We start from the raw sequence: 72,089 nt of genomic DNA, 5'->3' as shown, positions 1-72,089 counted from the left end.
ATTCAACAGCAGGACTTGGAGGTCAGAGGTTCTGAGTAGAGTAAAATAGTGAGTCTAAATCCACTATAATCCAGTTTTTCCCTAGCACCTGTGGGCCCTATGAAGGAAGAGGCTAGGCTAAGGAACACATAAAATCTAGACAAAATGTTTTAGATCCCCAATCTCTTAAACAGCAAACATCCCCACAATCTGAACTAGGAAAGCATTTTTCCAAGTTGAAGACAAACTCATTTGGTAGGAAAACCTATTTTAAACTAAGGGGAAGCTTTTCATGAGTTTCTATTTATCCTGCTAAGTAAGAATATTCAACATTTTGCTGCAGAAATAGTGTTTGAGTTGAGTGCCTCTCCAAACACCCAAACTAGAGATATTATTTTATACATAGCATATTCTCCATGTTACCTTCTTCCTATGTGAAAATTTCTGAATCTGAAACACATCTAACCAAGGGCTTTTGATAAGAGGTTGATAATCTGTTTTTCAGAACCATCCTTGCCACCCGTGCAATGCATGATTTTAACCAGGCAAAACTCTCTTTGCAATCCTGGCTTTAGATTTCCTCTAATATTTTCAGGGTACTTGTGTTAGTCAACTTTCCATCAGTGTTACAAAATACCTCAGATATTCAGCTTAAAAGGAGAAAAATGTAATTTTGAATCATGGTTTCAGAGGTTTCAATCTATGACTTGGCCTTGTTGTTTTGGGCCTGTGGTGGCGCAGTACAGTACATCATGACAGGAGCACATGAAGCAGGCTGTTCACCTCATAGTTGCTAGAAAAGAGAAAAAAGAGGAAGGGGCTGGAGTCTCAATATCCTCTTCAATGTCTTGGTCCCATTAATCTAACTTCTTCCAATTAGGCCCCACCATGGTCTGACAGCCAAGAGTTTAATACATTTTAGAACATTTCAGAGCTAAAAACAGTAGTACTTACAAAGTTTCATCTTCTGTGGATGCAACAATTGACATTTATTTTCTTTATCAGGTTTTTAATACTGATTTTATGGGTAAATAAAAATCTATTTTCCATTTATAAGGAAGTAGGAAATGCCATTAATTCTTCCCCTGTATTTATTTACGTGCCTTTGTATGCTTTACTCAGATTGTATGAAGAGGAGATGGAATCATTTAGTGGATCAACGGCTAGTTACTTTCCATGCTGGAAGTTTTGGGAGTACATGCGGGAATGATGTACAGAATAGGGACTACAAAGGAGAGAGAGAAAGGAGGTTATGACTGAGTGCCATTAGCCATACTTTCTCCTAAACCAGTCAATGTAATCCTCATCACATTTGCTACTTAATCCATTTATTATCATTCCCATGAAATAGTAAAATCATGATTCTACTACTCCATTTTAGTTTAATTCTCATAAAAATTTGTGGAATATTCCTGTTCATATAGTGGAGCAAACTGAAGCTCAGGACAGTCATGGATTCCTTGATGTCCTGCTATTCAAAATGTTTACTTTTCATGGTCATTTTGACTTTTGGGAAGAACCAGCAGTCACATAGTGTCAAATTCAGAGAATAAAGGTGGATAAGGAGACAGTGTAATGTTTTTAAGATAAATTGTCATAAATGTTTCAAATTGATTCAGGATATTGAAGTACCCATGAAAAGACACTCGTGAAAGAGGACTTTCAGAACTAGTTCAGAAAGTGGCAAGAATGATAAGTGCTTTTGAAGAGAAATGGAGTATTTTGAGAAGGATTAATGTCAATGTCTGTTACTGTAATAAGTTTTTTTATTTAAACATTCACTGTATATTTTGGTTGCATCTTGTAAACCAGATCTTTTTTGTCACTCTTTTGCTCTCAGTGGTCTACCCTCACCATGACTTTGGCAAGGCCTGGCTTGACCCATCCCAGCTCACCTTTTACTCTTTCTTTCAAGTGCCAGTGCTCTCCACACACTGGCCTCCTTCCTGTCTCTTGTTGCCTGTGACCTCAGGGTACTTGCTGTTTCCTTGGCTTGGAATGCTCCTTCTTTGCAGGCTGGGTCCTTTCCAACCTTCAGGTGTCAGAGAGCCCTCCATAGCCCTGGATTCGGGTGTGCTGTCCCCTAGCTGCCACTGCTGTTACTCTCCATATTATCCTTCACTGTACTTTGCGCAACTGTCATCATTTAACATAGTTGTTTATGGCTTTACATATTTATCGTGTTTCTTTCCCATGGGACTCAAATCCATGAGGTCAAGAGCCACATCTATTTTATTCATCATTTGTCCTCATCATCCAGAACAATGGCTGGCCCAAAATAGATCTTCATTTATATTGGATAGATGAATGAATGAATGAGTGAGTGAGTGATTGAATGAGTCCAATTCAGCCCAGCACCAGTATCACTTCATCACAGAAGCTTTCTCCCACCCCTGCCACCAAAATTGGATGCCCTATTGTGTGCTTGGTTCATTGTGAGTGTTGATTTTCCTGTATCTATCCCTGGGCCCAAGGTTAGGTAATCTCAAGAGGAAGAATTATATCCTTTGTGGTGACCACAATGCCTGGTCTATTCTGCAAGTGTTCAGTAAACACCAATAAAGTGGTCAGTAAAACTGGGTTAATGAAGACTAAATACATAAACATATTACCACAACAGCTCAAGACTTCAGCCACAATTACCTCCATGATGATGAGGTCTTGTCAGCCTCCTCCATTCTAGTAACACTGCTCCAGTACAATGCCAGGCACAGAAAGGATATTCAGGGACTATATGTTGAATGGATGAATAACTACAGAGAAAAATGATATCGTCCATGACCTTTATCTTTGTATTAACAACTACTCTTTCATAAAGCTTTGTTTTGGCTTACTAAGTGGTACTTTTGCCATTTATCAAGAACACAATTTTCTTCAATCTAAAAATATTTTAAAGTACAATTTTCTCCTCTTAGCATGACTGCTCTTAACATCCTTTGAATAACTCTGTCTGAATTTGTTCATTCACTCACAGGTCTATCCAACACATCTGTCATCCCCAAAGTTCCCAGGCTCCTGGGTTAAAATACACAGTATATTCGTGGTTACTTCTCAGGTTGCTTTTCTCAGCACTTTTTACTGAAAGATCCCAAAGCATTTTGTAGAGGGCAACTGGTTTATGGGTGAGAGAGGCTATAAGCCCCTGATTACAGATGAGGACACTGAAGCCCAAGAGATGGGTGAAGAAGTGAACTACAGAACTCGGAGTGAGAGAAGTACTAAGTATTTCAAGTTCCCTCTTCCAGCTTAGTTTTGAGGAAGTCTTCCATCCTGGCTCTCAGGACAACACAGCACCATCTTGTTCTGCTCTGTCCTCCTCCTGACCCCCAACACTCCAACCCCCAGGTCCATGTGCAACTAACTCTACAGAGTTCCTTGAAAATGAGAAAGTACGGAGCAATACTAACGAGCCAAAAAAAGGTCATGACCCAGATCTGCCACTGAACCAAGGGAGTTTAGGAAGTAATGAGATTCTGTGGTTTGTTTGTTTGTTTGTTTGTTTGGGGAGGTGGTGGTGCTGGGGATCAACTCCAGGGCATCACATATACTAAGCATGTACTCTGTCACTGAGCTACATCCCCAGAATCCCAGAATCCATCCTAGGATTCTATTAACAACTCTTACTTTCCGTATAAATCAGTACTTTTCTTAGGTATTGAATTCTTGAAAGTGAAATATAAAGCAACATAGAACTCTTTTCAGTTTGTTTTTTGATTTGAAAACAGTACATGTTCATTGTTGAAAAAATTGAAACCTATAAAATGTAAAGAAAATTAATGATGGCAGCAGTATGGCACAGAAGTAACTATTAACATTTTAATATTCCTTTCCAATATGACAGTCACATGACAAGTATGCTAGACTTTCATGTCTATCTTGTTCAATTCCTTATTCTCCCTTCTTAGGACCTCATGAACTATTTTCCTCAAAAGTGAGTTCATACTGTATATACTGTTTATAATCTACTTTTAAAAAATCTGATACTATCTTAAGCATTTTGTTTCATCTGATAATATCACTTTCTATAAGAATTATAAATGGCTGCCATAGAACCACTCCCAGTGCAGAATACGAGGCTTCCCGGCTGCCGTGGCACTGCTCCCAGCACAGAGGAGGTGACGGTCACCAGCACACACCCCCTCCCCCATAGAAATGAGAAGACACATAAACAGGTGTCAAAACCAGACTTCCAGATCACCTACAGCAACCAAAAAGGTAAACAAGATGCCACACTCTGATACTCAACGACCTGGACTCCCTGAACTGGCAATAAAAGAGGATCTGGAAAAAGTGAAATCAGAAATAATTTCTCAGATAACAGCAGAGATTGTGCTCATAGCACCAGACATGATTAATAAATCTAGAGAGGAGCTGAGGAACATGATGGAATCCCAACACAGGAAATGGCAAAAAACTTCCCAAGCAGGGGGAAAGAACTTGACATTCAGATAAGTGAGGCATATAGGACTCCAGTTAGCCTTAATCAAAAAAAATCTACACATAGGCATATAATTGTTAAGATTCCAGAAACTTAACAGAAGAACAAAATTCCACAAGGAGTTAGAGAAAAGAAACAAATCACATACAAAAGAAAGCCCATCAGAATCACAGCAGACTTCTCAACTCAAACCCTCAAGGAAAGAAGAGCTTGGAGTGATATATTCCAAGCCCTAAAGGAAAACAGCCTCCAACCCAGATTGATGTACCCTTCAAAGCTATCTTTCAAAATTGATGGAGAAATAAGATACTTTCATAATAAAGAACAACTTAGGAACCTCACAAATACCAAACCAGCACTCCAAAAAATTTTAGACAAGATCCTAGGAAAAGACAGTGAGGATCACAACCCCAGGAAGCAAAGCAGAATGAATACATCAGGTGGGACAAGAAATTAAATGAAAAGGGAGAGAATCCAATAAAAAGAAAAAGTCATGACAATGATAAGTCAATACATATCAGTTATAAGCATCAATGTTAATGGTCTCATTTCACCAATCAAAAGAAATAGATTGGCAGAATGGGTCAAGAAGCAAGATCCAACAATATGCTGCATACCAGAAACACACTTAATTCAAAGAGAAACTCATAGACTGAAAATTAAAGAATGTGAAACAATACTCCACATGAAAAGAACCCCCCAAAAAGCAGGAGTGGCTATCCTCTTTGCAGATCAAGTGGATTTCAAACCAACACTGATTAAGAGAGAGAAAGAAGGACACTACATCCTTTTAAAGGGAACAGTCCAACAGGAAGAGATGACAATCATAAATATCTAGGCACCAAACACTAGTGTGCCCAAGTATATAAAACAAATACTAACAGACATAAAAAATCATATAAGCATTAATACAATAGTAGTGGGGGACCTCAATACCCCACTGTCACAAATAGATAGATCAACTAGACAAAAAACAAGCAATGAAATATTTGAACTCAATCAAACTCTTGAAGAAATGAACTTAACAGATGTTTATAGAGTGTTCCACCCCACAAAATCAGAAAACACGTTCTTTTCAGCTGCACATGGGTTGTTCTCCAAAATAGACCACATACTTGCTCACAGAACATGTTTAAGTGCAAAGGAATTGAAATTATCCCCTGTATATTATCAGACCATAGTTCAAGAAATTGGAGATCAATAGCAAAAGAAACCACAAGAATTTCGTAAACACATGGAAATTGAACAGCACACTTCTGAATAACCAATGGTCACAAAGGAAATTAAAGAAGAAATCAGTTACTGGGGCCAGGGATTTAGCTCTGTTGTTCCACCACCTGCCTATCAAATGCAAGGTCCGGAATTCGATCCCAGGAATACAAAAAAAAAGAGAAGAAATCAGACCATTCCTTCAATTAAATGACAGTACAACATATCAGAATCTATGGGACACAATGAAAGCAGTATTACAAGGGAAATTCATAGCAGTGAATATTCATATTAGGAAAACAGAGTGAGCCCAATTAAGCAATCTGATGCTGAACCTCAATCTTCTAGAAAAAGAAGAGCAGGAGAAACCCAAAGGTCATACAAGGGAGGAAATTATAAAGATCAGAGGAGAAATAAATGCAATGAAGACTAAGAGAATGATACAAAAAATCAATGAGGCCAAGAGTTGGTTCTTTGAAAGAATAAACAAAATTGACAAACTCTTAGCCAATCTTATCAGGGAAAGGAAAGAAAAGGCCCAAATCCATGCAATTAGGAATGAAAAGGATGAAATTACAATGGACTCAGTAGAAATCCAGAGGATCATCAATACCTACTTCGAGAACCTATACACCAATAAGAGGGAAAACAGAAGAAATGGACAGATTCCTAGATATGTATGTATTACCCAAGTCAAATGTAGAAGACCTAAAAACCCTAAACAACCCAGTATCAATCAGTGAAATTGACAGCATAATTAAAAACTTACCACCTAAGAAAAGCCTGGGCCCTGGTGGCTTCACTGCTGCATTCTACAAGGCATTCAGTCAGGAACTACTGCCACTACTGTTTAAACTCTTCAATGAAATTGAAAGGGAAGCAATAATCCTGAATTCATTCCTGGAAGCAAACACCACCTTGATCTCCAAAGCAGAGAAAGACCCAACCAAAAAAGAGAAATATACACCAATCTCACTAACGAACATAGATGCAAAAATCCTTAATAAGATACTGGTAAATATAATGCAGAAGATCATCAAGAAGATCATACACCATGACCAAGTGAGATTCATCCCAGGAATGCAGGGATGGTTCAACATACACAAATCAATCAATGTAATACACTATATCAATAGAGCCAATGACAAAAACCATATGATTATCTCTATAGATGCAGAAAAAGCATTTGACAAAATCCAACAGGCATTTATGATAAAAACCCTACAAAAAAATTGGAATAGAGGGTCTCTACCTCAATCTGACAAAAACCATCTATGAAAAACCAACAATCAATATCATATATTGGGGGGAAATGCTCCTAAATGCATACCCTGTGTATCCTAGTAATCATTTAGAGAACAAGAAGTGCTGTACGTATGCTGCCAAACACATCAAAGTTGCTCCTTATTCCATTGTCCCTGTACGCCAGACTCAAAAAGAGGGAGGCAATGTCGAGTCAGTTTGACCTTTCTGTTCAGAGTATCACAAACCAGTGAATGCTAGACACAAGCCCTCTGGGTCTTCTTCCTTCTTGCATGTCCCTGGAAGGGTTGTCCTTGCAAGAGATTTATGCCATATAGTTAAAGCCTGGGGAAGTTTGAAGAAGACCCTGACTTAAGAAAACATCTGAAGAGTCCTATAAATGACCAGTCACCTTCAAATACAGGACAATAGAAAAAAAGTATATAAATAAACATATTTAAAGCCAATATTCTATTATTATACTTTAAAATTCCATTTCTATCCCTAAAGTGTCTTCTATTCTATCTTATGAAGTGAAAACAGCTATCATAAACTTGTGCTTATTTCCTTATCTAATCATTGTGATATGTAGGAAATTTTCAGAAAGTAATAATCATCATGGGCAACTTCTTGAGGTTTTAGGAGGATCTTTTGAAAAATTACCCAATTTTAATCAATTAGCCCAAGAGCAGACACCCACTCAGATCTCCTAAGAAAAAGGAGAAATTTACTTTTACTATCAGGACAAGAGGGGAACAGGGAGGACAATTCTCTCAACCTAGAGCTGAAATTTAGCTATGCTTCACTTGGGTCTCTAACCAGGGAAGCCATTAAGAACCAAGGAGGGAGATGGGCATTGTGGCCCACACTTATAATCCCAGCACTTGGGAGGCTGAGGCAGGAGAATCACCATGAGTTCAAGGCCAGTGTGAATTACACACGAAGACCCTGTCTCAAAAAATAAAAATAAAAACCAAGGAACTGTGCACAGCAAAAGAAACCAACAACAGAGTGAACAGACAATCCACAGAATGGGAAAAAAATTTTTACCAGTTACTCTTCAAAGGATTAACATCTAGAATATATAAAGAACTCAAAAAAAATTCAGACCCTCCCCAAATTTAAAAGACCCAATCCAAAGATGATCATCTGAAATGAATAGACATTTCTCAGATAAAAAAGTACAAACAGCAAATAAATATACGAAAAATGTTCAATATCACTGGTCATTCGAGAGATGCAAATTAATACTGAGATTCCATCTCATTCCAGAAAGAAGGGCTGTTAACAAGGAATCAACCAATAATAAATGCTGGTGAGGCTATAGGGAAATAGGAACCCTTCCCTACTCTTGTAGGAGTGGTACAACCACCGTGGAAATCAGTGTGGAGATTCCTCAAAAACTAAAACAAGAGGTTCCATTTGATCCAGCTGTGCCCTGTTTTAGTTATCTTCCCAAAAGAGTTAAAAGTATCATGTTACAGTGATACATGCACACCCATGTTTATAGTGGCACAGTTTGTAGTAGCTAAATCTTGGAAACAGCCCATATGCCCATCAACAGATGAATAGATAAAGAAAATAAGGTATTTGTACAAGTGGAATACTACTTTGCCATAAAGAATAAATGAGTCATTTTTAGGTAAATGGATGCACCTCATAATTTTAAGTGAAATGCACATAATTTTAAGTGAAATAAATCAGACACACAAATTTAAATATTGCCTTGTTTCTCTTGTATAACTGTATATCCATTAAATGAATTTTAAATCCAGTAAAAACATCTGAAGAACTGTGGTAAAACCTAAAAAAAAAAATTCCATTTCTATTAATAATTTAGGTTAAATTAGTATAATACAATATATCAAATGTTAACAGCTATAAGCTCACAATTCCTAGTAATAAATGTCTGATATTGATAGCTACTTAAACAGATAGATCATTGGCAAAACTTTATCATTTTTGTTCATATTATCAAGGTGATTTTTGTCATCCTCTTCCATTTTCACTGTCCCACACTATTCTTTCCATCTCATTCTTTACTAAATGAATTCCTCAGGAAGATCTTTCTGTTTAGTCCTTTGTAGAAATTAACTGACTGATTTCTAAGAAGGAAATAGACTTCTTTTGCTTTCTAGGCCAAGAGAAACCCAAAGTTCAATTCCTATGTGAGCACTTTGAATAAACCTTTTATCCAGTGGGAAGCTACCTGTGCGAGGCTCTAGCTTCAGAAGTAATGATAGGACACAGATGGAACAAAGTAATACTTGCCTTGCTTTGCAAATACAGAGGGTTGGGCCTTAAGAAAAGCCCCCATGTGGATTTGGGCCACCTGCTTGCCTAGGGGCCTGGAAACTAACCTTTGAAATGAACAAAAGTTACCTCTGGAAGAGAAGGTGGTTCTCTGGCACCTTAAGAGCTAACTGGTGTAGCTCTCAGCTTGGTGGGCACATATTCTGGCTCCAAAAGGGAGTGAAAGTTTTTGGGGTTATTGTGCAGCTGCAATAGCTCATAAAGCCATTGCATGACTTCATCTTTGGCCCAAGAGCAGAATATTACACAGACCAGGAGACATCAGCCAATGCTAAATTGGGATGAACAGGAAAGACTGGAAAAACCAAGAAAGGTGTCTTAAAAACTCCACCCTACTAAGTACGGAATAAATTTGTTATAAATTAACAGTGACTTCAGTGAGCATTGGTGAGCTGGTTAGAACCCAAGGACCTGACCTCAATGTCATCTAACAGATGTCCAGTGTCCTTCATCTGGTTTCTAAAGGGCTGGCTGGACCTCTGAGTAGCAGGGAGTTGATTCTAGCTTGAAGCTGGTTTGGGTCATTTCCTAATTTTTAGGGTGTGTGTGTGTGTGTGTGTGTGTGTGTGTGTGTGTGTTTAATGCCACCCATTTGAGTAGAAACAGGAAAAACATTTCCCTTCAGAACTGTTAAAATTCTCTTGCTGTAACAGAAATACTTTGAGATTCACACACCGTCTCTGGAGAGGGTTGTTTCTGAGCTATTTGTGGTAGGGTTTGGACATTGAGTAGCCAGCCACATAAGGTCAAGTTCTTGCTTATGTTTACATAATTTTCCGGATATCATGTAATAGCTTTCCCATGTTATTTAGGTTAATACATTGAGTTAGTCTTTCATTTGGGGACATTGGATTTACATTCTTTGGGTAAAAGAAATATTCTATTATAATAGTACACAACTCTGTTATTTTTAAGAATCAGAATTCATCAGTGATTTTAATAAAGTATTCATTTTTTCAAAATAATACATTTTTATCACTTGTAATATTAATATTGTAATATTTCTCAAAGGAATTTTTGGTGGTTCTGGGGATCAAATTCAATGCCTCATGCATGTTAGGCAAATATTCTGCCACTGAGCTACATCCCTAGCTCTAAAAACATTTTTAAAGAACAAAGATATCAAAGAATAGTTTTTAAAAAATTGATGTAATGATTAATAGCAATATTTTTAATTTGTTCCTCTGAGTCTCCCCTCTACCTGTAAAGTCTCTTACATGTCCTGAGTACCACCCACTGTCCATACCTGCTCTTTTCTAGGTATCTCCAGTCACTGGGTTGTTTGAAGCAATGGCTGTAAGTTAGGTTGCCCATCTCAGGCCAACTCTTAGTTCTTCACATGTGGTTGATCTGCTGTTGCATAAGTGATCTTTAGTGCTGGTAGAGATGTCACCTGCCTTATTTCCTTCCCATATCTAGGATTCAGTGACATCCTGGGGGTCCTTCTAAGTGTAAGTCAGAATTCTCTTAGACTTCAAAGTCCTTGAAGAGCAGCTGAAAGGAACATTCATCTAAGAACAGCACTCATGTAAACATCTTAGAATAGCATCCATAATGAGATTAGATGAACATGGCATGATAATTACCAGTCCTTGTTGCATATACCTCATTTTCACAGATACACAAACTGAGATCCAGAGAAGTCACATAATTCCTTTCAACATTCACAACTATTTAAACACTAATGAGCCCAAAGGCACACTTTGCTTTCTATCATTTAACATGCATTTGTTCCACAAGCACCGTGCATGAACCAAGCACTTGTTGGGTACCATGGGGAAGAGAGCAGAGGCCTGGCTTTTAGAGGTTTTGTGTCCCCCTGGGGCCCACCGCCAGAAGCCACATGACTGTGCCACATGACAGCCACAGGCTGTGTTGTGCTGTTGCTGCTTCTCCTGGCTTTCCTTCTTGGTCTAAATTCAGATTGATACACTTAAACCAACCCCATTTTCTCCTCTCATTCTAGTTACAAAGGGCATTACCCAAAATTTGCCACACTTTATTCCCATAGAAGACTGGGAGGCCTATGCCAAGGGGAATAAGCCTCGAGTTCCCTGTTTATGAGTGCTGATGGCTCTACATGAAGACATAGATGCTGATTGTTTCTGCTGTATAACTAAGAATGCTTTCAAGTAGCTGAAAGTGAATATTGACAGATTGACCCCATTTGGAACACAAAATGGACTTTGAAATAGGAAAGACTCAAGATGACAAAGAAGTAAAGAGAATAGAAGGCAGGTAAAGGGATTGTATAGTTGCTTGAAGTGTTTAGTCCATTTTGTTTGCTCTCATTCCTTAATTTGGGTAAGGCAAAAGTTGTACACATTCCTGGCTTTGTGGTAGAACATTGCCTTTTTCTTTCTCCTGTCATACTTCTTAATTTACATTTTCCTGCTATATATTTGAATCCTTATAAGCCTCTTTAACTCCTTCTTAGAGCAAGGCAAAATGTCAACCAGTTGATGAAAGATTTGTGCAGCACTGTGGTCATTTTTCCATCTTCTCTTTCAGTTCACTGCCTTCTCTGTTCTCTCATCATTGATCTGTCATAGGCTGCAAGATTCATCCTAATGCCTCTTCCCATTCCCTCTCCCTGCTAGCTCGCCAAAGCCTCTGGAAGCCACCTTCTTGTCTCTGAGTTCTCTGCTCTCCATTCCCATAGTGAAATATACTTGTTTATCTCTTCAACTGCTTGTTTGGGCCACATTTTCTGGTTCCTCTTTCTAACCCCACCTCCTAATTATGGTACAACACTAAGAGTCAATTCTTGACATTTATGTTTTTCTGTCTCAAGATGATCTCATTTATAAGACCTCAGAGATGACAGGTCCCTTGAGAACAAGGACCACATATTTTAATATCACAAAGGGCCTTGCACATAATTAGAGCTCAATATCACATGTTTAAGATGATAATATAAGACTCCTGGTAGTGGTTCTCCCAGAGGCTTTTGAGAAAATTTTAAAGAAAAAACTCAACTGGTTATGGACTATATATAATTATGTTGTTTAGTAAAGCCTATAGTTTCACAAGCCTGTGAAATTTAAATGAACAAGGATCTGATTGAAATTTTGTATTATGCCCCGCAACAATCTACAGTGCATCTTGCAGCTAGGAACCTGAACACTGGCTTTAGTTTTCTGCATAATTTTCAACAGTGTTTCTTGAATCTTTCACCTCTCATCCTCACTGTCAATGTGCCACAGCTACTCGCTGTCCTCTTGTCTCTCACTTGGACAGTTACAATAGCTTCCTTCATGGTGCCCCTGCTGCCCTCTAGCCTTTCTCATGTGTTTTCCACACAACAGCTGGAGAGGTTTTTAAAGCTACAATGCCAGATATGTTACTCTCTTGTACTCTGTAGCTTTCTTTTCCTTCCCTTTTATGTGACCTGCAAGGCTAGGCATGACTTTACCAGCGTTTCTCGGTTCCTATAATGCTCCACATTCCTGGCCCTAGTACCTTCACATATTCCATCTTCTCCATTTAAGATATTCTAATTGCTCTATGGGTTTGGCATCCCCAGATGCCTGCCTTGACTTCTCAGATCAGTTCAGCCATGCTGACTGCTTGCTGTCATTATTTTCCTTCCCAAATCAGCTGTAATAAAATAACTGGGTATTTATTTGCATATCTACTTTCCATTGCTGGACTGTGTACTCTTTAAGGCCTTGTTCACCACTTCATCCACAGCAACTGCCCTGGTACATTATAGGTGCTCCATACATGACAGCTGAGTCTATGAATAAATACAAGTTATGAAAGAATCAGACCTTGCTGCTTGCTGTCTCAATAGAAATCTTGAGTTCAGAAAGATGTTAAATCCACCGCTGGAGCCAGAAGTAAAAGACATAATGTGATGAAGGAATATATAAAACACATACCACAGTCCCCAGAAGCTGATTGGAATGTGATTTTAATGAAGATTCATGTGCATGTTGAGTAGAACATCCCCAAATCCAAGCCAGAGACTTTTCCCTCCACTGGGGAAAACAGAGATCTGATTCTATCTTCCCACCTGCCCAGTCTACACATAAATGGCTTGGCCTGTTTCTGTGTCCTAGTGTGCATATGGTAGATAAATTTGTGATTACCTTCTAAGGAGTCTACTAGATTGAAGCCAGCACACTAAATAAATTGCACCTCATGATTCCTTTTAAAAACAATTACACATCAAATTTCATGTTGCCTTCTCTCTGCTTATCTTTAAAATTTTGGCAACTTTCTTAGCATTTCAATATCTATGAAGAGCTTTGGAACATGAAAAATAGTATCTATGATTCGAGAAATCCAGAAATAAACCTTAAGAAACTGGGCATACCTGTAATTCTCAACCCAACTATTTTAAGACTGTCAGGGGTAACATCAATGCATCTTATGTTTGAAGACATTGAGTTTTAGTGTTTTTGCATTTATTTGCCATAGCAGGATACCTATGAAAGTTTTTAAATCTCAAAGTTATTTATTTTACTAAAAAAGTAGAATTTTTAATTTTGAGAGAACATATTTTGATGGAAACTTTCTGCAACAGAACATATCAAAAAATGTTCATAATCATTCAAAAAGCATTTACAGGCTATCATCCATGAATGGGACATGGAGTTAGATGTTACACAGTATGGAAGACTTTAAAAGACTCAAACTCAGTCCCTCAGTCAAAACTTAAGCTGAGTCAACACTTTGTTTTGTGTTTTGGGGCTTTTTTTTTTTTTTGGCACCGGGGATCAAACTCAGGTCTTTGCGCTTGCGCAGCAGGCGGCAAAACCACTGAGCTAAATCCCCAGCCAGAATCAACATTTCTTAAAGCACTAGTTCAAGAAAGAAAGTAGTAAGTATTGCAATAGAGGCCGAGCTGCAATTATTTATATCCTACGTATATTTTATGTGTGTTTTGTATATATCTAAATAAGGGAATGGCCCTTCCCAGTTAGGAATGCCTTGAAAGATTCTGAAAGGAGATAAGATTTAAAACTGGCCATAAAAGATGGTAGGTGTTCTTTTCTTATGCTCATCAGTGTATTTTACTGATCATAAGGAAATAAATGTATATAGGCAACAAAGATGAAGGGAAAGGATCATATAAAAACCTAATAATTCCACCACACAGATATCATCACTAGTGACAGCTTTTCCTCTGTGTGTATTTAAAGTGGTTATTTTACAAAATTGGCAACATCTGCAGCATAATGTTTGTGAACTGGTTTTCTCATTTGATGGTTTATAAGAATCATAACTCTATGTCCACTTGTCACTTGGTGCATGTTTTTACTGGGTAATGACTGGGAGAGAAACGCCTGAATGTAAGCTGATGGATTTTCTAGAACAATGAGTGGGGAGAAAGTATAGGCTATGTTGAGAGTAACTGTGCTCAGTGAGGGTCCCTTCTGTTGTGCACAACTTCAGCTTGGTAATTGCTCTTCTTAACTTTAGATGATGTGGGCTACACCTCAAGAACAAAACCAAACACAATATGCTTGTCTATAAAACCCATCTGAATGCTACTGAGATGTGTGGGGAAACAAAAGGTCATCAAGAAATAACATTTCTCCGCCTGATGGAACAGAGCTTCGGTCACTGCTGGGAGTGTCCCTGGCTTTTGACTTGCTGCCAACTGGAGCAAACGTGGCATGTGGGCTGATGTATTTTTATTCGGAAAAGCACTGCCAATTAGATGGCTGAAGCCTGCAATCTTCTGGATGTTTATAATCTAAGTGGGTGTGCTAAGGGTGCAGCCCAGTGGGCAGCTTAGCATTTCACTTGAAAATGGATCAACAAGGGTGGTGCACAACAGTGATTTTTCAAACTCCCGATGTTTATGTCCTGCTTCATGAATGTGAACGACACTGTAGAATGTCTGACCCTTATGGCAAGAAGTTAGTGCTTGCCATTGTGACACTATTTCAAAAATAACATTGGTGGACTCAATGTCACAATGTTGCCATGATTATGTTTTCTTCTCATGCCAGCAATGGAGACTATCAGCATTTTGAAAGTAAATGTGCTGTGGTCAAGGTTCTATTACTCATATACTTACACACACACACACACACACACACACACATACCACAACACATATACACATACAAAGATTTGTCAAGAGTCCATCACTAGGAGCCACGGATGATGTAAAATCTCACTAAGTATCAGAACGATTCCATCCGGCTTTATTTAGGGGAGTAGGCAGGAAGAGTTTGGCATCAGGCCACATCCGGTACAGCTACAAGAAGAACATGGTACCAATCAAGAGAGTGAGGTTGACCCAAATAGAGCATGTCATGCGTCCACGAAAGAGATTCAGTGAGATTGTGTCCTGATGGTTTATTATGCCGGGATTGGATGTTCCCACAATAAAAGAACTCTTGGTAAGATTCTTGTGATTTATGAAGTTCTGATTTCATAGGCATTTGTGATCTAGGCAACATACCCAATCCCTTCACTACTGGGAGAGAAGATGGCTTATCCTTTGTTTCTCACAGCTTGCCCACCCAGCAGTGGCTCATGTGCTCTACTGCTCTCAGTAAGACCTAGTAATTGAGCTGCTTGTCTCATATTGGGACTCCTGGACTTACTTTGCTAGCAATGGCAAGTATGAGGACAGGCGTGCTTTCCTTCACTGCCTTGTTACTGCTTATCTATATCCCACCAACATAGTCATGGTTTGGCCAAGCTAAAGAAAATTATGTTATAAGAGAAAAAATGTTGGAACCTCACAAATATGACTTATCTCCTTGTTCTAGGAACATGGGAATACAGGGTTCCTGACCTTGCTCCTCTGTCCTATGAACCCATCACCTGTCTGAAAAAGTAACTCCAGCTTCTGACTACTGCTGGATATTATCTAACCATGCTTTGGGCTACTTCACCCTTTCCCTTAGGGTTTGACACATCCAGATCAACCCACTCTCCTCGGCCATATAGGCCTGAGTTATTAATCTCATTAATATGTGCTTTGCATATTACAGTGGTATGGTGAGTGGGGATAGGACTGCCAGGTTTAGCAAATAAAAATACAGGCCATCCAGTTACATTTCAATTTTCAATGAATAATGAATAATTTTTAGCAAATGTATATCCTATGTAAAATTTGGGATATGCTTATATTTAAAAATTATTTGTGGCTTATCAAAAATTCAAATTTATCCAGATCTCCTGTATTTTATGTGGCAATGATAGACAGGGCTTTGGCGCCTCCCAAACACCACAGAACAGTTCAGGGTGGGTGGGGTACTTTGATTCCAGATCTCTAGGGGATCTCTCTTAGGAGGTAGCTTAGATTTCTTCGGTTGTGAAGTAGGTAACCACTCTGTCTGCTTTTCTCTGTCCCTTGATGATGATATGATATTCTCATGCATAAGGAAGAAGGGAAATTTTCTACCAACTTCCCTAACTGTGGTCATTCTGGCTCACTTGTGAAGGAGTCAGGACTGCTCACTATTTCTTCAGAGAAGTGTTGGTGTATTGGTTCCCTGACTCCTGCCTCCCCCTCTTTCTGATTTCCAATTGAGCTCATCAGACCTGCAATGAACTGAAGGTCTGTGTTCCCCCAATATTTATGTGTTGAAATCCTACCCTCAATGTGATTCCTCAAAAAAGGCATTGGTGCCTTTGAAAAGAGACCCCACAGAGATTTCTCTTCCCATATGTGAGGATACAAAATGGAGTTGGCAGTCTACGATGGGAAAGAAATCCCCCACCAGACTCTGACCATGTTGGCTCCCTGATCTCCAGAACTGTGAGAAATCAATGCCTGTTGCTTATAAGCCATCCAGTCTGTGGCTCTTTGTTATGGTAGCCTGAGCAGACTAAGACAAGACCCAGTGGGTACCTCATGTGCTCTAACTCTCTCCTCCCCGGGGACTGTAAGAGGGGTTGATTTGTGCTGTTCCACATATATACACATTCTGAAGTGTGAATTGTGTGCATTCATTCAGGTGTGAATTGTGGCACTTGATATGAGCTAGCTATGTGAACTTGCACAAATTATTTAACCTATCTGTGTGTCACTTTCCTCATCTCAAAGGGAGTGGTGGAGGAGCAGGTAATAGCATCTACCTCCTAGGGTTGTTGTAAGGATTAAAAGACATAAAATGCTCAGAGATGTTTCTAGCATTTAGTAAGTGCTTAATATTCAGCCTCATTATCATTTTTAAACTTTGTATTATATTATTACTGAGTTGAGAGGGTTCTTAAACAAATCTAAGAGAGACTCTCCAAATCTTTAGGCCATATATAGCTTTGGTTATTCTCAAAATTTAACCTCATATACAGAAATTCTTCTGTTTCTGGTTATTTTGTTCCCACCATTCATCAGATGATAAATAAGTAGCCATCAGAAATGAAGTCCTTACACCAAATCTAAACTCACATTAATTTCCACTTTATTGCCCTCAAGTGAACCCTGCAGGAAGTGAAAGCTGTAATTAAGAGGATGCAGTGTTGTAGCAAACAGCCTCCCTAGAAGGGTCAGGGGGAGGCAGAGCAGGACCCTGGGCTTCCTGTGCCCCCCAGAAGCTCATTGCTGTCCCCACTGTGCCCAGAGTGGGCATTCAGATGCATACTTGAGAGTGCTGATGTCATAGGAGTTGTTGCCTTTCTGGTTGTTAGGATTTGAGGTGTTATTTAAACACTGTCTGTGACATCTACCCTAAAGTTTTTCCATATGGCATGAACCACCAAGTCTTCCAACTTTATTTTTATGGGCAAGGGTGCTAAATGCTTTTCCTGTTCCTTCATGTCTGGATACACTTCTCTTTTGAGTCAAGAAAATGATCTCTCTTCGATGACTAAGAGACTCCAAAACATTATATTAAAATTCAGTTGAAGTATTAAATATTATTTCACAAGCCAGAGTGGGCCAGAGTGGCCTTTGGGGACTATTTCATCCCAGACAACCCAAAGGGAATTTGAATTAGGATGAGGTTACAGGCTTAAACAGGTTTGTTATGCTCACCAGAACACGCAAATTACTTAGTGGTTCATAAAAGTCTTACTAAAGGTTTTCAGTCTAATCTAAAATACAAAGCATTAAAAATGTTGGTAGTTAATTTTTCCTGTGGTCTAGCACAGTAGTCATAAACAATGCTGCTGAAAGAGACTTCTTGAGTTTAGACCCTGCCTCTACCTCTTGTTATCTGTATGACATTGGACAAGTTACCTAACCTTGCCGTGCTAGATTCTTCATCTGTCAAATGGGGATGATAGTAGCTAGTTATAGGAGGAATAAAGGAAATAATTGTTGTAAAGCTCATGCTCACTTTGGCAACACAGATACTAAAAATTGTTGTAAATCTTTTAGAACAGTACTTGGCTCATTGTAACCCCTCAGTTAGTTTGAGCTATGAATATAATTTTAATTTTATCTGACTACTTCAAATCATGAGAGTATCTATATTTAAATGCTCAAGAAACAATATTTTTCAAATATCTTTTTAATTCCAAAATTAATATGTGATTGATAAAAAATTACAACAGTGACTCTAGTTTTTCATATACATAGAAATACTATAAAGAAATAGTGTTTTAAAATATAGACTTGGCAGAAGTGCTTAATCAAGGTAAAAATGCCATATGATTTTTCCTATTTGTCCTATTAATAGGAAGAGGAAATTGATTTTCAGTTATGCTTGAATCTATAAAGATCTAATAGGTTGCTCTCTATTGCCCATGGAATGCTCTACCAAGCAAGCAACCAACCTCATTTAACACTCTTCAGATGTGGGTGTGGATGGACCAGGGTTACCAGCTTACATCAGGGCTTTGTTCACCCACATTCTGCATTTCCATTTTCTGTTTTACAACCAGAGATCTTTACATGAAACTACAAGTCTCTCCTCTTCCCTACCTACTCTTTAGCAACTATGATTTCATTTACCATCTCTGGAACACTCATGTATTCACAGCTCCAGCCCAAACTTTCTAAGTTGCAGATCATCTTTTCAATATGTCCTCTTGGGTGACCTAAAGAAACCTTATCAAAACTGAACTAAAATAGGCCAGGCATGGTGGAACATGCCTGTAATCCCAACACCCAGGAAGCTGAAGCCAGAGGATCCCTGGGAGAACGAGGCCAGCTTGGGCTATAAGTGAGTTCCAGGACAGCCTGGAAAACATTACAAGATCCTATCTGAAAACACACACACACACACACCACAAAGATCTAAATAGAACACATCTTCCTAAAACCAAATTCATCACCTTTCCTCCCAGACCTGATCCCTTTCAAGGGTCTCTATTTTATGGAATTGTGCCACTGTTTCATTGTCCGAGACATAAACTTTGCTCAACCTTCTCTCTTACTTTTTATCCAAACGTTCACCAAGCCTTATTGGTTTGCCCCTTAAATTGCCAATGACTCATTCTCTTCTGTATTCGTCTACTCCAGTCTTTACCACCAACACTCAAGTTCAAACTATCCACATCACTCATCTGGACCACTGCCATTTAGCCAGCTGTCCTGCATCCATGTTGGGCCCTCTCCAATCCATTTTCCACACTGAAATCAGAATAATCTTTTCACGTCTAATTAAGTCAACCCTTCACTTAAAATACTCAACTGAATGTTCGTTGTTCTTAGAATAAAGATAACTTTTCAATTCAGCCTTCAGGATGTATGCTCCAGCCCTTCTCTTCCTTCTCTGTTTCATCTTTTAATCCTATTTCACTGTCCATCCTCCTTCTTTCTGCCCCTTTTCTTTTACATGCTCCCTCTTGCCACAGGGCCTTCCCACATATTGCCTTGAATGATCTTCCCTCCCCACCTCAGCTTAGCCAAAACCATTTCTTTTTCTCAGTTCAAACATCACCTCTGCAAGGAAGCCTTTCTTAACATTCCTGACGGGTTGACTTCTTCTATGCTCACTTTAAAACAATTAAACCTTTATATCTCTATGTTGAAATATAAAACAGAGATCTTGGAAAATCTCAGGCACAATACTTTGAGTTCCCTTCATTCTTGGATAAAAAGCAAATCCTGAAAAGGATCCTGCATTTTCTTTATTTTTATGATAGTAAATGATTTTCAAGTTGAAAGTCAAAGAAGAAACAATAAATTAATGACTTCTGCTGTGATAGAATAAGCCAGTTAAAATATGGGCATACTTCACAATTGAGTCTGTACCTTTCGGAAAGAACATAACTTTCCCCCAAAGGATGGACGTGGCTCTAAAGCTCACATGCTTTAGCTTGAAATTTTTAGCTACCTCCAAGAAGCAAGCCTAGTTATGATTCTCAGAGGTTAATTTCCCTTCTCAGTACAGATAGCCTGCAGTGAGGAGGTAGCGAAGGTTCTCTTCATATGCACTGATATTTCTGCTTTATTTCTCAATTAAAACAAAAGCTAAAAAATCCAAAATATTGCAATTACAATAAGACGGTGAGAAAAAGCTGCTCAGAGACAGAATTTTTTAAAGCGATGTTTAATTCCAAAAGCACTAAATCTATCTGCAGTAGCTGTGCTGCATCATTTTGTGAGTTTTCCCCAGAGCGGCAGACTTTCTGTTTTCTTTTGGCTTTCACATTTTCTAAACACACTTGAAATTTATAGGAATTTCTCCAGAAAATGAAAAAAGCGACGCTTCGGCACAGCAGAACGTTGTGGTGAAAGAATTCTAATGGGGTGGGCAAAGGTGGGGGAAAGGTGAGGACACATGAACTCATGGCCAGCTGTTTGGTAAAAAATGCGAAATAAGCAAAAGCACAATGAGTTTACTTTGGAGTTTTCCAGGAGCAGATCATCCCTGAGTGGGGCCAGTCAAATCATAGAGCTCTACTGACATCTAGTGCCCCAAAATATAATGATCATTTATGATACAAAATACTCTCCATTGTTATGTACACAAGTAAAAAGAAAAATACTTATGTATCAGTATAGGTCAAGGGAAATCATCGCATTTAAAATCCTTTAATGAAGGCCTTTCTTATATAACATCTCATTTTATCCCTTCTATAATAACCCTGCAGGGAAAATAGAGAAATTACTGTCAATCTCATTTCACAGATGAGGAAAGATAGGTAGACATAGAGAGAGGTTTGGAAATTCTCAAGATAACAGCCAAGAGGGCAGAATCAGGACCAAAACAGGACTTCTTTTACCTCAGATCCCCCAGCGCCCCATATTATGCAGGTCACAGATACCAACTATTTGATCTCAAATTTGTCTACATAATAGCAAAACCAAACAAAAAACAGTATGCCAAACTGATCAAAATAAACAGCAAAGAAATTGTGAGAAAGAATAACTGCAGGGAGACGGCCATCTTTACCTCTAAAGAGTACAAAGAACTTTATGGCAAAGAATATTTGCTTTCATTTGGGTTTCAAAGGATTTGTTTGAGAATAATTGCAACCTTCGTTTCAAATTTTGGAACTGACTTCTGCTTTTCCAAATGGCTTTTGAAAATTTTGAATTCTCTTGGTCAAAGTATTATCAAGTCATCTTATTTGGAATAAAATGTAATAATAACCACACACTACAAAGTGAACTTACATGAGCAGGACAAAATACTTTGAGAGACATGTAACTTTCTTTACCCATCCAAAGGAAAACTGATTTGTTCAATAAACATTATAAGAGCTTTATTACTACTGAAAGTGCCATTATCTAAATGCTCTCATATATTTTAATAAGCTAATCCCAACTCTTTTAACAGTAACTTAAAGAGCAAACAAAAAGAATAGGAATTTCTCTTCATCTGTCCTATAGTCAGCATTAAATTTTCTGAAAAAAACTTAGATATTTGACTAGCTCATTAAAAATTCTGATCTTTATGTTGAGTTGGTTAGAAAAAATATCCAAAAGAATTTACCAGATAATTTTAAATGAGATCAGGGGTGAAGGGTGATTAGAACTTGAGAATTTTCCTGGGCATTAGTTTTAATGTTTGACTCATTAAGATATGTTTTCATTGGACTCCTAAAAGCAAAAAAAGTCTTTAAAATAGAGAGAAAGTGATGGTTATTTGCTCAAACAATATAATTATTTGCTCAACCAGAAAATTACTATAATTTACTTAAACTCCTATCCAGCTCAAGATTTCATTTTCATATCTGATTCATATCCTTTGACATAGAAAATGAACATACAGGAAGCTGCTGAAAGATGTATTAGGACCTCTTTTTCAGAGCAAGAAATAATTAGAAATTGATTATCCATGAATTTTGTGTATTCTTAAAATTTATGTTTGTACCCATAGAAGTGATAGCATAATCAGCAAAGGAATGGTTTGACAAATACTGTGCTAATTTCACTAATGTAGATGCCAACCCCAGTCCTTCTAGATTAAATAGCTATCTACAGTTGCTATCTACATTTACTGAACTGATCTAATGCTATACTTCCCCTCATGGGGAGGTCAAAATGCTAATAAGAGGAAGAATGAAAAAGTTATGACAACTGGCATGAGTTTCCAGTCTCAAGAGGCAAAGGAGAATGGATATGGTTAAGAAATTGCATATAATAGGAGCTGCAAGTTTAAATGTCTATTGGAGCCAGATAGATGACAAGGAGACTGTGACAGCTGAGGGACAACCAGGGATGGGAAAGCATGTGGTAAATACATGTGCCCTGTCCAACAGACACCATCTACTGCCCACCTCCAGCCAATTATATGAGGTAGGAATGTAGAGGGATTTCACTGAAGTCTCCCAATTTTCAAAATATAGGCTATTAATTCAGCCTTACAAAAATTCAGGAAGGCCAAACCAAGAATCTCTGTAGACTGCATTCAACTCATGAGTCACTGCCTTATGATATCTGACATATAACATATGGGCTGCATTAATTTTGCATATTCTCGGTGTATGTGTATATGTGTGCCATGTGTCCCGGTGTGTACAGACAGATTTACATGTCTTAGATCAGTGCCAGAAATCTCTGTATAAATAAAGATGAGCCAAATCAACAAATGAAAATAACAGCAAAAAAAAAATCAATCTGCTTGATTGGTCCTCTACAAGTATATCATAGATACCACCGGGACCCTGAAGCCATGGGAAACCAACAGTGCTCCCACCCCAACCATCTCCCACCTGTGCTACATTTTTCATCCAACAGTTAATATCTGCGCCTCTTCCTTTGACGACTGCCTTAAGCCAACTGGAGCCACTGCGCCAACAGGTGCAAAGATCCAATGGTACATTTCCCCCAGCCCAGCCCTGGAAGAAGAAACTGCCCTTGGCTAATGACTCTCAGAAATGGGAAGCTCAACTTCTCTACCTTGAATTAAGCTGAGTTTGAGGTATAAATTTAACTTCAGAGCTCGGCTGAATGGTTAAACAGATGCTCCCTTCTGTGGGACTTAGCTTCCATTGTACCTTTGCTTAGTTTCCTTCTCTTCACCTTTTTGCTTCCCCAACTCCTTTATGGGTCACACTTGGAGAACTCAATAAATCATTTGCACACAATTCCTTTTCTCAGAATTCTATTGAATTCAACCAAAGATCACTAGCTGCCTCTGTGTCTCAATTTCCTCCTCCTTAATGTGAAGATAATAATGTGACCTACCTCATAGGGTTGTTGTGATGATTAGAAGAGAATACATATGTAAAGATCTTAAAAAGCATCCCTGGCAATCACTTTGCAAATATCAACTAAAATTATTCTCTTATAATGTTAAGAAGATACAAATAAAAAAATGAAACCATTGTGTCTTTCAGCCAAGTTCTATTTTCTGATGGAAATACAGATTGATTTGAACTTTCTTTGTACACAGACATACACACATATACCCAGACACATTAGAGTGTAATATAGCTTTCGTTTTACAAGATTCTTCACAAATGACATGCCACGAAAGCAAGACCCCAGGAACAAACCTAACCTAAATGGTGAGTGTGTTTATAGGTGGCAAAGCCACTACTCCACAGCATAGGACATCTCAGCCCTGTTAGACATCTTAATGAAGCATTACAATTAATTCACCATCATCTCACCTGTGCAGTGCAGGGCCACAGGGAGTGTCGCTCTCATGGTCCATTTGTTCTTCCCATACTGACGCAGCCTGAGTTTCCCGTCATGCCTGCAGAAATAGGCATCTCCTTCCAAAATTTCTTCACTTCTGTCAACAGTACCATCATTTTGCTAATCCCTCAAGATTATAAGCTTAGAATCGTTTATTTCCAACTCATCTCTCAAAACAAATCTAACACCATGTTTTGCCCATTGTTTTTTCAGTGTCCAGACAATTTTTTCCTTTCTGTAACTGCCGCTGTAACACAAGGCCGAATGTCTCATGGTTTGAGATTCCCACTGCCAACTTGTTCTCATATCTTACTGTCTTTTCTATCTTTGAATCATTGTCACTATAGCTAATAGACTGTTCTTTTTTTCCCATTAAGTTTATTGGTACATTTTAGGTATAAAATACAGTTACATACATCATTGGGATCTTGTACCATTACATGAGTCTCTTGGTTCTTATTTTTTTCCCCTTCCCCTGCCCTCCCTTCACCCTCTCCACCCTTCCCTATTTACAAAGACTTTGTTTCCATTTTTTTCATTTTCTCATATTTTTTCTTTTCCCTTTTTTCCTTTCCCCTACCACTCCCACTTCCCCTACTCCTTTAGACCTTTGCTTCCTATTGCACAATATCAATTATACATTTTTAAATTACAATATCAAAATTTGGAAAACATTACCACAGATTTTACAGAATTTAAAAGGATATAGAAAGCATATAACAAAAATCTTTTTTGAAATAAATTTGACAACTTCTAAGAAGTACCTTGGAAGACAAATTAATGAAACTGACTCTAGAGGAAATATAAAATTTGAATAGCACCTATGAAAGAAAGTATATTCCTAACTTGAAAACCTACCTATATGACAACAGGCTCATATACACTTTAACTGATAAATTATATCAAACATTTAAAGCAGAAGAAAGAAGCAACACTTCTCCCCTCATTTTAGGAAATCAACATTGTGCTAATACTAAAACTGGATAAAGATAATAGAAGAAAAGAGTATGAACATAGATAAAAATTTGTTTAACAAAGCAAAGTATTAGAAGTCGGATCTGGCAGTATGTAGAAAGTGGTTTTATTTTAGGGATGGCAGTGTTGGTTCAGCATTGGAATATCCACTCCCAAAAGTCATCATTTTAACAGAGGAAAGGAAAAAACCATATGATCCTGTAAGTAGTTGCAGAAAAAGCATTGGACTAAATTCTATAGCTGTTCATGGTAAAAGCTATCAGGAGACTAGAAGTAGAACAGAACCTTCTCAACAGATAAGCCACGTACTCCATACTTCTAGCCAAAACACCTTATGTGAATGCAGAAGATACAATGCTTTCTCCTTAAGGTGGGGAACAAGGGCAGATATGCCTACTCTTCATCTGTCCATTAAACTTTGAAACATAGGCCCAAACCAAAATAGGCTGGCAATAAAAAGACACAGTTAGCATATGATTGGCAAGGTAGAAGTAAAATCTTTATATGCAGATGAAATGATCACCTACAGAGAAAATACTAAGAAATCTCTAGGACCCCCTAGAACTTGTGTTTGAATCTAGCAGGATTGTAAAACACGAGGTTTATTAAAAAATTCAGGTCGCCGCCACCCCGGCCAGGGGTTGGGGCAGGAGCATGGGGAAGGCCCAGGTCGGAGGGAAGCTCGCCTGCTCCGGAGCAGGGACTACATTTCCCGAGGGGCCTTGGCGATGGCGGGGGCGGCGGGGGCGGCAACGTCCCCCAGAAGTGGAGCCAGGGACTTCCACTCGTGCGTGAGGCAAGTGGAGCCGGAGACTCGACCGGAAGCAGAAGACGGGATCTGACAAGATGGCCGGGCTGCCCCGCAGGATCATCAAGGAAACGCAGCGTTTGCTGGCAGAACCAGTTCCTGGAATTAAAGCGGAACCAGATGAGAGTAACGCCCGTTATTTTCATGTGGTCATTGCTGGCCCCCAGGATTCCCCCTTTGAGGGAGGGACTTTTAAACTTGAACTATTTCTTCCAGAAGAATACCCAATGGCAGCACCTAAAGTACGTTTCATGACCAAAATTTATCATCCTAATGTAGACAAGTTGGGAAGAATATGTTTAGATATTTTGAAAGATAAGTGATCACCAGCACTGCAGATCCTCACAGTTCTGCTCTCTATCCACGCTTTGTTAAGTGCTCCTAATCCAGACGACCCATTAGCAAATGATGTAGTGGAGCATTGGAAGACCAATGAAGCCCAAGCCATAGAAACAGCTAGAGCATGGACTAGGCTATATGCCATGAATAATATTTAAGTCGATCCTATCATCAAGTTTGTGTCACTTCTGTTCTGCCAAGACTTCTTCCTTTTTTGTTTGCATGTACTGGACACGGTCTCAGAAACATTACAGAATAAAAGCCCAGACATTTTCAGTCCTTTGGTGATTAAATGCACGTTAGAAAATCTATGTCTTGTCCTGATTCACTGTTGTAAAGCATGAGCAGAGGCTAAAAGTATCATCAGGATTGTCGTGAAACGTTTAAAAGCAGTGGCCCTCTGCTTTTATTCATTTCCCCCCTCATGGTTTAAGTATAAAGCACTAGGAATGAAGGTAGTTGTCAGGGTTAGGGGCAGGGCTATGGGTATTCTTTATTTTATTTTTTGAGGGGAAAAGCAGTTTCAAAATTTTATGGCTCCTTTCCCCCCCTTTTATGGTGATCTAATTGCACTGGTTAAAAAGCAGCTAACCAATTCTCTAGAATATGCTCTCCAGCCAAGTCTAACTTTATTTAGACGATATAGATGGACAGGCTGATTGTTTGAACCAAAATGGGAATATTAACAAACATCATAGCCCTCCCTAATAACATTGTGACTTTGCTGTCAAGTGTAGATTCCCCCCTTCAAAAAAAGCTTGTGAATGTTTTGTGTGGCTTGTCTGGAAACTTCTGTAAATCTTATGTTTTAGTAAAATATTTTTTGTTATTCCAAAAAAAAAATTCAGGTCTATGTATACTATGTATAAATGAAAAATTGGATATTGAAATTTAAGTTATGTAGGAGTACAAAAGACCTATAAAAGTAAAAAGAAAAAAAGACAGTGTTGGAAGACATTTATTACCTAATTTTAAGACTTCCTCTAAAGCAACAGTATTCAAGGCAGTGTTGGTGTAAGGAGAGACATATAGATCAATGGAATAAAACAGAATCTAGAAATAGAACCACACATACATGATCCACTGAGTTTTGAAAGATTATTTAACATTAACATTCTATAGAACATAAACTCAATTCGATAGCAGAGGAAAAGATAGTGTTTTCAGCAAATGGTACTAGAACACATGGTATCCCTATGTAAAAAATTAATCTCAACCCTTTATTTCCATACATAAAAATAATGAAAGGATCTATGAACCTAAATATGAAAGACTGAATCTATAAAACTTTAAGAAGAAATTATAAGGGAAAATATTCATGAATTTAGAGTAAACTAGAATTTCCTAGGGTACAAAAAACATGATGTATAAAAGAGAGAAATTGATAAATGAGATTCCATCAAAATTTAGAACTTTAAATGACATCGTTAAGAAAACAAAAAGTCCTTAAACAGACTATATTTATAATACATATAACCTATATCCAGAATATATAAAGAATTATTACAGCTCATTAATAGACAACTCAGTTAAAAAGTAGACACAAGAAGATGATAAATAGCCAGTACAGCACAAGGAAAGGTGTGCTACACTAGAATCAGAAAAATACTAATCACTACAATAACAAGATTGGAAATAAGTGATCTCTATGAGAAGGACCAGGTGATGATTATTGGCTGATACGCTGGATAATCAAACCAGGGAGCATATCCATGTCTGGCTCTCAAAATATTAAGAATATCAGTTTTTCAGTCTTCTACCTTGAGGTATGTTTTTAAGCAGCTTGGCCAGAGTCTGTTTTATGGCCTCATGAAGCCCTTTCTTTGTGGACCAGAAACCAGCCTCAGGAAGGAAGTCATGTGCAACACTCTTGTCCTGTGAGTTCCTTAAACCTCCAAGACTCTTCTTCATTAGCTGGGAAAAGGATTTTCTCTCTGAGAATACTAATTCCAAATTTCTAATACCATCTCCTAAGTATGTTCCCAGAATACCTACAGAGACTTTATGCAAATAGGACCCTGATGGCTTGCCTAACATCCTAAAGACCTCAAGGTGTGGGGTGTATGCATTAGGATACATGCCTGGCCCCTAGATTTGAATGTATATTTTTTATTTTAAAGACACTTCCATTAACAACATGTTGGTATGTCTTTCAAAATCAAAAGGTCTGGGGCTAGGGATTTAGCTCAGTGGTTCAGGCACCTACCTCACAAGCGCAACATCCCAAGTTCGATACCAAAAAAAAAAAAAACACAGTCAAAAGGTCTGTCCAAATTCTTATTAACCTTCAAACAAACTGTAAATTTGGTTATAGTTGTGAATGCTTAGTAATTCGCCAGTTCTTGCCATAATTCTCCCCTAATTAATTTTCAAAATAATAGCTTACATGAGCATTAATATTTGCTGAATATTCATGTAAACTACTGGGAATGCATTAATATTTGCCAAATCTTTTCAGGATTACTAGGAATGGTTTCAGTAAGCAATTTCTCAGTAAAGTGCCAAAAGTAGACCCCAACTTAAAATGTTGCAAAAGCTTTGCAATACAACTATTAAATGAGAGAAAATAAATAAAAGGCTCTTCAAAGATATGTTGTTCAGTTACCATCTGGAGTGGCTTAATATAGTAAAATACAAAAACAATACCACAAAATAGATTCTATTGAATTTCTTCAAAATAATGTAATTACAGAACTCTACAGTGGAAGCAGATTGTGGTTATTTATTTGGTTGGGAGAACATACGCTTTTAAATTATTGTTTTCATTTCAAGGCTACAGAGGGATGACAAAGAATAGTTGGACAGTAATTCCTTTAAAATTTTCCTTTGGGAGAATTTTTTTCCACTGCATTAAGTTTTAATATCAACATGGCTCCCCTAATTGGATCAATGTGACACATGTCAGAGTCATTTGTGGCCAATGAGGTGGTGACATGAGACCAAAGCTTGAACTGTACAGAAGAAACTGTAAGTCAAGTTCTCTTGGTCAAAATGTTTTGCAAAATTTAAATATTTCTTATGATAATGTCTCAGGATTCAGAGCAAGGTGGTAGAGAATTTGTCATCTTATATAAAGCTCAGCTTCTGGCTGGAATCTTAACTCTGATATGGTCCACCCCATCCAGGTGTCTATGTTACATAACTGCAGAGGGGATCTCCAGTAGAAGATTAATTAGGAATCTAACATCCTTTTTAAAGCATCAATACTATATTAAGTTTGCTATGCACTGGTTTCGGCATCAGTAATCATAAATGCTTATGTATTTAAGCATTGCACAAAATATCATTTTTAGAAAGGGATAATACATTATTAAAATATAAATAAATATAGAAAATTAATGAGTAAATTAGGGTTAGAAAAATACTGGAAATCAGGAGCAAGGTTACTACTGAGTATATTAAAATGTGTAGTTATGAGTTTAATGCACCACTAATCATAATTATTATTATTTATTTTTTATTTTTTTACTATGTAGGAAGATTTTTCAGAGAAGACGATGACTTTGTCTTCCCACAAGGCAAAAGCTCCACTTGCTTTCTGAGGCAGACAGCAACCCCGAACCACAGACAAGCTGGGGCCTGCGCAGACCTCAACACTAATCATTATTTACTTAAACATCAATTTGTACAAAATTTCTTTCTCTCTCTCTCTCTCTCTCTCTCTTGAAGTACTGGGGGTTGAAACCAGGGTCTTCACACTGATCTATATCCCCCAGCCCTTATAAAATTTTTTGAGTCAGGGTCTCACTAAATCACTAAGTTGGGCTCAAACTTGCAATCCTCCTGCCTCAGCTTCCCAGAATCCTGGAATTACAGCTGTTCACCACCACACCCAGGTCAAAATCTCATTTTTAAAAAGGTATAATATAATATTGAAATGTAAATAAATATAAAAAGAATAAGAAGTTAGAAAAATATTGGAAATCAGGGCAAGATTAGTATCTATGGTGATGTATTAAAATATAACATTGTTGTTAGAACTAGGTAAGAAAATTGACTCTAAGCTTCCTAGCAGCCAAAACAAAAAGAAAAATATCATTATATATAAAAGTCACAGAGTCCAGAAGCATAAAAATAGCTCAGTGTTTCAGTGGAAACCCAGTCTTTCTTGATATTAGAATCCAAAAGTTCTCCTGTAATTTCTCATGCAGGAATCCTAGTCCACATCACCTGTATCCCTTGAACCTGACTCAACAGCCCAATAACAATCCTTTTTCCTTTCTCCAAACTCCTAACAGATTCCTTTAGTTTTCTGTTCCAAAAACATCTGTTAAGTATCTACTACAGTGCTAGGGAATACAATGATAAGGAGAACAAACTCAGTCTGGCCATTAAGGAGCCTATAGTTCTGTTAGCCAGAGAGAGATGGATATCTTTGTAAATAAAATAAAATAAAATAAAATTAGTAAGTATGTATATATCTCTGTAATACTATATATAGTGTTGATAGTATTATAATGATATATACATATATCATTACAAACTATGATAGGTGCTATAATAGGAAACTATAAGTTATTATGAAAACAAGTAGTTTGATCAACCCAGAGAGAACAAAGAGGAGCTCTCTGGGGAAAGTTAGTTTGCACTTGGAACAGGAGGAGGAATAAGTTTTACCTCATTTAATATTGAATCATGCTATATGTTTTCTATTGTTTACAGGAGAATGAATCTGGTCTTGATGCTGAGCTCCTATAGATCATATCTCCTCTTTTTATGTCCTCCATCCTGCCTCAACCATATCAGGTATGTGACAGTCCTGGAAAACCCTCAATTCAGTCAACTGCAGTGGAAAGGGGGGTAGGATAGAATTTGACACCACCAACACCACCAAAAATGCTCAGCAAGAAAATATAGCTCCCTTTAGCCACCACTCTTGGTACTTTGAACTGACAAATGGTTAAATTGACAGGAAATTCGAATACATCTTCCAAGCACTTTATTTTTATTACACATTTTTGGGGAGATCAGAGTTCCCCTGGAGAGAAATTTAAACCAGAGGGCTGGGAAAGCCTGTGCTTAGTTACAAACTGGGAATTTCCCTTCACATGCTGTTTTTCTTCTGCTGGCGGTAACTGATACTTCAATGGTCCCTCTGCACCAGAGACTCGAGCAGCACCTGCAAATCTGCACTCTGTCCTCCTTGACAAATGGCTAATTATTCCCAATACCACCAGATTGTTCTAACGTGGCCCTGAGGTCTCAAGCCAGGCTCCATCTCTTCTCCTTGTCTCTCCTTTTCTTCCTCCTTCCTCTCTCCCTTCTCCCTTCTCTTTTCTCTTCCACTCTCTTTCTCTCTCTCTTTCCTTTTCTCTCCCATCTGGCTCCCTTCACAGGATGTGAGAAAATAAACACTGATGATCACAATGCTGATGGTGCAAAGCTCCCCTGAGGGTGATGGTTGTGTGTGGGTGAATTGACCTAGTCTCTCTGCTCCCCAAACTGGGGCTTTTCCTGCCAGAGTCCAGCATAGGGGACGGGGCCATGGAGGTCACCTGTGAGTTTGTACCTCACCGGAAGGAGGAGCAAATATCTAGGGAATATGAAAACAAAGAAACCATGGGACTGGCAGACAGCAAGGCCCAGAGAGAAGGAGGTGAAAACAAGCACCCAAGAAAAAGGCTCTGAATGGGAATGTGCAGAGAAATTTCCCCAGCAGATGATTGAAGGGGAGAGCTTAGTCCCGGGCTGAGTCCAGAAATGAGGAGTTGCTTCTTAAGCTACTGTGTATGATCTTCAGCAAGCTATTAAGATCTAAACCTTATTGCCTAATCTTCAAAGTGACGAGAATAACACCAGAATTGTAGCTGTCCAATAAATGGCATCTCTTGTTATTTCTTTTAGTACTACTTTGTGTACGTGTGTGTGTGTGTGTGTGTGTGTGTGTGTTAATGGGAGTTGAACCCAGGGCCATTGCACTGAATTACATCCCCAACAGTCATTTTTAAATGTTCTATTTTGAGATAAGTTCTTGTTAAGTTGCTAAATTGCCCGGCCTGGGCTTGAATTTTTGGTCCTCCTGCCTCAACCTCCTGGAGTGCTGGAATTACAGGCATGTGTCACCACACACAGCTCTTCTATTACTATAATAATAGTGTGTGATACATTGTGAGGACCAAATTTTTTTCTGCTATTGAAGGGATATATGCACCATGTATGAATAACCAGAATTCCTCATAGGACAAAGTGTGATCAGTAAGCACAGATTGTTAACAAGTTTACTCACAAAGTACAAAAATTGGCTAGACACCAAAGAGCTCACTTTGGACTTGACATGTCCCCTTGTGTCAGAGAGTACTGTCCTGTGCTTATTTTCCTGTATGTCCCCCTATCACACAATCAGTTTGCTTTATTCTTGGGGAGTTACAATCTGCCAATGGAAACATCAGCTTCCTCTTCCCTCTGGCCAGCAAGTTATGCTATGGAAAGAAAAATACACCTCATGAGTTGTCCTTAGATGCAGCCTTGATTTCAGGCAGCCAGGAGCTCAAAAGCTGGACCTCTGTGTTGATAGACTCTGGAAAAAAATTAGAGATTTGGGGTTCTGCCCACAACATGGCAAGCAAAACAGCTGCGTGTCATCTGCATTCTTGGTGACCCTGACAATGCTATTATTAGGACCACCATGCCAGTTCACATGACTAATACAAATGAGAAAAGGCCTCAAATAAACCAGGGATGTCAAAATACCAGGATGATCAGATCCCATCTGGAATACTGTATTGAATTTTGGACAGTATATTTTAAAACCCTAAAGCCGTGTTCCCCAAGGATAGCAAGAAGATGAAAAAGATAATAATTTATAGAACCTGGTACATAGATGTGGCAGGTATTAAATAAAGAGCTAAAAGTACATGACAAGCACCATTCCTTGTCATATTCTCTGAAACCATGTAAGTAGGCTAATTTCATCCCCATTTGCCAGAGGAAAACATAAATGACAGGGAGCTTTTCTAAGGCCATAGTTAACAGCTATGAAGATGGATCACAAGCTTGGGTGGACATCACTCCAAAGACTCTCCTCTTTACAATGACAAAGATTTGGAGCATAATTTCTCAGGGGGAGCTGGAAACACTTGAGTATTGTTGAGATGGAGGAAAACTGACCAGAGAGGGACTCAGTATTTGTCTTCAGTGTAAGAACATTGTTTGTTCTATTTAGATGTAGCTTATCTTTGCCTTCAGGATGGAAGTTTCTTGGAGGCAGATTTGACCTAATATAGATAGGAATTCATTACAACCCAAAGCTGACTCAAGGAGAAATTCAAAGGACTGGGCAAGTTCTGCCCATCTAAAAACATTGAACCACGGCCCCAGTGTTCTAACAAGGATAGGGTAAAGAGACTCCTAATGGGGTGATGGCCACATTGTTACTTCTGAGGAGTTCTCAGTGCCCAGACTCTGTGATGTTAAATCAGCATTTGCATTGAGATCCTGATATCTCCACAGTAGGCCAGCACTTATGCAGTGCTCAGTATACGTGGTGACTCAAATGATAGCCCAAATCAAGGGAGCAAAATAAATAAAGGTGGAAACACAAAAACCTGTGAGAATGTGTTGATGCAAGCACTGAAGAATCCAGACGTAGATGTGGCTACAAATGAAACAATAAAATGTCACTGGATCTAGGGACACAGATCAGGGTCTGAGTTCTTTCTTCTTTCCATCTCTCAGCTCTCCTCCATCTCTATTGTCTGACTTTCAACCAGGCTCAACTTTTATAATGCCTTCTAATATCAAGACAGCTGCCAAGATTACATCCTTCCAGGCTCAATGCCCACAGAAAAAACAAGAGAACACCGAGTCGATTGTATTGGACCCAACTCCCCAACATGGTCTGTGATTCGCTGTCATAAACCTGGTATGATTTGTGTGTATGCCTGGAACCTGTTACACTGTCCAGAGAAAATAGGCCAGTCTGGTTGGCTTAGGCTAGACCACATATTAAATTCTCAGGAATCCACCCTGACCACTTGGAGAGAAGTAAAGAAGAGTGGATCTTTTTACTTATTCAACAAATATTAATGAGCACCTACTATATCAATAGAGCACTGTGTTGAGCACCACAAATCATATGAGGATGACTTAAAAATTAAAGCTGTTGATGATAAAGCTGTGTGTGTTGATGCTGTGATGGACATTTAGGAAATGGCTTATAATCTTCATTCTGTCTTTGTGCAGAAACTCCTATCTTTCTTATATTCTGAAATTGGGAGAAGCTCTCACTGATTCTTACTTGATTCTCTCACACCTAGGGGACATTTGAAAATGTCTAGAGACATCTTTGGTTGTCACAACCAGAGGAATGCTACTGGTATCCAGTGGGTAGAGGCCAACGTGCAATTAAACATCCTACAATTCACAGGATGACCCCTCAAAACAAAACATTGTCTCCCAACATGTCAATAGTGCCAACATGACGATACCCTGCTCCAAGTGAAAGCTTATAAGCATATGTTTGCAATGTTCAGAAGTTGCCCAGTCATAGGGGAAACTCTCTGGTACTGTAATAAATAATAACACTATAGCATAGTTCTGTAAAGGGCACCACATGCCACATTCATGGTAGGAACAAAGGGCAGAGGACCAGGCCTGGGTTCTGGCTCATCCAAAGGTGCCACTCTCAATTGCTCACAGGCAGTGGATCCCTTACTTTTTTCACTGTTACTACACTATCCGCAGCTGGAACTCTGGCCACATTAGCTTCCAGCTCCCAGGCTGAACACCCAACAGTCAGCAATTCAGAATCACTAGAAATTCATACCTGTTGGAAACTTTGTAGGTAGCTAATGAATTGCATAGGGTTTCTGTCAAACACACATCTTTTATAGGTCACGAGACCTAAAGCTTCATTTTGAAACTATTTGTTCACATTTCACATAGGTGCTCCAGATGTTAAGGATAGCATCCTGTTGATAATCCAGGAACTGTGCCAGAAATAGTTTACTGGATGTGCTCCAAAAAATTAACTTCACACTCTAGCAGTGGGTTAGTTGGCCTGTGGGGGTGTTAGGATTATGATTGAATTTGTGCTGTTCAGGCAAAGCTCACATCCCAGAAACTTTATCAGCCTACACTGAAGCTGCCTGTATTATGTTAGCAAGTTTGATGCAGACCCCAGGACAGAAGGCTGGAACATGAAAGAATGTGATTATTTCTAACCAATAAGTTTCTCTGCCTTTCTGTCTCATTTTGAATTTTTATAATCCTACAATAATAAACAAATCCACGAACAAATAATTACCATTCTTAGGCCATGTCTATCCAAAGTCCTCAACACATTGAATTTTATGCTTTCAATTTCATCAGTGAGGAAACAAACCAATTGTTTGATCAAAATCAGCATTGATTTTACTTAAGTCCGTAGTTCTCAACTTTGACTTCATATTTAGAACCACCATTATAAATTCTGGTACCCAGGCTACCTCCAAGATTAATTATGAATTTCGGAAGTGAAAACAGGAATTAATAGTTTTAAAGCTGTCCTAGTAATTCTCAAATTCTCCTGCCCATATTTCCATAATTATCACTTCATGCTCCTACTATATACCACATGACTTAAGAGGGCTTAGACTATAAGTATCACCTAAGTCTTACCACCACCACCACCACCAAAAAAAGAAAGATAGAAAGGAAAGGAAGGAGGAAGGGGTGAGGGAGGGAGGGAAGGAAAGGAAGGAAGGAGGGGTAATTGTTTCAGATCACTCCCTTAGGCTCATTATACTTGGAACCAAGGAGGATTTATTCATGTATAACTTCCTTTCCATTAGCAAACAAGTACCAGCAGCTGCTCTGTTTTGTCCAACAAGAACTGGGCAATGTAAAAGTGGTTTCCTAAAGTTTGTACAATTAGAAAAGAGGATCATAAACATTTCAGACAAGAGAGAGTTTCCAATGCTGGGATAGACGATTTTCTGATATTGTTACTTTTTTGCCCAAACTAATAAAAATATTCAGTGACAGCCAACCCCATTGTGATGTGAAGCAAGGAAGAGACCTCTCAATTTCATGTTAGTGCCTTAAGTAAAGCACTGGGAGACTTCTATACATTTATGTCAGCCTGAAAAACAGACCATGGCTCTGATTGGTCCTAGGCCTCTCCTGGGTCAGTAGAGCTAACAGACACCACACACCTCCCTAAACTCGGATTACCAGAAGCAATGGAACACATAAAGATAGGGAGAGCTTTCTCCTCTGGCACTGGAGAGCTACTCCCCAGCAATTACCCTCTCTGCAGAGACTAGAACTACACTGAAAAACTTCCTGAACTCCACCTGAGAGCTATGTTTTTGCAAGTTTATGTCCCTAAGACAACCTAGAATTAATGACCAGGAATTAACATTTCCTGGAATTAATGACCAGCTGGAGAGAATCCAGATCTGGAGTCTGCATACTGCAGGCTGTCAGTCCATCTCAGTCCTAGTTCCCTTTTTCCTGGGAGTGGCATGCTTCTTCCACCTTCTTCCAGCTCATCATAAGAGGTCGTCACTAAATTACTCACTGTTATTCCTGGTGGAAACAGAGCGATCTTATAACCATTTCAAGCCCTAAGGAAAGGTAATGGCAGAGCTGATATGGAGAGGGTGTGGGACAGGAGGGCCACTTGGCTGAGGGCTCTCATCCACAGTGAGGCTCCTGTTCTACTCCTAACTCTATCTCCAAGCCGCAGGCTTCATACAGCCATCGGGATGAATGGGCACTATTCAAAGATGTTCAGCATATCCATGCAAGGTATCCCGTCTGCAGCCTACAGTCCTCTAGTGCACCACCAATTTACATTTTTCTAAATCTTTCATTTCTTGTGATTAACTTCATTATGTTGAATTCTTTTTTCTGAATTAAACATGTTAAGATATTAAATTTAAATATTTAAAATATACTATAATATTTTAAAACATGTTCAAATGTCTATAATTTTTACTTTTCAATTAACACATAATATTTGTACATATTTGTGGGGTACAGTGTGATTTTTCAATACATACATATATATATATATACACATATATATAAAATGTGTAATGATCAAATCATGGTCATTAGTATTCCCATGTTCTCAAGCATTTATCATTTGCATGTATTAGAAACCTTTGGACTCTCCTATCTATTTTGAAAACTTTGGAAGAGGTCAAGATCAAGTCCTGAGAGGCCAAGGTGAAAAGGCAGGAGGAGGTGGTCATCAGCCCCATAGAGGAAGAGTGGTGCTTAGTGGGCTCTCCTGTTCTCCAAAACTGCCTCGCTGGGATGGGGAGTGATGCCTCTTTGATCTCCCACTCACTGACAGAGCCACATTTGTTCTTCCTTGAGTTGGTATAAAGGAGGGGCTGGATCCCCTTTGAGTGGTTTCTGCCCAACAGAATGCAGGCAGATGGGGGTGCTGGGGAGGGAGAACCTCTGGAATAACTGCTTTTTTGCACCTCTCTGGGGAGTTACCAGAGGCTGAGTTCAAAGGCTGCACATGAATAGCTCGTGGTCCCACTGGTGAGGACCCAGGTGTCATATCCTGCTGCCTTAGACCTTGGGTTGAAGATTTTAAGCATGTGTCTATGAGGTCACTCTCAGATCATAATTATATAGTGGAAAATCCTTTTTGATGCCTGTTATGGAGTGTGTCTAGATGTGGCCCCAAAGCCTCATACAGTCATAGGTAGGGCTTTCAGGAGGTAGCTGGATCTAGGGTCTGTGGTGCTGGGATTAAAAATGTGATCCTGGGATTAATGATGTAATGCTAGGATTAAGGGTGCCCCACCCTGGGTGTGAGTGCTACCCACTCTAAGGGCCTGTAGTGTGTATAGAATATAAGGGACAGAAAGGGGGCTGCTGCTGTTACTTGCTGCTACTGCTTGCTCTTTCACTGTCTCCTGTCTGCCTGCTGTGCTATCCTGCCTTGGAGCCAGCCAACCATGGGCTAAAACATCTACATACTGTGAGCTACAATAAACCTTTCCTCCTTTAATTTTGGGTGTCTGGTATTTTGTCTCAGCAATGAGAAAAGTAATTAGGACAATGCCCTAGCATCCTAAGGAGAATAATGCTGTAAAAACAGAAGAATGAGGCAGTTAGGCTAAATAATGAAAAAGAGCCAGTTATAAACTAATTATAAAGGTGGAGCCAGGGGTGAAGTATTAGTTTCCTATGGCTGCTATAACAAGTGATCACAAACTTAGTGCCTTGAAACTGCACAAGTTAAAGCTCTGGAGGCCACAATTTCAAAATAGTCCTTACTGGGTTAAAATCAAGGTGTAGGCCAAGCTGCAAAGTTTGGAATCTTTGGGGAGATCTTTTTCTCTTACCTTTCCTAGCTTCTAGAAGCCACTCCTTGCTCTACCTTCAAAGACATCCCCCTCAAGCCAGGCCCACCTCAGATTGCATTACTGTGGTTCTTTATGATTCTCTTGTTAAATATCTTGGTGGTTACACTGGGCCCACATAGATAATTCAGGATAATCTGTTTAGCAGCCTTAATTCCATCTACAACCTTAGTTCCCCCTGTGTCACATATTCTAACATGTTCACAGACCCCAGGAATTAGGATGTGGACATCTTTAGGAGGCCATTATTCTGCCTAGCATGGGTGGCATGTATCAACTGTGATTGCAGATCAGCACTCCTTTATTGACAAGCATTTGTGAAACACTCATTTGTACAAGAGATACAGTGAAGAGACACAAGTGGATCAGGCAGTGGGATATGTAACATGATGGAGATCTGTGCATAATGAGAAGAAAGTATCACCTTCTTGGTGGGACAGGGAGGTCCTCTTGCTGGAGATGCTGCTTTTTTCCACCACTTTCTGGGCAATCAGAGAGCTGCCAAAAAGTGTGGACCAATGGGCTAATGTGAGAGTCATCCTTATCACAGCTAATGTTAATTGAGCTTACTGTGTCCCATGCACTATTCTAAGATGCTTTACATGCCTTAGTCTATTTATCCCTCAGAAGTATTCAGTGAGGTAGCATGTTATGGTTTGGATCTAAAATGACCCCCATAGCCTCACTTGTTTGGAAGGTGATTGGATTATAGGGGTGTTAGAGCTGCCTTACTTTTAGGAGGTGGAACCTGGTCAGAAGAGAGAACGTGGCCTGCAAGGTTATACCTCCCTCCTGGCCTCCTCCCTTCTCTCTCTGCTTCCTGGCTTCCATGATGTGAGCAGCTTTCTTTCAAAGCATTCTCTTCCACCATGCTGTTTCAGCATATGAGCCAGCCAAGCATAGATTGCAATTTCTAAAACTGCAAGCCAAACTAAACTTTTCCTCCTTTAAGTTGAGAATGTCAGGCATTGTGGCTTGCCAAAAAGAAAGTGACTAAGACAGTACTAGGATTATCTCCATTTGGTAGAGTAGAAAATGGGCTCAGAGTTTGTATAACTTTCCCAGGTTTATGGTGCTATAAAATACAGTGGACACTCTACTTACGAACTTAATTCATTCCCAAGGGCTGTTTGTAACTCAAGTTAGTCAATTGAAGGTTAGGGTTCCTCTACACAGCCTTCAAAGTCTCTCTCCTATGTATAAGCAGATCTCTGTCCTTAGAGAGACATTGGCCCAGGATTTCTCAACCCGACACTGGAAAGGATGTTGTAATGTTCCTTCCAGAGCTCTTTAAGGGTTAAATCTGTGTCTGAGATCATCTGGAAGCACAAGCGGCCAGCATTCAGATTGTAACTCAAGACTGCTCATAAGTTAAAACTAAAATTCCACTTGTAACCCAAGTTGTTTGTATGTGAGGCTGGTCATAGCTTGAGGGTCCACAGTACTGCTTTTCCTCCTTCTGGGGATTGGATTTAAACCTGGTATGGCAAAAAGAAAGGAAAGTGAATGATAGTAGTTACAGTAATAGCAATTATTTATGGTTTTTTCTTTGCCACATGCTGTACCAAGTTGTCAACTCATTTAATCTTTAATCTCAGCATTAACCTTGAGATATTATTATTCTTATTTTACTCATGAGGACATAGAAATTGAAAGATATCAACTTAACCATGGTTGCCTAATCAGAAAGAGGCCTTCTGGTTTGTCAAGCTTCAAAGTCTGTCCTTGGAAAGAGAAAAACAAGAAGACAGAGTATGGTAAGGTGTCCATCAGAGTCACCCAGAGGACTTGTTAAAAGCCAGACTGGTGGACTCCACTCTAGAGGTCCTGACTCAGTGGATTTGGGAGAAACCTCAGAAAGTGCATCTCTAACTAGCTCCAAGTAGTGCTGACCCTGCTTTGAGAAACACTAGCATGGTGTGATTGGTATAAGCCCCAGAGTCAGCTTTGAATCTGGCTGTGTCACTTACCAGTTATGTGACATTAAGCAAAATATTGGCCTTTCTGAAACTGATTTTCACATCTCAAAGCCAGTGATAATTTCTATCCCATTTGTTGTATGGATTTTTGTTGAAATAATCTATGTATAGTAGAAAGCAAAAGGTGGACCCCTAGTAAATTTTGATTTCCTTTCTTCTCCACCAACCTCCACACTAGAGAAAAAACACATGCTTTCCAGAAGGTTGCCCCAGGCTCTTATCTCCCAGGGATGGACCAGAACTATCCCAAGAATTCAGATGTGGATCCCTGAGCAGTGGCTATGGAGAAGGCTATGAGGTCATCCTTACTCTTTCAGCATATCTGCTGTTGGTCCCTGACCTTTGTTCTCAAGGACCACACAACAGAGGAGACAGTAATTAACAAAAACTTAACCGTGGAACAGCATTGCAACAGGAGTGTAGCCTCCAGCCTCCCTGAAACCTGGGAGACAGTCTTATGTTGGAAGAGCCATGCTGCTCTCCTGGACCAACTGTATTCTCTGGAAACTTCTCCTAGTGAAGACAGTGGGCAGAAGGCCTTAAAATCCCCTGTGGCACAAACCCTAGGTGGCTAGTGAGAACTGAGGAAGGAGTTTGGCAAAATGAGCATGTAAATTATTTTAATTATTGTTTTTCATCTTCAAAGGGAACTGGCTTCTCATTTCCAAAGCTTCTCTTGGACTCATCTGCTTAGGACAAAACAGTGCCAGTGCCTTAGGACTTGGTGGAACGTTAGCATCATTTTTCTCAGCAGTCCCATCACTGTCAACCCTAGAAGCCCCTCAGAGGCCTTAACCAGTAGTCACTGCCTCTTCCCACACTGTCACACAAGCCAGGTAGGTCTTTGCTGTAAGATGCTAAGACCACCAAAGGCAGCTATAAATTCTCTGTGAAATTTCTTGATTGTTAAGCTATAACAACACAATTGACTTCTTTAATATCATCTCTTTGGACCCAAAAATAGGTTCTCAGGGTAGTAATCCTGATACACTTACAGTGAGAATCAGATGTTATGATTCAGTACAAAGACATAAGCATCAGGAAGACTAGTGTCTGCTGTGCATGTCTGTGGAAAGACTGGTGCTTAAGAAAAGTAAGCCGAAGACGGTGCTTCTTAAACATTGCAGATTTGTGTATCCTTGCGTGCATGCCATGTGTTCATGTTTGTGTACACACACAGAGTATACTTGGATCTGTTTTAATCAGGGATGGTAAGACATACAGACATGGAAATGACAGTCAAGAAGAAAGAAACTCATTATACTCATAAACACCTAGAAACTGGGCCACATGGGGAAGCACTAGGTCAGTCAGGGGGCAAAGGGAGTGAGGGGGAAAGGGAGAAACAGCCTTTATTGTGGTTTTTCAGGAAGGACTGAGCAAAGTCAGCAGGTTTAGAATTTTCTAGTCTGGATAATTTTGGCAAGCTCTAGGCTGCATAGGCTGTCCCTAGTTGTATGGTCCAGCTGGGGTACACAGTGGCCTGGATAGTGACAGTGTGTTAGAGGGGGTGGTTGAGTGGATGGGGTTCTCTTTCCTGGTTTGCATTTTAGAATTGAGTCGTTTGCTACCTCTAGGGCTCAGCTAACCTTGGGAAGGGGAGTCCTCTAGCCTCAAGTGTCAAGACACATACTTTTTCCCTGAAAGTGTCAGCCTCAGTGGAGAATGTCACTACCATTCCAAACACACATGAAATGGGTCCATTGTATGTGTGGCAATGGGAGGGGAGAGGGAGGCCAGGATAGCAGCTTTGCTGGTTTCCCAGAAGCTGCCTTAGACCTCAGAGAAAATGAGACCTGAATTTTGGGTGAGTTCGATAGGAGAGAACCAAGGCCCTGAGACTGATGCAAAGGTAATGGAAAAAGACTAATGGAGGAGAACTAGGTTGTTAGCAAGGAAATATGCAGCAGGCCAGTGCCAACTTTCTCTAGGGTCTGCCAGATAGCACTGCCAGACAAAGCAGGCAAAGCGAAAAGCACACAAGCTGGCTTTGAAGTTCTGTGGTGTATCCCAATCCACCAAGGACTTAGACCACCAAATCTATTCCATAAGAACCTAATAATGCAGTTATAAAAAGGCCTCCAGAGCAAATGAGAATGCTTTGTTCACCAAGTCAAATAGCCCTTGTAAATAGACCCTAAAGTTGGACTTCTCTCTAAATTTATGAGAGCAGTGAATTTATGTTATTTCATATATCAAGCAGAAGTGGACAATGCTGTGACATTTATAAGACTCCTTTCCTCCTGTGTTATTCTTTCCATAATATATATCCATATGCACACAGTTTCGATTGACTTGACTCATTCTTTAGGAAATAGATCAAGAATGCAAGAAGGAAAGGATTGCTAGTAATGAACCCTAAACATTCTCTGTGGCTGTAAGCTAAAGAAGACATTGATTCCTCATAGATGTGTACACAACCGATGTATGCATTCAGATAGTCTTTAAGCAACTATCAGACCTCTACAGACCCCACTGGCTTTTCTGTTTGTTTGCTCATTTTTGCTTTCAAGACTCTCCAAGTGCTGTCCTCTCTGACTAGACTACTTTTCTTTATGTTTCAGTTTGATAAACTCCTATTTGTCCTTCAAAACCTTACTTAGATATCCTAGGGATTTCTTGGGCATCCTAAATTCACTAAGACTTCCAAAACAAATTTATTGCTTTTTCTCCTGTCTCATTCAGATATTTCATGTTAAAATGATTATTGTAAGAAATTGTGATTTATTTGTTGTCATATCTGTCTCCCTGGCTAGAATGTCAATGCACATTCTGTAGGAGATATGTCTTATTTATTTCTGTCTCTAATGCTAGGTACATACCAATGCTCACAGGTGTGATTGAATTTTAAAATGAATTGGATGTTAATTCCCATTTTACACTAGATTTCCTTGAACTTCTGGCCACATGTTACTATTTTGTTCATTCATTTACTTCTGCTCTTGAAGTGACTTACTTAAATGGTTTTAAGTGATTTCACTGTGAAGTTCAGAATAAATGGAACCAATGTCCAACAACTTCTTTTTCTCTCTTGTCTCATCAATTTTTTAATTTTTATTTTTATTGGTACATGTTTGCAGTACATAATGATTACATTTATCATGAGGAGTTGGTACTTGACATAACACATCTTAATTCTTTTTATATCCACTTCCATTTCCTCCTTCTCCCCTTCCTTCAGTGCTTGGCCTCCTTCTCCTTTGCAAAAGATCTATGGGAATAGTTATTGCTAGGCAATAGCTTTGGCTTCAAATAGGAAAGCCTCTCAGTATTTCATCAGCTGTTGCTGTGTTTGTACTGATTCTAAGCATGTGATGGTAAAAGTTTTAAAATCTTTCACTCATTTTTTTCTCAGATGTTCCGACTTCTTTTTTAATTGTTTTAGAGATATTTTCAAAATCTCCTCTTGTTGTATATTCACCTCCCACTCTCTTATTTTGTTTGTAGCTTGCTGTATTTTATCTAGTTTGTTAGCAACCATCATTTTTGCCTCAGTTTCACTTTTTTTGAGCAAAGTAAAAATCTTCCCATTTCTGCCAGTGCTTCTTTCAACTGTTAAACACAGCATTCACTACAACAAAAAGATGAATATAGTCACTAACTAGTTCTGAAAAGATATAAAAGTCAGCAAAACTTGTTCTTTTTTTTGCTTAATTTCTTTTATTGGTACATTTTAGGTATACAATACATTTACATTAATAATTGGGTGCTTGTACCTGTACATGACGTGTCTTGGTTCTTGTTTTTTCCACATTATCTGTGCACCCTTCACCCTCTCCACCCTTCCCTATTTACATAGACTTTGTTTCCATTTTTTTCTTTTCTCATTATTTTTCCTTTCTCTTCTTTCTTTTCCCCTCCCTCTCCCACTTCCCCAACAACTTTGGACCTTTTATTCCTATTTCAAATTATCAATTATTCATTTTAATCATTTTAATCCTTCTTTATACATTTAGTTTTTCACACTAGAGAAACTGTTCAGTATTTACACATGTGGATCCTGTTATTTCTCTTGAGAGTATGGCCTCAATATGTATCCATTTAGCTATAAATGTCTCTAGTTTGTCATTCTTTATAGAAAAAAAAAAACCACATCTTCTTTATCCAGTTTCCAGTTGATGGGCATTTGGGCTGTTTCCAAGCTTTAGCTATTATGAACTGTGCCACTATAAACATGAGGGCACATATATTGCTGTGGTATGATTCTTTTAATTCTTTGGGGAAGATACCCAGCAGGGGAATAGCTGGGTCAAATGGAACCTCTAGCCCTAATTCTTTGAGGTATCTCCATACTGATTTCCACAGTGGTTGCACCACTCTGCACTCCCACCAACAATGAAGGAGGGATCCTTTCTCTCCATACCCCGGCCAGCATTTGTGGGGTTTTTGGGGGGTTTTCCCCCATTAAGTTTATTGGCACATTTCAGGTATAAAATACACTTACATACATCATTAGGATCGTGTACCATTACATGAGTATCTTGGTTCTTATTTTTCCCCCTTCCCCTCCTCTCCTTTCACCCCCTCCACCCTTCCCTATTTGCAAAGATTTTTTTCCATTTTTTCCTTTTCTCATTTTTTTTCTTTTCCCTTCTTTCCTTTCCCCTACCCCGCCCACTTCCCCTGTTCCTTTGGACCTTTACATCCTATTACACAATATCAATTACACATTTTTAAATTAAAATATCAAAATATAGAGGACATTACCTCAGATTTTACAGAATTTAAAAGGATATAGAAAGCATATTTAAAAAACTTTTTTGAAATAAATTTGACAACTTCTAAGAAGTACCTTGGAAGACAAATTAATGAAACTAACTCTGAAGGAAATATAAAATTTGAATAGCACTTATGAAAGAAAGTATATTCCTAGCTTGAAAACCTACCTATATGACAACAGCAGGCTCATATACATTTTAACTGATAAATTATATCAAGAATTTAAAGCAGAAGAAAGAAGCAACACTTTTCCCCTCATTTTAGGAAATCAACATTGTGCTAATCTTAAAACTGGATAGAGATATGATTATCTTCATAGACGCAGAAAAAGCATTTGACAAAATCCAACACGCATTTATGATAAAAACCCTCCAAAAATTGGAATACATGGTTTCTACCTCAAACTGATAGAAGCCATCTATGAAAAACCAACAGCCAATATCATACTAAATGGTCAAAAACTGAAATCCTTCACACTCAAACCAGGAACAAGACAAGGATGTCCACTATCACCACTCTGGTTCAATATAGTTCTGGAAACATTAGCCACAGCAATTAGACAAGAGAAAGAAATAAAAGGAATAAAGATAGGTAATGAAGAAGTCAAATTGTCATTACTTGCAGATGACATGATACTCTATATAGAAGACACCAAGAACTCCACCAAAAGTCTTCTAGACTTAATAACCAAATTCAGTCAAGTAGCTGGTTACAAGGTCAACACACAAAAATCAATAGCTTTCCTCTACACCAATGACAGACTCACTGAGAGAGAAACAGGACAAATAATTCCTTTCACAATAGCATCCAAAAAACTGGAATACCTAGGAATCAACCTAACAAAAGAAATCAAAGACCTCTTCTCTGAAAACTATGGCACTCTGAAAAGAGAGATTGAAGATGATATCAGAAAATGGGCAGACATCCCCTGCTCCTGAGTAGGAAGGATTAATATAGTGAAAGTGGCCATACTTCCAAAACTGCTATATAGATTTAATGCAATTCCAATTGAGATCCCAGCAGCATACTTCATAGACCTCAGGAAAACAATCCAAAAATTCATTTGGAACAAGAAGAGACCCAGAATAGCAAAAGCAATTCTAGGTAACAGAGATATGGCAGGGGGTATCACAATCCCCAACCTGCAACTCTACTACAAAGCTACTGTGATAAAAACAGCATGGTACTGGCAAAGAAACAGACTTGAGGACCAGTGGAACAGATTAGAAGATGCAGAAACAACGCCACACACACTCAGCCATCTCATCTTTGATAAAGGAGCCAAATACCCTCACTGGAGGAAAGATAGCCTCTTTAATAAATGGTGCTGGAGAAACTGGGTTTCAACTTGCCAAAGATTAAAACTAGACCTATATCTCTCACCATGCACTAATCTAAAATTGAAATGGATTAAAGATCTAAATATTAAAATAGAAACTCTGAACCAGTTGGAACAGAGGTTAGGTAGAACTCTTGAAGACATTGGTGTAGGAAAAGATTTTATGAACAAAACCTCAGTCGCCCATGAACTAGCACAAACAATCAACAACTGGGATCTCTTCTTATTAAAAAAGCTTCTGCACAGCAAGAGAAACAACCCACAATGAAGAGTGTGAAGAGACAACCCACCATGTTGGAAAAAAATCTTCACCTGCTTTTCCTCAGACAAAGCCCTAGTATCTCGAATCTGTAAAGAATTTAAAAAGATCAGATCTCCCAAATTTAAAGACCCAATCCAAAAATGGGCATCTGAAATGAACAGACATTTCTCAGACAAAGAAGTAGAAATAGCAAATAAACACATGAAAAAATGTTCAACATCAATGGTCATTCGAGAGATGCAAATGAAAACAACACTGAGATTCCACTTCACTCCAGAAAGAATGCCTGCTATCATGAAATCAACCAATAACAAATGCTGGTAGGGCTGTGGGGAAAGAGGAACCCTGCTCCACTGCTGGTGGGAGTGTAGACTGGTGCAAACCCTGTGGAAATCAGTATGGAGATACCTCAAAGAACTAGGACTGGAAGTCCCATTTGACCCCGCTATTCCACTGCTGGGGATCTTCCCCAAAGAATTAAAAGAATCATACCACAGTGATATATGTACACCCATGTTAATAGCAGCGCAGTTTGTAATAGCTAAAACTTGGAAGCAGCCCAAATGCCCATCGACTGGAGACTAGATAAAGAAAATGTGTTTTTTTTATAAAATGGAGTACTACTCAGCCATAAAAAATGAGAAATTAGAGACATTTATAGCTAAGTGGATGCACATTGAGGCAATACTCTTAAGTGAAATAAATAGGACACAAATGTGTAAATACCAAATAGTTTCTCTGGTGTGAGAAACTGAAAGTGTAAATAAGGACTAAATGTATAATAGGTAATGTGAAATAGGAATAAAAAGGCAAAGGGGAAGGAAGTGGGAGGGCTAGGAGAAAGGATAGAAGGGAATGGGATTAATATGAGAAAATGGAAAAGTAGGAACAAAATCTTTGTAAATAGGGAGGACTGGAGGGGTTGAAGGGAGGGCTGGGCAAGGGTGAAAAATAAGAACCAAGAGAGACTATGTAAAGGTGCAAATTTCCAATGATGAATGTCATTATATTGTATACCTAAAATGTACCAATTATTAGAATGAATAATTGATAATGTAAAATAGGAAGAAAAGGTCCAAAGGGGTAGGGGTAGTGGGAGGGGCAGGGGAAAGGAAAGAAGGGAAAGGAAAAATGATGAGAAATGGAAAAAATGGAAATAAAGTCTTTGTAAATAGGGAAGGGTGGAGGGGATGAAGGGAGGGCTAGGTATGAGGAAAAAATAAGAACCAAGATGCATTATATAAAGGTCCAATTCCCAATGAGAAATGTAATTGTGTTGTATACCTACAATGTACCAATAAAAGAATTTAATACAAGAAAAAAACTGGATAAAGATAATAGAAGGAAAGAGTATGAACATAGATAAAAATTTGTTTAACAAAAAAAACTATTAGAAGTCAGATCTGGCAGGGTGTAGAAAGTGGTTTTATTATAGGGATGGCAGTGTTGGTTCAGCATTAGAAGATCCACCCCCAAAAGTCATCATTTAACAGAAGAAAGGAAAAAGCCATACGATCTTCTCACTAGTTGGAGAAAAAGTATTGGACTAAATGCCACACGTGCTCATGGTAAGAGCTATCAGGAAACTAGAAGTGGAACAGAACCTTCTCAACATATTAAAGACATGTACTCCATACTACCAGTGAGAACGCCTTACATGAATGGAGAAGATACAATGCTTTCTCCTTAAGGTGGGGAACAAGGGCGGATATGCCTACTCTTCATCTGTCCATTAAACTTTGAAACTCAGGCCCCACCAAAATAGTCTGGCAATAAAATGACACAATTAGGATAGGATTGGCAAGGTAGAAGCAAAATCTTTATATGTACATGAAATGATCATCTACAGAGAAAATACTAAGAAATCTGTAGGAGCCCCTAGAAGTTGTATTTGAATTTAGCAGGATTAGAAAACACAAGGTATATATAAAAATTCAGGTCTATGTATACTTGGTAGAAATGAAGAATTGGATATTGAAATTTAAAAGTTATGTAGGAGTACAAAGAACCCAGAAAAGTAAAAAGAAAACAATGTTGGAAGAAGTTTAGTACCTAATTTTAAGACTTCCTCTAAAGCTACAGTAATCAAGGCAGTGTTGGTGTAAGGAAAGACATATAGATCAATGGAATAAAACAGAGAATCTAGAAATAGAACCTCACATATATGGTCCACTGAGTTTTGAAAGATTATTTAACATTAACATTTTATAGAATATAAACTCAATTCAAGAGCTGAGGAAAAAATAATGTTTTCAGCAAATGGCACTAGAACACCTGGTATCCATATATAAAAAATTAAACTCAACCCTTTATTTCCATACATAAAAATAATTTGAAGGGATCTATGAACCTAAATATGAAAGCCTAAAAGTATAAGACTTTAAGAAGAAATTATAAGGGAAAATGTTTATGAATTTAGGATAGGCAAGAACTTCCTAGGATACAAAAAACATGATGTATAAAAGAAAAAAATGATAAATGAGATTCAATCAAAATTTAGAACTTTAAATGACATCATTAAAATGAAAAGTAGTCCTTAAACAGACCCTATTTACAATGCATATAAGTGCCACAGACCAGCTGCAGTCGATGTCGATGCAGGGTAGGAAGGGGAGATGTCCTGGGCCGGCGATGAGAAAAGAACCTTCTCAAGCAATGTTCAGGTTCCCTCTGACAAGTCTCAGGGTGTGATTTATTTTTATATCTTTAAGCAATAGCGAAGAGGCATTGGGAGGAACATGTTTACATTTTATGTTGCCTTAGCAATATCTGATGAGGTAAAGGTTATTTTTGCTAAACAGTATATTTTTTCTAAGCTGATTCATTTCATTGAACATCATGAATACATATTTAAAAATTACAATTGTCCCCTTATTTACCCACACCTAAACAGAACAGAAAGTAACTTAATCAAAATCTTTATATCAGAGGGGGTACAAGCAAGATTTAATCAATTAAATGTCAAACTTGTGGTCACCAGCTGGCCCTTGAGAAACTGCACAATGGTTAATATAGTTTGCTATTACCTCTCTATTTTTCTTTACCTCTATTCATCTTAACTAAATGTCACTTGGGTTCATAGTCCATGAGCAGGAGATATTTACAGCACTTTGAGAAATGTTGAGTAACTTGTCTCCTTAATGCATTTACCTGTCTTAACATTCTTTCTATTTCCCATTTCCCACTATTTCTTACATTTAAAGTCTATCCTTCCAATCTCTTCATAAGATCCCTTTAGTAAAAGAATGTCAGCAATAAGAGGGGGAGTTATAGTAGTGGGAAAACAGAGGGGGTTTTAGGAGAGGTTTCTTTAGAAGTGGATGTGGCAATAGAACTAAGAGAAACTGGAATTTGAGACTTTTGAGCCAGATCAAATTTCAATATATCATTGCCAATTTGCCTGATGGAGAGTTTGTTGTTAGTCACAAACACCATGACTCCTGTGACCAGAGTAACAGTTATAAACGTTATGGCAAGAAAAAATAAAACATGAGGGTACGATGTGTTCCACCCTTTCTTTCCCCCAGCTGGAACTTTGTCAAGCAGCATTGGAGGTCGGTTGGGCTTCGCCATATAAGCTCTGACCAGAACATATAAAGAATGCTTACAGCTCATTAATAGACAACTCAATTAAAAAGTAGACCTAAAAAGATGATAAATAGCCAGCACAGCACAAGGAAAGGTGTGCAACACTAGAATCAGAAAAATATTAATTGTGAACAATAACAAGATTGAATTATATACTCATTAGGGAGATGAAGTTAAAAGTGTTAAAAGTTTTAAAATCCTTGTCATGACTTTTTCCTTTTGTTGTATTCTCCCCCTTTGCATTTAATTTGTCACATCCAACGTATTCATTCTGCTGGGCTTCCTGGGGTTGTTATCTTCATTGTCTGTTCCTAGGATATTGTCTAAAATTTTCTGGAGTGCTGGTTTGTTATTCATGAAGTTCCTAAGGTTCTCTTTATCAGGAAAGTATCTTATTTCTCTATCAATTTTGAAAGATAGTTTTGCAGGGTACATCAATCTGGGTTGGAGACTGTTTTTTTAGGCCTTGAAATACATCACTCCAAGCTCTTCTTTCCTTGAGGGTTTGCATTGAGAAGTCTGCTGTGATTCTGTTGGGTTTTCCTTTGTATGTGATTTGTTTCTTTTCTCTAACTGCTTGTAGAACTTTGTTCTTTTGTTGGGTTTCTGGAATCCTAACTATTATATGCCTATGTGTAGAGGTTTTTTGATCAAGGCTAGTTGGAGTCCTATATGCCTCCCTTATCTGTATGTCAACTTCTCTTCTCCTGCTTGGGAAGTTTTCTGCCATCACTATTGTGAACAGCTTTTTTATGTCATCTGTACTCTCTCCTGTTTCTTCATTGACTCTGATCAGTCTTATGTTAATTCTTCTTTGCATTGTCTAGCAGCTCTTGGATTTATTTTTCATGGTCCCTTACAATTTTAAAGCAATTTTTCTTTTCCTGGTAACTAATTGCAATCTTTTCTTCTATATCTGAAATTCTATCCTCACATTGGTTCATTCTGCTGCGTACACTTTTGATGGAGTTTTTAATCTTCCAGAAGTCTGTTTGCATCTATTTTATGGATTCCATTTGTTTCCTATGTTGGGATTCCATCATGTTCCTCAGATCCTCTATTTTTTTATCTGTATCCTCTCTAGATTTATTAATCATATCTTGCACTATGTGCACAATGTTTGCTGTTATCTGAGAAATTATTTCTGATTTCATTTTTTCCAGATCTTCTTTTGTTGCCAGTTCAAGGAATTCAGGTGGTTGGGTACCAGACTGTTCCATCTCATTTCCCTTTGGGGTTGCTGTAGGTGATCTGGAAGTCTGTTGGTTTTGGGGGGTTTGTTTGTTTGTTTGTTTTTTGGTACCAGGGATAGAACTCATTTTGCACTTTTGAGGCAGGCACGGTGCCAATGAGCTAAATCCCTAGCCCTGGAAGTCTGTTTTTGAGGCTTGTTTATGTGTCTTCTCATTTCCACGAGAGGTAGGGGGTAGGGTGTGCTTCTGGCGCCCACGTGGCTCGCCTTCTCTGCCCTAGGAGTGTAGAATGGTGGTCCAGCATTTGTTATTGGTTGATTTCTTAATAGCAGCCATTCTTTCTGGAGTGAAGTGGAATTTCAGTGTTGTTTTCTTCTGCACCTTTGGAATGACCAGTGATGTTGAACATTTTTTATATGTTTATTTGCTGGTTTTACTTCTTTGGCTGAGAAATTCCTCTTCATTTCAGATGCCCATTTTTGAATTATGTCTTTAAATTTGGGAGGTCTGATTTTTTTCAGTTCTTTATATAGTCTAGATAGTACTCCTTTGTCTGAGGTACAGCTGTTAAAAATTTTTTTCCACCTTGTAGGTTGTCTCTTAGTTCTCTTAATGGTTTTTCTTACAGTACAGATGCTTTTTAATGAAATGAGATACCAGTTGTTGATTCTTTCTGCTAGTTCCCCTGCTTCTGAGGATTTGTTCATAAAGTCTTTCCTATGTCAATGTCTTCAAGAGTACCACCTAACTTATCTTCCAGCAAGTTTAGTGTTTCTGTTTTAAAATTTAGATCTTTAATCCACTTCGATCTTAGTTGAGGGCATGTTGATAGATATGGGTCTGGTTTTAATCTTTGGCAGGTGGAAATCCAGTTTTTCCAACACCATTTATTAAATGGGCTGTCTTTCCTCCAATGAGGGTGGTTGGCTCCTTTGTCAAAGATGAGGTGGCTGAGTATGTCTGGAGTTGTTTCTGCATCTTCTAATCTATTCCACTGATCCTCTGGTCTGCTTCTTGGCCAGTACCATGCTGATTTTATCACAGTAGCTTTGTAGTATAATTTCAGGTTGGGGATTGTGATAACCCCTACTATGTCTCTGTTGCCTAGAATTGCTTTTGCTAGTCTAGGTCTGTTCTGGTTCCAAATGGAATTTTGGATTGTTTTCTCTAGTTCTATGAAGCATATTGGTAGAATTTCAATTGGCATTGCATTAAATCTATATAGTAGTTTTCGAAGTATGGCCATTTTCTTTATATTGGTTCTTCCTACTCAAGAACAAGGGATGTGTTTCCAATTTCTTATATCTTCTTCAATTTCTTTTTTCAGAGTGCTGTAATTTTTAGTGTAGAGGTCTTTTGCTTCTTTTGTTAGAATGATTCCTAGATAGTTCATTTTTTTGGATGCTATTGTAAAAGGAATTGTTTCCCTAATTTCTCACTCATTGAGTCTGTTATTTGTGTTTAAGAGGGCTGGGGTTTTTTGACCATTTACCATTAAGTTTATTAGTATATTTTAGGTATAAAATACAGTTACATTCATCATTGAGATCTTGTACCTTTACATGATGTATCTTGGTTCTTATTTTGTTTCCCTTTCCCCTGCCCTCCCTTCACCCCCTCCATCATTCCCTATTTGCAAAGACTTTGTTTCCATTTTTTTCTTTTCTCATATTTTTTCCTTTCCTTTCTTTCTTTTCCCCTACCCCTCCCACTTTCCCTACTCCTTTAGACCTTTTTTTCTATTACATAATATCAATTATACATTTTTAAATTAAAATATCAAAATATAGAGGACATTACCACAGATTTTACAGAATTTAAAAAGATGAAGAAAGCATACTACAAAACTCTTTTTTGAAATAAATTTGACAACTTCTAAAAAGTACCTTGGAAGACAAATTAGTGAAACTGATTCTAGGGGAAATATAAAATTTGAATAGCACCTATTAAAGAAAGTATATTCTCAGCTTGAAAATCTACTTATATGACAAGAGCAGCCTCACATACATTTTAGCTGATGAATTATATCAATCATTTAAAGCAGAAAAAAGAAGGAACACTTCTACCCTCATTGTAGGAAATCAACATTGTGCTAATACTAAAACTGGATAAAGAAAATAGAAGAAAGAAGTATGAACATAGATAAAAAATTGTTTATCAAAACAAACTATTAGAAGTCAGATACGGCAGTATGTAGAAAGTGGTTTTATTATAGGGATGGCAGTGTTGGTTCAGCATTGGAAGATCCAACCCCATAAGTCATCATTTTAACAGAGGAAAGGAAAAAAACCATATGATCCTGTAAGTAGTTGCAGAAAAAGTATTGGACTAAATTCTATAGCTGTTCATGGTAAAAGCTATCAGGAGACTAGAAGTAGAACAGAACCTTTTCAACAAGATAAGACATGTACTCCATACTTCCAGAGAGAATGCCTTATATGAATGGAGAAGATACAATGCTTTCTCCCTAAGGTGGGGGACAAGGGCAGATATGCCTACTCTTCATCTGTCCATTAAACTTTGGAACATAGGCCCAAACCAAAATAGTCAGGAGATAAAAAGATACAATTAGCATAAGATTGACAAAGTAGAAGTAAAATCTTTATATGTAGATGAAATGATCATCTACAGAGAAAATACTAAGAAATCTCTAGGAGCCCCTAGAGCTTGTATTTCAATTTAGCAGGATTGGAAAACACAAGGTATATAAAAAAATTCAGGTGTATGTATACTTGCTATAAATGAAGAATTGGATATTGAAATTTAAAAGTTATGGGGTCGAGGATTTAGCTTAATGGTTTTGCTGCCTGCTGAGCAAGCCCAAGGACCAGAGTTTGATACCCAGTACTAAAAAAAAAAAAAAAAAAAAAAAGTCATGTAGGAGTACAAAGGACCTAGAAAAGTAAAAAACAACAACAAAAAAAGCAGTGTTGGAAGACATTTATTACCTAATTTTAAGACTTCCTCTAAAGCTACAGTAATCAAGGCAGTGTTGGCATAAGGAAAGACATAGATCAATGGAATGAAACAGAGAATCTAGAAATAGAAATTCACATATAAGGTCCATTGAGTTTTGAAAGATCATTTAACATTAGCATTTTATAGAACATAAACTCAATTCAAGAGCAGAGAAAAAGATAGTGTTTTCAGCAAATGGTACTAGAATACTTGGTATCCCTATGTAAAATATTATCCTCAAACCTTTATTTCCATACATAAAAATAATGAAAGGATCTATGAACCTAAATATGAAAGACTTAAACTATAAAACTTAAGAAGAAATTATAAGGGAAAATATTCATGAATTTAGAGTAGGTAATAATTTCCTAGCATATAAAAAACATGATGTATAAAATAAATTGATAAATAAGATTCCATCAAAATTTAGAACTTTAAATGACATCATTAAGAAAATGAAAAGTAGTCCTTAAACAGACCATATTTATAGTACATACAACCTAAGACCAGAATATATAAAGAACTCTTACAGCTCATTAATAGACAGCCCAATTAAAAAGTAGATACAAGAAGATGATAAATAGCCAGTAAACATAAGGAAAGGTGCGCAACACTAGAATCAGAAAAATACTAATCAGTACAATATCCAGATTGTATTACACACTCATTACGGATATGAAGTTAAAAGTTTTACAAGAACAAATGTCAGCTTAGGTGTGAACCAGTTAGAACTGTCTAATCCTGCTAATGTGAATGGAAAAAGACAAAACCATTTTGGAAAGCAATATAAAAATTTCTTGTATTGCTGTTAAGAAACAACAGTTCTGTTAAGTTTTTACTTAAGAGGAATGAAAACACACGTTCACAATACATTTGTACATACAAGTTGACTATCACTTATCAGAAATTCTTGGGACCAGAAGTATTTCAGATTTTGGTTTGAAATCCACTTGATCTGCAAAGAAGATAGCTACATCTGCTTTCCTTCAGTTTCCTGTCACATGGAGTATTGTTTTCCACCCTTTAATTTTCAGTCTATGAGTTTCTTTTTGAATTAAATGTGTTTCTTCTATGGAGCATATTGTTGGATCTTACTTCTTGACCCATTCTGCCAGACTATTTCTTTTGATTGGTGAATTGAGGCCATTAACATTGATGGTTATAACAGATATGTATTGACTTATCATTGTCATGCCTTTTTCTTTTTGTTGGATTCTCCATCTTTGCATTTAATTTCTTGCCATGCCCAATGGATTCATTCTGCCGGGCTTCCTGGGGTTGTGATCCTCATTGTCTTTTGCTAGGATATTGTGTAAAATTTTTTGGAGTTCTGGTTTGGTATTCATGAAGTTCCTAAGGTGCTCTTTGTCATGAAAGTATCTTGTTTCACCATCAATTTTGAAAGATAGTTTTTCAGGGTACATCAATCAGGGTTGGAAGCTGTTTTCATTTAGGGCTTGCAATGGGTCACTCCAAGCTCTTCTTGCCTTGATGGTTTGTGTTGAGAAGTCTGCTGTGCTTCTGATGGGCTTTCCTTTGTATGTGATTTGTTTCTTTTCTCTAAGTGCTTGTAGAATTGTGTTCTTCTGTTGGGTTTCTGGAATCTTAATTATTATATGCTTATGTGAAGAGGTTTTTTTGATCATAGCTAGTTGGAGTCCTATATGCCTCACTTATCTGCATGTCAAGTTCTTTTCCCCTGCTTGGGAAGTTTCCTGCCATAACTTCTGTGAACAGTTTTTTTATGTCATATACACTCGCTCCTGTTTCTTCACTGACTTTGATCATTCCTTTGTTATTCTTCTTTGTACCATCCTACTGCTGCTGGATTGATTTATTGTGGTCCCTTACTGTTTAAAAGCAATTTTTCTTTTCCTGGTTACTAATTGCAATCTTATCTTCTATATCTGAGATTCTGTCCTCACATTGGCTCATTCTGCTGCATAAACTTTCAATGGAATTTTTAATCTTTTGGAAATCTGTTTGCATCTGTTTTGTGGATTTCATTTTTTTTCTTTTTTTGTATTAAATTCTTTTATTGGTACATTGTAGGTATACAACACAATTACATTTCTCATTGGGAATTGGACCTTTATATAATGCATCTTGGTTCTTATTTTTTCCCCATTCCTAGCCCTCCCTTCACCCCCTCCACCCTTCCCTATTTACAAAGACTTTATTTCCATTTTTTCCATTTCTCATCATTTTTCCTTTCCCTTCTTTCCTTTCCCCTGCCCCTCCCACTACCCCTACCCCTTTGGACCTTTTCTTCCCATTTTACATTATCGATTATTCATTCTAATCATTGGTACATTTTAGGTATACAATATAATGACATTCATCATTGGAAATTTGCACCTTTACATAGTCTCTCTTGGTTCTTATTTTTCACCCTTGCCCAGCCCTCCCTTCAACCCCTCCAGTCCTCCCTATTTACAAAGATTTTGTTCCTATTTTTCCATTTTCTCATATTAATCCGATTTCCTTCTGTCCTTTCCCCAGCCCTCCCACTTCCTTCCCCTTTGCCTTTTTATTCCTATTTCACATTACCTATTATACATTTAGTCCTTATTTACACTTTCAGTTTCTCACACCAGAGAAACTATTGGGTATTTACACATGTGTGTCCTACTTATTTCACTTAAGAGTATTGCCTCAATGTGCATCCACTTAGCTATAAATGTCTCTAATTTCTCATTTTGTATGGCTTAGTAGTACTCCATTTTATTAAAAAAAAAACACATTTTCTTTATCCAGTCTCCAGTTGATGGGCATTTGGGCTGCTTCCAAGTTTTAGCTATTACAAACTGCGCTGCTATGAACATGGGTGCACATATATCACTGTGGTATGATTCTTTTAATTCTTTGGGGAAGATCCCCAGCAGTAGAATACTGGGGTCAAATGGGAGTTCCAGTCCTAGTTCTTTGAGGTATCTATATACTGATTTCTTGTGGATTCCATTTGTTTCCTTTGTTGGAATTCCATCACGTTCCTCAGCTCCTCTATTTTTTTTCTGTGTCCTCTCTAGATTTATTAATCATGTCTTACACTATGGGCACAATCTCTGCTGTTATGTGAGAAATTATTTCTGATTTCACTTTTTCCAGATATTCTTGTTGCCAGTTCATGGAGTCAAGGTTGTTGAGTATGAGAGAGTTCCATCTCGTTTCCCTTTGGGGTTGCTTTAGGTGATCTGAAAGTCTGGTTTTGAGACGTGTTTATGTGTCTTCTCATTTTGACAGGGGGGGGGGGTTGCTTTTGTTGCCTGTGCAGCTCGCCTTCTCTGTGCTGGAAGAGGTGGTAGGTTGGCCTGGAAGCCTCCTACTCTGCATTGGGAGCTCTGGCACATTGACCCAGAAGCCTGTTCTGTGCTGTTAGCAGCTTACCTCCTCTGTTCTGGGAGTGGTCATGTTATGGTGGCCTGAAAACCTCCTTGGCTGCTAGGAGCAGCCTGCTGTTGTTTTTTGAGTGTTGACCTTGTATCCAGCTACTATACTGAATCTATCAATTAAGTCTAGATGTCTTTTGTTGGAGTTTCTTGGGCCTTCTATGTAAAGTATCATATCATTAACAAATAATGACAGTTTAATTTCTTCTTTCCTATCCTTATTCCTATTATTTCTTTCTCTTGCCTAATTGCTGTGGCTAATGTTTCCAGAACTATATTGAACAGGAGTGGTGATAGTGGGCATCCTTGTCTTGTTCCTGATTTTAGCATGAAAGTTTTCAGTTTTTGACCATTTAGTATGATGTTGGCTGTTGGTTTTTCATAGCCTTAATCAGGTTGAGATAAAGACCTTCTATTCCAATTTTCTATAAGGTTTTTAATCATGAATGGGTGTTGGTTTTTGTTGTATACTTTTTCGGCATCTATTGAGATGATCATATGATTTTTGTCCTTGCCTCTGTTAATATAGTGTTTTACATTTATTGATTTATGTATGTTGAGCCATCCTTGTATCCCTGGGATAAATCTGACTTGGTCAGGGTGTATGATCTTCTTGATGACCCTCTGTATTCTGTTTGCCAGCATCTTGTTGAGGATTTTTGCATCTATGTTTATTAGGGAGATTAGCCTGTAGTTCTTTTTTTGGGTTGGGTCTTTCCCTGGTTTTGAAATCAAAGTAAGACTTGCTTCCAGGAAGGAATTTGGAAGTATTGCTTTCCTTTCAATTTCATTGATGAGTTTAAAGAGTAATGGCAATAGTTCTTCTTTAAATGTCTTGTAGAATTCAGCAGTGAACCTATCAGGACCTGGGCTTTTCTTTGTTTGCAAATTATTAATTACCTATTCAATTTCACTCATTGTATTTGGGGTGTTTAGAATTTCTATATTTTCTTCATTTAACTTTGGAAATTCATATATATCTAGGAATCTGTCCATTTCTTCTGTGTTTTCCATTTTATTAGAGTACAGGTCCTCAAAATAGGTATTGATGATCGTCTAGACTTCTGCTGGATCTGTTGTGACTTCACCTTTTTCATTATTAACTGCATAGTTTTGAGACTTTTCTTTCCTTTTTTTTTTTTGATAAGGTTGGCTAAAGGTTTATTGATTTTATTTATTCTTTCAAAAAATTAACTCTTTGATTCATTGATTTTTTGTATCATTCTCTTAGTCTCCATTGCATTGATTTCTGCTCTGATCTTTAAAATTTACTCTCTTGTATGAACTTTGGGTTTGTCATTCTCTTTTTGTAGGAGATTGAGGTTCAGCATTCGGTTGTATATTTGAACTCTCTCTGTTTTCCTAATGTGGGCATTCACTGATATGAATTTCGCACGTAGAACTGCTTTCACTGTGTCCCATAGATTCCTGCATGTTGTACTGGCATTATCATTTACTTATAAAAACTGTCTAATTTCTTCTTTAATTTCGTCTGTGACCCATTGGTTGTTCAGGAGGGTGTTATTTAATTTCCAGGTGTCTGTGGGAGTTTTGCAGTTTCTCATGTTATTGATCTCCAATTTTATTGAACTATGGTCTGATAATATACAGGGGGTAACTTCAATTCTTTTACATTTACTAAGACATGTCCTATGAGCTAGCATGTGGTCTATTTCAGAAAATGACCGGTGTGCAGCTGAAAAGAATGTGTATTCTGATTTTGTGGGGTGGAACACTCTGTAAACATATATTAAATCCATTTGTTCAATACCTTGGTTCAGTTCTAGAATTTCATTGTTAATTTTTTGTCTAGATGATCTGTCTCTTTGTTACAGTGGGATATCAAGGTCCCCCACAACAATTGTATTAGTGCTTATTTGGTTTTTCATTTCCATTAATATTTGTTTTGTATAGTTGGGGGCTTTTGTAATTGGTGCATATATATTTAGGATTGTCATCTCTTCCTCTTGGATTGTTTCCTTCACAAGGATGTAGTGACCATCTTTGTCTCTCTTAATCAGTTTTGGTTTGAAATCTACTTTGTCTGAAAATAAGATTGTTACCCCTGCTTTCTGGGTTCCTGTTGTGTGGAGAGCTGTTTTCCATCCTTTTACTTTCAGTCTATGAGTTTCTTTTTGAGTTAGGTGTGTTTCTTGTATACAGCATATTGCTGGATTTTGCTTTTTAATCCATTCTGCCAGTCTGTTTCTTTTGATTGGTGAATTGAGGCCATTAACATTGATAGTAATGATTGATAGATATTTACTCATCCTTGTCATGATGTTTTACCGTTGTTGGCTCTTATTTCTTTTTCTCCCTTTCCCTTTAGTTTCTTACCTTGCCTGGTGGCTTCCCTCTGTTGAGACTCATGGAGTTGTGACCTTCATTACCTTTTTCTAGGATATTGCTTAGAATTGTTTGGAGTGCTGTTTTGGTGTTCATGAAATTTCTCAGGTGTTCTTTGTCATGGAAGTATCTAATTTCCCCCATCAATTTTGAAAGATAATTTTGCCAGACACAACAATCTAGATTGGAAATTATTTTCTTTTAGGGCTTGAAATACTCCACTCCAGGCTCTCCTTGAGTTGAGGGTTTGTATTGAGAAGTCTGCCATGATTCTGATGGGCTTTCCTTTGTAGGTGATTTGTTTCTTTTCTCTAACTGCCTGTAGGATTTAGTTTTTCCATTGGGTTTCTGGTATCTTGACTATTATATGTCTAGGTGTAGAGTATTTTTGATCATGGCTAGTTGGAGTTCTATATGCCTCACTTATCTGTATGTCCAATTCTCCACTTCTGTCTGGGAAGATTTCCACTATTACTTCTGTGAACAGTTTTTTATGTCAATTGTACTTTCTCCTGTTTTTTTCATGGACTCCTATCAGTCTTATGTTATTCTTCTTTGCATCATCTAGCAGCTGTTGAATTCATTTCTCATGTTCCCTTACTATCTTTAAGAAATCTCTGTTTTCATGGTCCTTCACTGCAATCCTGTCTTCTATATCTGACATTCTATCTTCAGATTCTCTTAATCTGCTCTGCATACTTTCAATGGAGTTTTTAATCTCCTGAATATCTGTTTGAATCTGTTTCATGGATTCCATTTCTTTCCTATGTTGAGTGATCATGGTTTCCATTTCTTTCTTATGCTGGCCATTCATGGCTTCCAGGATGTTTCTGAGCTCATCTATTTTTTTTTTTATCTGTTTCTGTTCTAGATCCTCTATTCATGTCTTTCACTCTGGTCTCTGTAGTTATCTGGGAGATTATTTCTACTTTGTATTTTTCTAGAGCCTCATTCATCTGTTTTGTTACTTCCTGTGCTATCAGTTCAGGGTGTTCAGGTGGGTGATTATCAGACTTTTCCACCTCATGTCCCCCAGAATTTGCCTTTTGGAGGGATGGAAGTCTGAGTTTGTGACTTGCTTAAATGTCTTCTCATTTTTGTTTTTGGTACTGTCCTTGTTTTAGTTCCTGGGTTGATATTTTGAAGTTGCTTGTTGTAAGTATCTTTGTTAATGTATGTAGAACCCTTCTGGAATGATTGCTTCTCAGAGGTGTCTTCCAGATATATAGCTGGTCTTTAGGTTTTGAGTCTCTAATAGCTCTGAGGCTATCTCATTTTCATTATACCAGGAAGGAAAACTGATTAGATCAATCACAACACCTTAGCCCAAGTGATACAATCAGCAACACCATAGCATCAAATACATCTTAGAGAATGACAATTTGTGGTAGTTATTAATCTATCACGTTTAAAAATAAAGGGCCTCCTTCAGGGTATGTCTCTGCTGTCACAATAGGCAAAGTGGGTAGCAGTGTGCATTTATAAGTCAATGAGTCTCAGCAAGGTAGTCACAGACCCATAAGATTCATGCAGATTTCTGGCTGCAAGTGCCAAGGTGAGCTCCCTGTCCTCCTGCCAAGTTGACCTCTGCAAAGTTGTACTGCAGGTTCCAGCTGCCTTTCCCCAGAAAATAGTTAAGGTTCTGAAGGGAAGTGATGATCCCTCCAACTTACCAAGTACAGTGGTCTGGTGTGACTTTATTGCAGAGATTCTCTTCACTTTTCCAGTGATTTTAAGTTTTCATCAAGGAGTCTGAGAGAGGCCCTCTGTCTGTTGTTCACTTCTGCAGCTCAGGACAATGGCCTTTATGCCCCCTGTGCGTCTGTCATGTGGAACCAGGTAGCTGCCCAACCACGTGGAAAGAGGGGGTGGGGCAGGGGTTGCAGGTGCCCGTGTGGCTACACTGGCAGCTGGTGGGTGTGCTAAGGCATCCTCATTGTCTTGCTGGTTGCAGGTGGGCATGGCGAGCTAGATGGAGTGGGACTCCAACCAGCCAGGGACTGCTCAGTCCGCACTGCTACATTGACAGCTGGTGGGTGCACTGAGGGGTCCTCACTGTCTTGCTGGTCACATGTGGTCCTATAACTTCTTATTGATGTAATTGGTCTATATTCTCCTTAACCTCTGCAAGCTGAGTCAAACATCTGGATAAAGAAGAATGATCATCAGAATTACCTAGCACAGCAACACTTTGAGCAAGGCAGCTGAATTGGTTCAAAGTTGTTATCTATGACAGACCAAGGCTTTAAAACTGACATAAAAGGAGGAGGCTTCCAGGCCAAAGTTCCACCCCCTCCCCCAGTGCACAGGAAGTGAGCCCCGCCAGCCAGCAATTACCCCCCACCCCTACCCCCATCAAAATTAGAAGACACATAAACAAGTCCCAAAACCAGACTTCCAGATCACCGGAAGCAACCCCAAAGGGAAATGAGATGGAACACTCTGATATACAACCACCTGGACTCCCTGAACTGGCAACAAAAGAAGATCTGGAAAAAATAAAATCAGAAATAATTTCTCAAATAACAGCAGAGTTTGTGCCCATAGTGCAAGACATGATTAATAAATCTAGACAAGACACAGAAAAAAAAATAGAGGAACTGAGGAACATGATGGAGTCCCAACATAGGAAACAAATGGAATCCATAAAACAGATACAAATAGATTTCCAGGAGATTAAAAACTCCATTAAAAGCTTACACAGCAGAATGAGCCAATGTGAGGACAGAATTTCAGATGTAGAAGATAAGATTGCAATTAGTGACCAAGAAAAGAAAAATTGCTTTAAAATAATAAGGAATCATGAGAAATCAATCCAGCAGCTACTAGATGAGGCAAAGAAGAATAACATAAGACTGATCGGAGTCAATGAAGAAACAAGAGAGAGTACAGATGACATAAAAAAAACTGTTCACAGAAGTGATGGCAGAAAACTTCCCAAGCAGGGGGAAAGAACTTGACATTCAGATAAGGGAAGCATATAGGACTCCAACTAGCCTTGATCAAAAAAAAAATCTACACATAGGCATATAATTGTTAAGATTACAGAAACCCAACAGAACAAAATTCTACAAGTAGTTATTGAAAAGAAACAAATCACATACAAAGGAAAGCCCATCAGAATCACAGCAGACTTCTCAATGCAAACCCTCAAGGAAAGAAGAGCTTGGAGTGACTATTTCAAGCCTTAAAGGAAAACAGCCTCCAACTCAGATTGATGTACCCTGCAAAACTATCTTTCAAAATCGATGGAGAAATAATATACTTTCATGAGAAACAGCACCTTAGGAACTTTATGAATACCAAACCAGCACTCCAAAATATAGGAAAAGACAATGAGATTTACAACCCCAGGAAGCCCAGCAGAATGAATCCATTGGGTGTGACAAGAAATTAAACACAAAGGGGGAGAATCCATCAAAAAGAAAAAGTCATGACAATGATAAGTCAATATGTATCTGTACTGGCTATTTATCATCTTCTTAGGTCTACTTTTTAATAGGGTTGTCTATTAATGAGCTATAAGAGTTCCATATATATTCTTGTCTTAGGTTATATGTCTTATAAATGTGGTCTGTTTAAGGACTACTTTTCATTTTCTTAATGATGTCATTTAAAGTTCTAAATTTTGATGGAATCTCATTTATCAATTTCTTTCTTTTATACATCATGTTCTTTGTATCCTAGGAAATTATTGCCTACTCTAAATTCATGCACATTTTCCCTTATAATTTCTCCTTAAAGTTTTATAGTTTTAGTCTTTCATATTTAGGTTCATAGATCCTTTCATTATTTCTATGTATGGAAATAAAGGGTTGAGGTTAATTTTTTACATAGGGATACCAGGTATTCTAGTACCATTTGCTGAAAACACTATCCTTTCCTCTGCTATTGAATTGAGTTTATGTTCTATAAAATGTTAATGTTAAATAATCTTTCAAAAAGTGGACCATATATGTGAGGTTCTATTTCTAGATTCTCTGTTTTATTCCATTGATCTATATGTCTTTCCTTACACCAACACTGCCTTGATTACTGTAGCTTTAGAGGAAGTCTTAAAATTAGGTATTAAATGTCTTCCAACACTGTTTCTTTTTCTTTTTACTTTTATAGGTCTTTTGTACTCCTACATAACTTTTAAATTTCAATATCCAATTCTTCACTTATAGCAAGTATACATACACCTGAAGTTTTTATATACCTTGTGTTTCCTAATCCTTCTAGATTCAAATACAAGTTCTAGGGGCTCCTAGAGATTTTTTAGTATTTTCTCTGAAGGTGATCATTTCATCTGCATATAGAGATTTTACTTCTACACTGCCAATCATATGCTAACTGTGTCATTTTATTGCCAGACTATTTTGGTTTGGGCCTATGTTTCAAAGTTTAATGGACAGATGAAGAGTAGGCATATCTGCCCTTGTCCCCTACCTTAGGGAGAAAGCATTGTATCTTCTCCATTCATATAAGGCATTTTGGGTGGAAGTATGGAGTACATGACTTATCTGTTGAGAACATTCTGTTCTACTTCTAGTCTCCTGATAGCTTTTACCATGAACAGCTATAGAATTTAGTCCAATACTTTTTCTGCAACTACTTACAGGATCATATGGTTTTTTCCTTTCCTCTGTTAAAATGATGACTTATGGAGTTGGATCTTCCAATGCTGAACCAACACTGCCATCCCTATAATAAAACCACTTTCTACATACTGCCATATCTGACTTCTAATAGTTTTTTTTGTTAAACAAATTTTTATCTATGTTCATACTCTTTTCTTCTATTATCTTTATCCAGTTTTAGTATTAGTACAATGTTGATTTCCTAAAATGAGGGGAGAAGTGTTGCTTCTTTCTTCTGCTTTAAATGTTTGATATAATTTATCAGTTAAAATGTATATGAGCCTGTTGTTGTCATATAGGTAGGTTTTCAAGTTAGGAATATACTTTCTTTCATAGGTGCTATTCAAATTTTATATTTCCTCTGGAGTCAGTTTCATTAATTTGTCTTCCAAGGTACTTCTTAGAAGTTGTCAAATTTATTTCAAAAAAGATTTTTGTAATATGCTTTCTATATCATTTTAAATTCTGTAAAATCTGTGGTAATGTAGTCTAAATCTTGATATGGTAATTTTAAAAATGTATAATTGATATTGTACAATATGAAGAAAAGGTCTAAAGGAGTAGGGGAAGTGGGAGTGGTAGGGGAAAGGAAAAAAAGGGAAAAGAAAAAATATGAGAAAAGAAAAAAAATTGAAACAAAGTCTTTGCAAATAGTGAAGGGTGGAAGGGGTGAAGCGAGGGCAGGGGAAAGGGAAACAAAATAAGAACCAAGATACATCATGTAAAGGTACAAGATTCCAATGATGAATGTGACTGTATTTTATGCCTAAAATGTACCAATAAATATAATGAAAAAAAACTGGCATAAAGAATACTAAGTTACTGATTGAGATCCTCAAATTGCTGCCACTCTGCTTTAAATCATGAATCTGACTCATTTATCTTGATTGTCATTTTGTTGACAGTGTTGGCAGCCTTGTTCACTGTTCTCATTATTTCTGCTCCACTCAGAGCCTGTGTATTAACTGCTCTAGGCAGCTCTGAACCTCCCAAGAACTACCTTAAATCAGTGAGATGTTTTACTGTTCTTTGAAGATACCTTTTAAGACCTGCTCTTAGTTTTTCTACAAACTCAGTGGATGATGAATCTCCTTTACCTACTTTAACCTTGGTCATACCCACTGTACTCTTTTCTGGAGTGGGTGGTACAGTATAACTAACACGTAAACACTTGTTAATTTGCTGTTGAAACCAAGAAAGTCATTGAGTCCTCTTTTAACTGAAATTCACTCTCACTGAACATAGAAAGAGAAGCCTTTTTGTTCTTACTCTATATGTCTTGTAAGTATTCATGAATCTGATATAATTTCTATATCAAATATATCTCCTTCACTTTTTCAGTCTCCTCCCTGGATCTATCAAAGATCACAGGAGCCAACATACTCTGATTCAATTCTAGAAGCAACAAGTGTAGTAGGGATGATAGGCAGGACTTCAGAAAAGTTCCTAGGACAAATAAGTTCCCTTTCTGGGCTATCCAAGGAAACTTCTTCTGTGGCTTCTGCAAAAAGATCTTCTCTGTCATCACCCAGTACAAGGTCTACAGTTTCAAGCTACTAGCGTTTTCACTAATATCTTTTGTAGGACCACTCTCTGGTTTCTCTTGAGAAATCCAAGTTATAAATAAAACACAAAATAAAAAATAGATTATAGGAAGTAGAGAGACAGATCTTTCTCCAAAAGGGGGGGGGCAAGAGATAAGAGAAAGGGGTAAGGGGGGGAAGGGGATTAAAAAAGGAATTAAGCTGTATTATATACATGTATCAGCTCCCTACAAAGAACGTAAACATTATTTACTACAAATATATACTAAGAAAGAAAATGATCTGAAAAAAGAGAAATAATAGAAAATGTAACATCCTATAATTATTACAAGGAAAATCCATGTCTTAAAAAAAAGTAGGATAGGGAGTAGAAACAACACTACTTCATTCCTGTCCAGATCTTTGTCTGATTAATATGTAACTGTGGAAAGATTACTTAATTATTTGGACCCCCAGTTTCTCCCACCATTGCTTTCAGGGTTCAATAGTCCTTAATTCTTTAATTATGTGTGCCATCACGTTTATGATCACAAAACCAAAAGCTCATTTCCATGATGCAAAGAGTGAATGAGTTTCTCTTAAAAAATTTTTTTAGCTAAAACCGTCTATTTGGTCCAGAAAAACAAGGTGCATATTATTGAATTAGAAAGATTATTCAAGAGACTCCTTATCTGTCAATCAGATTACAAACTCTGAGCTCTGCTGGAGCCTGTGGGCTGTGGGTACAGAGCTTTAGTGAGTGAAATGAAGACCAAGTGGATGTTTTGCAACAGGCATTGAAGAAAGGTGGGCAGGGTGCCTAGGTCAGATGTGGTTCATTTGCAAGTTTACTGGATTTAGTTCCTGGATTGAATTATGTGTGGTTAATGGAGGCTCTACTTTATAGTTAGACAGATTAAATTTTGAATGATGGCCTGGTCAGTTATTAAACTGTGTGAGTGTGGGCACATTTACTGGACCTCAATTTTCTCATCTATAAAATGAGGATGAAAAGATTTACAAAGCACCAAGGGGGACACAATGATCTCATCCCTTCTCAGTATCTAGCAGGGTGCAACTAGGTCATTGCAAGTTGGTGTCGATCTTCTTCCCAACTTGAAAGACTTGAGCCAAGAGAGACAGAGGTCATGGTCCCTGACTGCTATTCCATACTACCCCTCTCACAACATCTTGAGAAGAAAAAGATCTGTTTCACCATCAATAGAACAAATATTCATTTAACAATTATTCAATAAATATTTAATTCTGAATTGAATTACAGTCTCTTCTGTCAAAGAACTCACAGTCTAGAGAGAAAGATGGATCAGTAAGGAAGTAAGATTTTTGTCCTAAGAGCAACAGAGAACCACTGAAGAGGAAATCACAAGATGGAGGATAGACCTTAGGCAGATTGTTGTGCTGGTAATGCAGGTGGGAGGTATTCATGACTTCATGGAAATATATAGCAATGGAGGATTTGTGGAAGAAGAATAGTTAAATCACAGGTGCTGATTTAAAACATGTTAAGAGGTAGAATTGGTAAAACTTGATAGATTAGGTATAAAGAGGATGAGCAAAAACAACGAACAGTATTTTACTGAGGTGGGAAGAAGCAAAGGTGATTAGACATAAAATTGAGCTACCTATGGGACCTCAAAGTAGAGACATCTAGCAAGCAAGTGAATAGGCAGTTCCTAAACACAGTGAGAAATGTAGGGAAGGGGCTGGGAATTTGGGATTTAAAAAATAGATGGTACCTGATCTGATAAGATTGTCTAAGAATCTGTAGGTTGGCTATTCCTTCAATCAGGCTGCCTAAAAATATTTCTTCATGAATTTAATTATGAGGTTGGATATGTGTTGGGGCCCTAAGGTTGTGTTGCTGGAATGTGATTCAAGAATAAGCCATAAACTCAGGGACTTGTCATATACAAGAATCTAGAACTGGTTTTATATTCGTCAAAGATGGTGCCTGTTCCCTGAGCTTCTGGGCACATCTTCCCCAAACATGTCTTGATTTGACTAATATTTAGGCCAGAAATACAGCTGAACTGATGCATGGTGAATATATTTGTCACTCAAAGTCAGATTTTCAAGAAGAAATGTAATATGCAAATGAGAATGGGCAAATGGTATAAGGACAAGACTTTAATCCTAAATTGAAAACAAGATGAGCCTTCTCTCAAGCTTTCTATAAATGTACAGACTCTTTATATTGATATCTTTTAATTAGGTCTCTGGTTTTCAACATTCAATTCAATGTGTTCATAGCATGTGTCTCCTCCATGCACAGTACTGGTTGCATCTGGGCAATTTGTCCATGTAAATAGCCAATAGTAGTGATTCACACCTGGAATTATGCATAGTCTTACAATGTCCTCTGGGATCAGGTTACACAGCCAGATATTTACCCCAAGGAGATGAATCCAACTTCAATCCCTCCTTTCTTGGTCAAGGACTCTTTATGGACATTTTTACAATCATACATCTACTCTATAGAAATCTTAACATATACCTCAGTAATTTCATTGACCTATTCAAGAAAGCTAATGTGAGCAGGCCTATTCAACAAAGTATCTCAAGTCCAAAGTAAAGAAACACAGTTTATCATGGCTATGGAGTCACAACATCATACACTGACTACACAGCAGTCAAAATCAGTGGCTCTGATGCTAGCCTAACTGGATTTGATCTGTGACTTCACACCCTGGGCCTCTGTTTTCTAACCTTATAATGCAAATAATAGGATGGGGATGTAGCTCAGTGGTAGAGTGTTTGTCTAGCATGTGTTAGGCCCTGGGTTTGATCCCTAGCCCTGCAAAACAAAACAAAAAGTTTATAAAATTGAATTAATAATCCTACCCATCTCATTGGGTTATTGTGAGTTAAGCACTTGTAAAATTTATAGTGTACCTGGACACAGTAAATTATCAATAAATGTTAGGAATTACTATTTCTATCATTGTTTCTACATCTTTTCTAGAAAAAGGATGGTGTGTTCAAACTTGTCTCTGTTTCACATAGTCATCCAGGGAAAACAATAATACAAATGTGGAATTAATTAAGAAAAGGTACATGGGACTATGTCATAGATCAACTTAGAATCACTGGTTTTGGAACACTAGTTACACACAATCTGGTTAGTAATGACTTGCAGAAGCTAAGATCATCGGTGTGTTAGGAAGAAGTCCAGAGTATGTTATGGCATCCAGTTACCTCTGATCAACCACATTCTAATGACCTGGGCTCAAATGAGTCAAAAACACATGGACTAGATTTCCTGATGAATACACATGGGTTTAAAAATTAAGGGGAAGAGGTGCTTGCCAAAATGTATTGCATAATAAGCACTGTCATAATAAATGGCTCACTAAGCCAGAAACATCAATGGATCATCTGCAATGCTCATTAGAGTTATGAGACAGCAGGTTGAAATATTCAGGAAATACTTAGAAAGAGATCAAAGGAGCTCTGTCCCAATAACTATTGAAAGTTGAAACATAAATAGGTTTGGGAAGGGAAAAAAAAGATGTTTCTTGGCTCTGGTGAAAAGCACAGCCCAGAGGAAGAAAAAAGGCTAAGAAGGGGACAACTTTGCTTCTCTGATGGAAAGCAGAGTCACATCCTGAGGGACTAGATCCTACTCCCAGTTCTTCCCCTGTTAGCTGCTCAACATCAGATGCATTCCTTCACCTCCCCAGCCTCATCTGCAAAATGAGGACTTTCCACAGAATTCTTCATGTGGAAGACATGTTCTTACTATCTAGTAATCAAACATCATATCTAACCTAGAAATGGTAAATCAAGTACTGTGAGATTTGGACGAGACCATTCAAGATGAAAAAAATTTCATGACAAGAGAAGATCACTTCACAGGGAAAACTGACAAACTCACACTCAGCCCTGGAACATGTAACCAGGTGGTTTTGGCCCAGCACCCTGCTACAGCAGTCAACAGCAGGTTTTGCTAATGAACTTTGACAACATCAGAAAGATTAAAATAAATTAAAGATGTGCCAAATTCATATTTAATTGGATTCCATGTCTGGATGGGAAAAAATCAATATTTGTCTCAAACAGAGAACATATGCAGCATGGTAAAAAAATATGATTTGTTTAAATTTTTAAAAATATTGCAGTAAAACACATTGCCTTTAATTTCCTCTTCACTTCAAACATACTTATCTCATTGTTCCTGCCACTTTCTGAAGCATTTCTGGAAGGCCTCTTTTGTGTCATTAGTGGTACTGTTGGCCACCTCAATGTCCTGAATCAATTCAAAATGTTTACCTTTCATGGCCATTTTGATGCTGGAGAAGTTGCACAGCAGTGGATCCAGTGTAAGGTGGATGAAGACACACCGTATTTGTATGAACCCGCCTTTCTCTTGGATGGCACTTGGCAGTGCCATTCACCATATTTCCAGCCATATTTCATTAAAAAACTCATGAAAGAGGACTTCCAGAACTGCTTCAGAAAATGACAAGAACATTGGGATAAGTGTAGAAGCAAGGGAGAGTTTTTGGAGGGGATTAATGGTGATGTGTCTTTTACTGTGTTATCTTTTAAAATTTAAACATTTACAGTATTGTTTGGTCACCCCTCATATTTCTAGACTAGCAATGAGACTACATTTTTATGATTATCATTATTACAGCTTTATTATTAAACCTTTCATTAACTAAATTTTATATATTTGCCATTAAAAGAATGGACTCATCATTTCTGATCTGCAGCTGCTCCGGGTGTTACCTGATTGCATGTTGGCTGCTATAGTTGCTCACTTTAAACTGATGGTAGACAAAAAAGGAGAAATCTCTTATTTTTTTTAAGCAAAAAGTATACTTATTTTTTCACATAAGCAAAAAGTCCAGGGGCTATCCTGCTTCAGGCACAGCTGGATCCAGGGGCATGAACATTGTCATCAAGGTACTTTATTTCTTTCTAGCACTTTCTTGTTTTCATCATAGTTTATATTTTTTCTTGTATCTGGTTCCAAGATCTACCATGCATGCTGCTGTAAATAATTATAAAGATTTACTCCTTATAACATTTTGAGATAGAAAAGTTGACATTCTGCTTCTAATTTACTCATAGGAATTCTAACAAGTCATTTTTCTTCAAAAAATCGTAGCCTAAATGAGATCAAATCATCCAAAATTAAATAACTTACTTAAAGTTGCTTTGTTTAAGGTATGCTAGTACTCAAAATTATTCCACAAATATTTAAATTGTGATAAAAATCTGATTTATTACTCTTCCTTGTATTATGATTTTAATTTTTATAAATATCTGTTGGCAAAAAAAGACATAATGTTCTTTCTAATGTTGTCTGGCCAATGAATTTTCTTAATGTTTATATTAACAATGAATTAATATATCTATTTATCTATTTAACAGTTTGAAATTCTTATTGTACCTAAGAATATATGAAATCTTTACTGCATACGTTAACAGATTTTATAATAATCAGTAATTTTTACAATATTGTATTCTTGTATCAGTATACACCTACTTTAAATAAATAATATAATTTTCACATATTTGCTCTACACTACATCAAGAATGCTCGTTTCCATTTCAAAGTGAGTTTTCAAACAT

General features: G+C 37.9%; 2 pseudogenes; one reads left to right on the top strand and one right to left on the bottom strand.

Annotated features, from left to right (window-relative positions):
- Positions 1-25,935: 25,935 nt before the first annotated feature.
- Positions 25,936-26,465, top strand: LOC101703974 (ubiquitin-conjugating enzyme E2 N pseudogene; annotated as a pseudogene).
- Positions 26,466-37,224: 10,759 nt separating this feature from the next.
- LOC101697361 (sorting nexin-2-like) lies at positions 37,225-66,346 on the bottom strand (annotated as a pseudogene).
- Positions 66,347-72,089: the final 5,743 nt, after the last annotated feature.

The sequence above is a fragment of the Heterocephalus glaber genome, unplaced genomic scaffold, assembly GCF_053883595.1.
Source record: "Heterocephalus glaber isolate CG9 unplaced genomic scaffold, H.glaber_assembly_v1.0 deba00001509, whole genome shotgun sequence".
Taxonomy (NCBI): Eukaryota; Metazoa; Chordata; class Mammalia; order Rodentia; family Bathyergidae; genus Heterocephalus; species Heterocephalus glaber.
The sequence above is the reverse complement of the archived record's forward strand: the minus strand, read 5'-3'. Positions and strand labels throughout refer to the sequence as shown.